At 44.4% G+C, this 70728-nt stretch overlaps 2 protein-coding genes and 2 long non-coding RNA genes across 5 annotated transcripts; 2 read left to right on the top strand and 2 right to left on the bottom strand.

Annotated features, from left to right (window-relative positions):
• Positions 1-2511: 2511 nt before the first annotated feature.
• LOC138119328 (uncharacterized) lies at positions 2512-4838 on the bottom strand. The gene is made up of 3 exons (XR_011155470.1): positions 4760-4838; positions 3166-3216; positions 2512-2578 (listed from the first exon to the last, which is right to left on the bottom strand). It is a non-coding gene; the product is annotated as an uncharacterized lncRNA (long non-coding RNA).
• A 31712-nt stretch (positions 4839-36550) lies between these two features.
• Positions 36551-42880, bottom strand: SPRING1 (SREBF pathway regulator in golgi 1). Its single transcript, XM_069030445.1, has 5 exons — positions 42687-42880; positions 41904-42060; positions 40530-40681; positions 39902-40015; positions 36551-38935 (listed from the first exon to the last, which is right to left on the bottom strand). The coding sequence occupies exons 1-5, from the start codon at positions 42795-42797 to the stop codon at positions 38852-38854; spliced, it is 618 nt and encodes a 205-aa protein (XP_068886546.1). The 5' UTR covers positions 42798-42880; the 3' UTR covers positions 36551-38851.
• A 127-nt stretch (positions 42881-43007) lies between these two features.
• LOC138119014 (uncharacterized) lies at positions 43008-44524 on the top strand. The gene is made up of 3 exons (XR_011155359.1): positions 43008-43051; positions 43962-44151; positions 44494-44524. It is a non-coding gene; the product is annotated as an uncharacterized lncRNA (long non-coding RNA).
• Positions 44525-44533: 9 nt separating this feature from the next.
• On the top strand, positions 44534-68304 carry RNFT2 (ring finger protein, transmembrane 2). 2 transcript variants are annotated; one of them, XM_069030444.1, is made up of 9 exons: positions 44534-44972; positions 47459-47937; positions 48395-48471; positions 50003-50103; positions 52195-52348; positions 61108-61257; positions 64450-64515; positions 65448-65548; positions 66503-68304. In XM_069030444.1, exons 1-9 carry the CDS (start codon positions 44890-44892, stop codon positions 66666-66668), a joined length of 1377 nt encoding a protein of 458 aa, XP_068886545.1. In that variant the 5' UTR covers positions 44534-44889; the 3' UTR covers positions 66669-68304. The 2 variants fall into 2 exon arrangements, with proteins under 2 accessions (XP_068886545.1, XP_068886544.1); XM_069030443.1 differs by having other exon boundaries at positions 65448-65549; positions 66463-68304.
• The last annotated feature ends 2424 nt before the right edge of the window (positions 68305-70728 follow it).

Here is a 70728-nt window from a genome sequence, read left to right as displayed (position 1 = left end):
ACAATTATTTTGCTACTAAAAAAATGAAGTTTAGAAAAGCTTGTGTGTATGTGTGTGATGTGCAGAACTTCTGTTCTCAGCCAATGTTAAGTTTCACATGGTCCTCGAACATATGACAAAGGCACTGCACCAAGGGGAAAAAAAAAGGATCAAACCCCCACAATTAAATCAGCTTTTTCAACTTCCCTACTTTTCTTGTGCTTGTTATGTTTCAAAGACTCAAAGGCAGCAGATGTAAAAGAAAAGGGGGGCACTCTCACAGCAGTAACAGGGTGGTCATGAAGGAGAAGTGCATGTGGGTGCCAGTGTGACCCAGACAAGGAAAGGAGCTCATCTGCCCTCTTATGTCCAGCACTCCCCTGCTCACGCCTTTGGGAGAGACACACCAAGTCAGGAAACGCCAGTAAGAGCCATGAAGCACATCCCACACAACGCTTGGTGTTCCCATCCCCGCTCCAGCGAGCCCAGCATCACCCGATGTTCCCTGGAGCAGCTCTCAGGTGCTGCAAACGGCCGTGTCCCACAGAGCCTGACCTGGGAACCCCTCCCTGCTCCGTGCTCCGGAGCCGGCAGCTGGCAGGGCGGCCAGACCTTCTCCGCTGACTCAGCGAGCATCTGCCCACACTTGCCCCAAGCAGCAGGGTCATGCAGCGGAGCCTCGCTGCGGGAGCTCCGGGGTACAAAGGAATGAGTGCGCCAAGGAGGGCTGGGCTGGGCTGAACCTGAGACACCAAAGCGCGGGCTCTAAAGGACAGCGCTCACTGCTCAGCATGACCGAAGGATTTACCTCCTCACAATATGGAAACCATCAATCACTGAGACTCTCTCTCCTGTTCCTTTTCTTTCTCTCACCCTATCCCAGCATCGTTAAAGTAACAAATATAAATTAAAAAAAAAAAAAAATCCTTCTTCCTCCACAGCTATCAAACTGTCTGGATTGCTACACACTTTAAAAAACAGATATCGAATATCTCTCTCCTCGGCAAATCTACTCTGTAGCATGAAGAATTCCCCACAGGAAATCTGTGAGGCTCAATCGCTATGACATAGTCAAGGGAAATTTAGACAGTCAAGGAAAATTTAGTCTGATGTTTGAGAAGCCAGGACAAAAAGGATCAGCCCTTCTCAGGATGAAGAGAAGGTGCCTGAGCTAAGTGGGGCTGGCAGACCAGCACTGAAATACTCTTCAGATATGCAATTACAGCTATCCCTAGGGGTTTTGCTTTTGTGTTGTTGTTCCGTAAAATCTTTCTCCAGAGTCAACAATTTGCCTGAATCGCTTCTTATTCATTTCATCTTCATGACTTCTGAAGGCATCTAATGAGGCACTTTGAAGTTTGCCTGAAAACAAAACAGAACCAAGAAAAAAAAAGCAACCACCCTGAGGTGACATTAAATCTTTCTCCTGAAACTATAATCTTCAGGATTACAGCTCAGCTCTGTTTTGTTGTAACACTGTGCTATCTTTGGATTAATGGGCTTTGTTCTTACTGTGTTAAAGTATCTTGGGATCCCAAATCCAAAATGTGGCACCTGTGATATGGTTTTGCAGGCTTATTTGCTGTATGTGGACTCAGGGCAGGGTCTGAAATGTAAAATTTGAGATAAGCATTTTGTTTTTTCAGGTTCTGTTCAGAACAATGTCTTCGCCTACTTAGTTCTCAAAACACTGCAGGTGGGACTGTGAGTGAATTGTCTGTAAAAACAGTGAGAAAAATCTGGAGTCACTCGTGGTTTTCAGCACAAAGCTTTGTATTTACAGTACTTTGAGTGTATTATCTGACCTCACATCTCTTAGCCAAGCCCACACATAAACACTCATAAAACTACAGAAGAAAACACAATAAAAACATTATTTAACTTGATTCCCTTATGGCCTCTTGAATAGACCTCCAGAAATACACATACTTTCGAATATTTTTTCAAGAGGAAATCAAAGAAGTTGGAGATTTGTGGAGATGTGGCCAGTCTCTGCTGAGGCTGCAACTTGCCAGATCAATCAGCTTTGTGATTACTGCCATCAGTCTAAGGATATCTTCCTCCGCTTTAAGGTAGCCCGTCTGCGCAGCGGGAATCCATGGAATCCAGATCACCACGTGGTATCGTGCCACCAGCACCTGTGCTGTAAGAGGGGTTTGTTTTTTCACTCTGTATTCTGTTACAGCCAAATCCTGGGAAGGAAATGAGTCTTGGCACTGACCAACATCTCCATGCTGTTTCGAAATACAGGCAGGATGGTAACAACTTATCTCATTATTTGCCTTCATTTTACTCTTTGCACCCACACACACAAGATAAGTGTGCAAATTTCTTTGAGAGCCACATGTTCTACTGAATGAACTGATTGAAGGCTGATGGAAACAAGAACAGAGCTGCTGGTGTGGGACACTCTTCCATGCAGCACCTCAAAGTGTGTCCAGTCAGACACATGGATGGGATCAAACTTGCTTTAGGTTCCTACAGTGGACACTTCTACCCTTACTTCTACAAAGCCAGAGTTTCAAAGGATCCCTCTTTGGCAGCATCTTTTCTTCTTGTCATTTTAGACCAAAATTTCTGGATTCTTGTACAGCACTTCCTAACTCAAAAAAAAAGAAGGTTCACTTCAGAACAGTCTCGTACACAAGCTGACAGTGAGTTTGCCAGGAACTGGGAGCTGGAGTCAGTGCTGTGTGGTTTTTGTGAGCAGCTTTGATGTGAACAGCAACACACGTAGCTCCTGAGTCACATAATGAAGCTTCAGTGCTTGAAGGCAAGGAGGGCAGAGCAAGCCACACCTTTGACATTTTGCCCATACCCTGGCTCCTCACAACAAAACATCCCTGGCTGTGCAGTCGCTGGTTGGAAAGGTTTTCAAAACTTCCTGATGCACCCACAGAGTATTTGAGACATGCTCTACCTAGACAGCACATTCCCTTCATTCCCCAATGGCAAATTCAAAGTGATGTCCTGCAATGTGATTCACCTTCAAGCTTCTCTCCAAATTTGTCAACTCTGAGGAAGCTACACAGCATTAGGCACAAATCTTACTGTAATTAAAATATGTCTCAAGATAAATAGGCCATATTATTGAGAGATGGAATAGGGACAAATGAAAAAAAACATAAAGTAATTGTTTGAAAATGTGAACAAAAGAGAAGTTGCTTTATGACAGCTCTCTCTTACCTGAAAGTAACAACCTGGGGAGAGAAAAGTTCTTTCTTCTTCAAGGCCTCGCTGTTCAAACACAGAAGTATAAGTTACTAATTCATTTTTCTGAGGCTGATAAATAAGAAAGCAACCTACCAGCTTATTTATGTGCTTTAGAAAGCTAATTTTGCTCCAAAAGTCTGTTGGAGAAATAGTTATTTCATTTTCACAGATGTTAGGGCTCGTTCTAAGACACACATATACTGAACTCTCTATTTAACCTCAGATTAGAAGGAAGCTTTTAACAAGCATTTCTGAACTAAAACCATATGTCTGTCCTTCGCATATTTAAAATACAGCAACTGATAAACAACACTCACCACGCTGCAAACAACTTCAGCGTAGAACAATTGCTCCAGCACTATTAGGAGAGAGCACAATACTAAACTCTAATTGAAGAAACCACATAATAATATTTTCTGTCTTGGGTAAAGATTATTCTGAGCCCTACTTAGATCCCAAGTGGATGATGGGGTTTGGTGGCCAGGTCTCACATGGCTGCTGGTAGCTCCATTTTCAGGGGGGAAAAATGTAAAAGAAAACAAGCAGGTAGCAGCCATTTGCCATACTTGTGAAGTAGCAACCTTTTAACCACCTGTCCTAGTTAGGGACAGCTGAATAACAGGATTTAGAGCCAAGGAACTAAAGAATTCGTAGATGAAATTCACGTTGAAGTTGAGTTTTTGCAATAAATAATAAATGGAAACTTAAGAAGCTGGAGGCTGACTGTAGTGTGGTAGCCCAAGTCAGAGACAAAGCACAAACTGCTACAAGTCAAAACCCTCCTTTGTATGTTGATTTAAGCTCTATGTTGACTTGGAAGCATAAAAACAGAAGTCTGATTGAGTTCTATCACAAAGATACGCTCAACTACTTTTCCCCTTGCAGTGTTTCCAGTGATGCACCTTCAATTCAGCACCTCTGCTGCTACTTTGTAAATTCAATGAAAGAGAAAAAGAGTCCCAGATAATGGCTTAAAAAAGAGTTGGGTAACCAAAAGTATCTTCTGTTAATATAAGTAAGTCTGGATCTGCATAAAATCATGGCCTTCAAACATTTTCTCTGGTAAAGGATAAATTAAGATAGTCATACTTCCCTGAGGCCCATTTTAATTAAGCATGAATCCTCAAGGATAAATGAACAAAATTAGCTCGGTTTGGAGCAGCTTTTAACTGCACAGTGAACTCCACTGATAGGTGGGAGTTACACAGAGTGAGACACTTCCAGAGGGGATCTGGGTGGGATCACAGGGTGGTCGGAAGAGGTTCTTGAGACCTTGAAAGAGATTCATATAGTCCTGAAGTACGTTTTAAAGTGAAAAGCCATACTCAAACCTCACCAGATACAGCTGCCTGCAGAACCTGATTTTTAGATGCTACACTATATCCCAGAAAGAAAAAGGGAGGAAGGAAAACTCCCAAATTTACGGCTGCACGGTATCTACAATTTCCTTGCACTGAACATAGGCAAACTGTGTGTAAAAATAAAGTATAAAAATAAAGTATAACTGTGTATAAAATAAAGTGCTCTTCAGTTCAGGGAGACTTCAAATAAATACAAATGCACACACCAGTGACATCCTTGATTCCATGGCATTCAAGACTCAGCTCCACTTGCATCTCTGTGCCTGTAACTGAGAACTTGTAGATACATTAATCATGAAAATTGTGCATGATGTCTTTTTTCATGCATTTTGTTGGCACTGTCTTCATGATTAACTGAATGCATTTGGCCTTATTTTCAACCACAGCTGCACTGATTTAAGTAAAGAGTGACTTCAGACCCATTTAGTCAAATGCTGGCAAAAGCCTGTAAGATATGTTTGTTTTGGTTTAGCTAACATGGACTGGGAATACACAGTAAACCAAAGCTAAGCATGAGTAAGACCCTCTTAAATTGCAATAAAGTTTTCTGCATTGTGAATGCTTAAGTAAGTTATTTTAGAATCCTGCTCCAATTGAATCAGGCTCACTTTCCCATCTAGATGAGGCCCCTGTTTGAAAGGTGCTTTTTCAAGGTAGTTTTGTTGGTTGGTAAAAATTCTGATAAGAAGTTCTGAGGCAACCGCAGGCCCTGAGATATTTTGGGGAAAAGATCTGTTAAGTACCAGCCATCCCCCCCCCCCAAAAAAAGAAACTAGCCTTTGTGTTCTGTTTAAAAGAAAAGCCATTTCTAAACTGTAGATGAACCTCTTATCTGCTAAATCTCAAAATCCATTAAATGGCTTGAAAACAGCAGTGCAGGGGAGGACGGCATTATAAATCATCTAGAAAAAGAAATACAGACCCCCAGGTCCATCTCATCCATGCTGGGCAGAGCACATACAAGTTTTTCTGGCTATTGAGTAATGCTCTTTTTTTTAACTTTTATACAGGCAATCACCACTGTATGCACTTTATCAATCCAGTATCACCAGAGGGGAGTTGCAAGGGAAGGGGGGGGGCAGAGAGAGAAGGAAAGAGCTGCCAGCACTGGGCTGCAGCTCAGCCAATGCTTGATTGCAGGTATAAACATTACACGCTGCATCAGCAAAGCTGTGGAGAGTGAGCCATAAACCTCCCAGGAGAGGCTTTACAGGGAAGGCTGACAATGCAAGTTCAGAGTCACTGCGTTATTTGGAGACATCCTGAGCAGCTAAAAATACATTGCAGCCTTTAGGAAGAAAGCAAAGGGGAAATATCTTTCTCCTTCCAGTGCAAAGGGGTGGGGGCAAAGGAAGGAAAGAAAAGGTTCTGAAAACCCCCATGGAAGGTGTAGCTTGGGGAAATCCAACACGTGTGTAAGCAAGCAGGTAAACCACCTGTGCTGCCAGTTGTAACAGTGAGATCCTGATGCTTGAAATGACTTTAAATGCGGGAAAGATTGTAGCCAGGGGCTTGCTCTAATCATCATTGTACTATCACCTTTAATAACTTGTCTCTGCCTGAGCAGATCCAGCGCTCACTTAGCAGCTATTAAAACTAAATTGCCCTCATTAATAGAATTTCCACATTCCTTCTGTTCATGTATCCCAGTGTCCTCTATCAACAAACACTGAGCTTTACCATAAGAGCTGACAGCAGGAAAATATCCCCATTTTATGTGGTGTGACAGATGCAAAGGACTCGTGAAGTTGGGGCTCAAACACGTCATCTAGAAGTGTCCAGTCTAAGACCTCAATCACTCTGGGGACTCAGGCCAGGATTCAGAAGAGTGGTGGTTTTTCATGTCACCTGAATGAGAAGTACTCTGCTCAGCAGAGAGGTGCTCTGCTCAGTAAAGGCAGGGGAGATGTCACAGGTGACATTTCGTATTCAGGGTGTGCGAACACCTCAGAATGTTACTGTGAGAATAGACCTTGATTATACCTATCAAGTGAGATTGTGTAAATTCAGACTAAATTATCTGCATTATTTTAAACAGCTCTATGATGGAGGACGAAGGTACTGAATAGGCTACAAACGTAACCAAGTAAATGGTGTTGGTAATTCCCCTGAGTAGACATTCTGCAATGCCATAACTGCTACAGAGGGATGAACTGCAATCTTGATACAAAATGTAATTCAGAATGCAGCTCATGTTGGAACGTTGTCCTGGAAATAAGTTCAGAGCAGCTCTGAGTGCCAGGAGGAGTTGCTGCCTCTGCCATAGATGTTATGCGACCCTGAATAAATTACTCAGACTTCCATTTTATCAGCCTATGCCATAAGGATGACATGCATCTCAAAGGTGTTTAAGGAATTAACTCCTTAATGTTGTAGAATGATTTGTGAGCCCTCTCCAGGCGGTGCTGTGAAGGGCAGACTGCAGACATTGTGGCTTTCAGATTTTAACTATGATAAGGAAAGCTCCTGCAGGAATGTGCTGCTAGAAAACTTAATGCAGCTGTTAATCCCCAAAGGCTCTGATTTGCAGAATGAAGTCCAGAATGTGCAAACAGTTGGGTCGTGAATAAAAATGACCTTTTACACACATTCTCAAGCTTTCACTACTGAAAAACTATGGAGCATCACATAATCTTCAAGTACAAAAGGAAATCATGCTCCCACATGGTCAGCAGGCCCCTCTACCAAGTTGCCAGGCTCAGAAATGAGGCAAAATGAGTTCTAATAAAGCAAAAAGAAGGCTAACTGGTAAGCAGGACCCAGATTTTTGGGGTCTAGACATCTCTGCATTACAAGACCGGGATGCCTTTGCAGAGGAAGCAAATGCAATAGTAAGCACAAGGTGAGAGGCCTCCATTTGCAGAAGCAATAAATTTAAAGAAGATCCAAACTGACAATCTGAATACACATCTAGCTTTGTCTTTTCTCCTTCCTGCCTGTATCATTTCCTTGGGGGAGATTTCGGCTCTTGTTCACCTCTGCTGCGATTCCCTTGAAGTCTCAGCTGTTCCAGGGAAAGTAAATAGGGTTTAAAATTAATTATCAATTAAAATGAGGTTAATCAGCACCAGGCTTGTCATCTATTATCCTTGTAAGTGAGACAATCCTGTCCTCCTGCAAAACCCCTACAAGGAACAAGGCCAATAAGACTCAGCAACAAAGCCTGGTCCCTCGTGACCTTTGCTATGTTTAGGAAGAACAGCTAAAATAAGCTCTAATCCTCAGCCAGGCCAAACACTGCTGAGAACAACTACCTTTAACCCTTTTGGTGCCCTGTGTGTGAAGTATCTGGACAGCAGGATGTGTTTATTATCCCAAACTGCTTGTTACTATGTCAGTTATTACATATTCCCTGGATATGGCCTTCTACCATCCAAGCAGGGAAGCACTTAATCTCTCCAGGACCTTTGCCTCTCCACCAGAACGTGTCATACTCTGGGGTTTTTTTTTGTTCTAATGGGATGTACTGGGTTATACAGTCATTTACACAAGGCCTTTGTTTCAAATGCCTTCCAGGGCCTTATTGTGGTGATGTCCTCATTCACCCACACAGGACTACACAGACAACTTGCAGGAAATCCTGGCTCTGAATGCGCTCACCTGTAACATTAAATTGTTACACAAGAAAGACATCTCACCACTGACACACGTAAACATAACACTTCCCCAGGCACAAAACAGATATAGAGCATGCCTGAGCTCTGGCCTGTGTGAATGACTTAGCTGTCTTTATATCCAAGAAATCTGCTAAGGAGCCACCAAATTTTTAGCTATCACTTCCCATATCCATAAAGTGGGAAAGCATGTAACAAGATAAAAAAAATTATTTCGTTAAAGAGAAAATACCTCTGAATGCAGGATACGCCTGCTTCTCAGGTTTCACACTTACACATATTTCTGTTAACTTGGGGATAGGCACAGAAGTGTGATAGAATGTGTAGTGCCAGAGCTGCTCCAGAAGCATCCTTGTCTGATAATCCCTGTGAGTCCCCCAAGCTTTTCCTAGAATTTTACTGCTGCTACAAACATGGAGAAGGAGAGTTCAGAGGCACAAGTAAGAATGGAACTCAAATCCTACTGACTTGAAAAGAAAACACGAGCACTTTACCCCCCTTCTATCTTTAAATTCTCCCAGAATCAGTTTTAGACTTCGGACCTTTAACACTGGGTTAGAGAACAGCACTCATTTTTCTAAATCTGGGCATTGCCTGCTCTTCCCTGAATTCAAAATCGAACAGAACAGAAAGATATTTATCCCTTCTTTACTATCTCTTTGACCTCTGTTTTGTCTGGGTTTTTTCTGTTCCTATTTTAAAATAATTCAGTAGTGAGCGTGTGTGTGCAGGCACTCAACTTTATTCTCAAAATATGTTTTTTTTTAAAAAAAACAACTAACCACAACTACAATTAGTTTCAATCTGCTTCTGCAAGGCGTTAAGGGGAAAACTCAGCTGGTGCTGTCCTAGTGGTCTTTATGCAAAGAGTTTCCTGCCAAGAAGTGCCACAGAGCTCCAGCCTTTGCCTTTGCTAAGGCTTGCTGTGGCTCTAGAAATAAATGGACTTGATCTGTATGATCTGGGGAACAGCGTAACAGAGGATGCGAAAGCAAGGGATCCCAAGACTGGAAAATCTATGCAAAGTTGGAGGTGGCCCCTGTTTGTGGATAGGAAATGCTACAGAGAAGCCCTGAAGAAGGTGAGGGTCCATGAGGGAGGGTACACAGGGATATGGAGTCAGTGCACAGGATGGGAAAGTTCTCTGGGTTCCTTCTGTACAGTCCTCTGACCGTTATGTAAAGGCGGAAAAGACAGAACAGAAAAAAAGCAAATACGGTTGTGGTGAGGCTTCATGTGAGAACCAAACCTGTGCAAAACTTCATGTGAAAACGTTTGCCTGCTGCAATTTATTTGACATAGATACCCACATATTAGGAAAAAGTCTTCCTGTCTGGCTAATTTTTTTAAAAGCAAACTTAAGAGAAACCTTGGCATGATAACATAGGGTTACATGGTATGAAATAATTAGACTTAGTGGGGATTTACAGCAAAGAAATTCTGAAGAGCCCAGGACAGCAGCATTAATGGTCTCCCATAGGCAGGTTACTCAAGGATCAGATTCCCATCTAACACTAGCTGAGGGGTAGGTTTTACCTGGGCCTCTGTGGGACACATATAGTAGGTTGTTCCATGAATTTCTGCTGAAGATCCTCTGATTTTGCAACTCTTTCAGTGAGTAGCTGCTACCACAGACAGTGGCTCCACCTGGCTGTCTCACTGGAGCCAGAGCTGGACACTGCTTTTTTGTAGAGCAGACCTTACTAAAGTTATGTGGTAAAAGTTAATTTAGCATTTCTGTGTTAGAACAATGAGGTGCAGAAATAGGTCCACACTGAAGCATAGTCTGCTCAATATCAGCAGACATTCATTTCCTTCAGGGCACCCAAAAGTGAACCTTAAAATCTGCCTTTACAGGCAGAACCATATAAGCCCCTTCTAAAGGTCTCAGCTAAACAACACTGCTCTGGGAACCACAAGGGCTGGAAGGCAGATGTGCACTCTTGGAATCCCAGTGTGACTTGGATTTCTGTATCCAGTTACTGTCTCAACAAAGACATTTGAAAAATGAAGCTGTCTTCACCCTCCCCCTTCCCTCTTGCTGCATTACTGGTATCTATTTTTGGTTGGGCTTTTTTTAAGTGTTCCACTTCAAACATTTCACTGTGTTCTTGGCCACAATACTCGAGACCTCTGTGCTCAGGATGCAGCGGCGTGGTCCTGTCCGCTTCCACTGAAAGCTGGAAGCAGAAAGGGTTCTCCTTGACTTACAAATTCCACTCTTTTCAGTTTTAGTAAACTGAGTAAATGCAGGGGAGAAAACTCCTGCTGACCTGGCTGCTTTTATTCCGTGTAATCTTTTGTACAGATCAAATATTGTATTGCCTTATTTATTCTAGTCCAGTTAAAATGGTAACACTCCTGCTCTCCTACACGTGTACATGGACACAGATCTATTTCCATTGGTATAAGACTGAAAAATTACACCCACAACTGTTCCTGAAGAGAAACAGAAACAGTCTGTAACACAATAACATTTACAGTGCAGACTGGACACAATATGAGTACTTTATAAGGAAAATCCGCACCCTTATCAATCAGTTTTATCTGTAGGAAACCTCCATGCAGACAAAGCCCGGGGAGCAGAACAGAGCTGAGGGACCCCACTGGGCTGCCCCTGCACTGACCCTGGATCGCTGTGGGCTGTGGCTGGGATGAGGCATGGAATGCCCTCTAGTGATGCCACGTTCATATATTTGGAAACATATTTTTGCTTCCTGCCTGGCTTTTGAGGTCTCTGGACAAAAGAGCAGCTTATAGCCTCAGCAAGGCAAAGCAGTTCAAAGCATTAGGGATGACACCACCACCTCCTCAGCCTTGGGAACAAGAGACGCTGTGCACATGTCACCTGGCTGCTGCACGTCCTGCTTTTCTGACAGGGTTGGCAGGCTGCAGGAGCCTCACACAGAGTACCCCTCAGAAGGAATATTTCTGTAACAGGTACTTAACAGGAAGGAGGGAGACTGAGGGAAGGGTGGCCTGAGTCCTCTGACCATCTCTGCCAGACAGCCTTCTCTGGGAAGGTAGATTTTAAAGATGGGACTCTAATGGACAAGAGTGGAAGAGCAGGAGAATTAGGCATGGGTAAGAAGGCTGCGGATGATGTTACAAGAAAGAGGAAGCAGTGACCCAGTGCTTGAGTGGTCAGTGGAGCACAGGATCAAACTCCAAATCAGCCTTAACCTTTGGGGAACACACATACATAAGGCTGTAATTTCTACCTTTTTAGCACACCTCTAACTTCCACTAGACAGGTGACATTTCCATGCACTGAAACCTGCCAATCTAAGGACTTGTCTCATGTAGACCCCATTTACATACTTCTCATGACCCCTGCGACCAGAACCTCCACCTAAGCCAGGAAAAGCAGCAGCAATTTGGACAAGGCTCTCATCAAGCTCATCAACAGAATACAAGAGACATTGATATATTATGGAAAGCGAGTAGGAAGCATTACCCAGAGACTTTCTGCAGCACACTGACATCTGTGACGCTGCTGTCACTTCCCAGCAGCTAGGCAGGTATCCTTCAGCAGACTCCCCTAAGGATACTCAGACACTCCCAAACTGAGCTGTGGCTGTCAGTACCAACTTCAGTAAATCCTAATTTCTTCTAATTGTTAAGGCTCACAGGGTTCTTGCTGTACTGGCAGTGTGGGAAGCCTGGCCAAATTAGAGGCAGCCATACCTATCTTCATTTTCAGCTGAATATTTTCTTTCCAAGAGGTTTAGAACAGCTTAGAAGAGGGCCAAAGGGGATGGAGTGTGCCCTTGTCTGACTGGCCCAGCTCCATGGCAATTACTGGATTCCACAAGAGGTCAGTGACAATCTGTGGCCTGTGCCAGGATGCAGCCACACGGCCACTGCCTCCGCTTTGGCACCAGAAGAAGGATGATTGTGCCAGGACAGAGCAGAAGATGATTTCCTGAAAGGTGAACTACAGCCAAGTATCCAGCTGCACTGCCTTCAAAATGCATGGAAGACATGGAGCATTGCAAAAGCACTGTGGAGGATGGCAATTAAAACTCATCTACACACTAACTAGGATTAAGCCAGTTTTAAAATACTATGGCCAAAGAAGGTATTTATATGCAGGCTTGCACTGAAATAATTGTCAGAATAAATCAAAATAGATTTTTGTTAATTTAGTTCAAAGTGCAAGTAGACAAGCCCTTGCTTTTGGAAACACAGTAGAAGAAACAAATTAAACTTGCCTCCAATTAAGATAAGAGGTAAATATTTTGATGTGCTCAGGATCCTACTAAACTAGAAGGAGCCGATGGATCTGAAATCCATCAAAAAGAATCTCTTACATCATACAAATAAAGGCAAAAATCTTGGTGACATCCATCATTTTCTTTTGAAATGTCAAGCAAGAGCACAAGACTGATAGCCCAGCAACAGTGCTGCTGCTGTCAGCAACTCATTTAATCAATGGAGATGTTAATCCTAGTAATGTCCTGGACTCCATTTAATTTTGATTACATCATTGTTTTTCCTCAGTCAAATTGTGCACTGCTCAGGTTTACAAATAAGTGCTTCGTGTTTGATAGTGTCTTTCTCCATGTTGAATCTTCTTCTGCAACTTACACTTTTGCTTGGCTTGTAAATTATGTGGCTGAGATTTGAGAAGCTGAAGCCCCATCTGCTCTGACACCGAAGATCCAATGGTACATTTAATTTTCAATAGCCACTTGCCCCAGACTCCTGGTTAAGATTCTGCCCATGGATAATATTCACAGCATGGCAGCTCCATCATCACCTTCTTTCCCCTAGACATTGGTGCATTTCAGTGACAGTATCAAGTATGAAATATTTCTATTCTTGACACATCTTCTATTCTTGCTCTTTTAGGTCTAAAATTTACATAGCTTCCTTACTTTAACACTAATAACCAAGCTGAACTGCAGTGCAGGCCAGTAGGGAAAATAGCTCCAGTTCTTGTATAGTAAGAAAAAAAATAAATTATTTGGTATCTTAGCTGTCGAGCAGCATATATGAAAGCAAATATAACAATGTCCCTTGTTATTTGAAGCACAGTAGGCAATTCCTTTCAGAAGACAAGTCGCGAGTTATTGCTAGAGAAATGATAACTGTTCTTTAAGGGTCAGCAGCTCTTCTAGGACCCTGCCCAGCCCTCTCCACCTGCCATGAAATGGAGTTTAAAACAGAAGATATAAAAATCCAGTCATTTGTCTGGCTTGTATGAGTAAATTTATCCTCCAACATAAATGAACGGATATGCTAAATACAAGCTGAATGTGGCCAGAAGGGATGAAAAACACACCAAAAAAATTAAAATAAGAGCAAATGGCAAAATGCGAAAACTAGCAAATACAGCATTTAAAATAGCTCCTGTGGTGATTGCAGGGCTTGAAAACCACTTGAATACAGCCAGCACGTTTATCACCTCTGAAGAAGCAATCTTGTGAAACCCAGTTCTGGTAGGTTTTTAATAGCAGATTGCTGAGTGGTTTAAATATCAGTTCAGTAATTAAAAGTCCAGTTGTTCTATATAGGAGCAGATTAAGAGCATTTCTGTACTCGCTGCTTTGTTTCTAAAGCCAGAAGAATGACAACACCATCAAAACCAGGTGCTATTGTAGCAACCTTCCTAGATTTCACTTGGACTTAAAAATTTATATCTGTTTATGTTAATATTATGTTAATAATTTCTCAGTTTTGCTAAAGACACATAAAATTTATATGTGATTTCCCAGCACACAAGAACGTGTGGAAGTGGTCCCAAGGCTGAAATTCTGTCTAATTGCCTTTGCTGCAGAGTTCATCCTTCTTACTCAGGTCCTATAACTAATTTATTATGTGTCTTGTGTCTGAGCTTGTCAGCACTTTAATTATATCCTAGAGAGCAGGCTCATCTGTCCCGGCTAACCACTGCTGTCCATGCTGCTGGTATTGGGACATGGAACACTTGTAGCTTAACAGTATAAAACCAGCAAGGCCAGGGCAAATGAGCTCGGGATAGGCTGCAGCCTCCTGTGAGCCAGGGCTGTGCCATTCACACGGAGCAGGAGCTCCAAACTCCACACACTGCTCCAGCATTCCGGAATAACCATGAACCTTCAGTTTAGGCAATGGCTCAGCCAGCCAGGAAAACTCATCCCTGGTCATCACCCTGAGCACTGTAGTCAACATGTTTAAAACATTTGGGCTCACCAGAATTTGTGTAGTGGGGGCAGAAAGAAAGGCTCAAGAGGGACTCTGCAAGAGCAAGCAGTGACAGGACGACAGGGATTGACTTTGAGCTGCCAGAGTGTAGATTTAGATGGGATACTGGGAAGAAATTGTTCCCTGGGAGGGTGGGGAGGCCCTGGCACAAGGTGTCCAGAGAAGCTGTGGCTGCCCCTGGATCCCTGGAAGTGTCCAAGGCCAGGTTGGACGAGACTTGGAGCAACCTGGGACAGTGGAAAATATTCCTGCCCATGGCAGGAAGTGGGATGAGATGAGCTGTAAGCACCCTTCCATCCCAAACCATTCCATGATAGTTTGAGTCTGGCATATTCCTTTAAGTGTCTTTATCTGGCCTTTTAGCACCAGACAGTTATATTTCAGCCACTCACCTTAGATTTGATCACAGTATCTTGTATTTGCTTAAAGTTTGTAATTTAGGTCCATAACAAAGGGCAGCTTTGGGATCTGGAGAATCAGTACAAGGCAACTTCATTTGAACAAAGTTAAATTTTCAGTGTCTTCAAAAGCACGGTTTAAATCATAAATGCAGTTTTGAAGAATTATTCTTGTTTGTTTTGTTTTAGCTTTTCAGCAGTAAATATTTTACTTCACTTTTGACAGTTTTGTACTAAATGCAGAGATAGGGTCAATTTGTTCATTACAGTTCTGTTTATATTAGACAGAGTAGAGCACTCAATCCAGGGCAGCACTACTTAAATTATTGCTAAATATATTATCTCCCACTCACCCTGTCTTTTAAGCATTTAGTAATTTAGTTTCTAACAGTGTCATGTCACTGCTGCTATAGACTTGTCCATTTTCAGGATAAACAGACCCACACATTGCTCAAAGAGCTGCACCCACACATTTTCTTTTCCCTTTCTTCCATGGAAGCACTGAGAGTGTAGAGAGGATCTGTATATTTGGGTTTAGATTATGTGACCTACTGGGAAAAAAGGACGTGGGTATTCCTCCTTCATGTGGAATTCTCTAGGCAGGCACATGCATGTAGGAACAGACACAAGGATGTGCTTTGTCACAGAAACTTCTGTACACACAGCAGCACTGGAACTCTGAACAGCTCTCACAGCCCGAGAGAGAGTGTCTTAGAGAGAGCAGTTCTGGAGAGCTCAATGTCTATGCCAATAAAGCCACTGGTTGAGCTGGTCTTTTCAATGCTTTGTGTGCCTTGGAACACACTTTTACTGCATGCAGGAGTGTATCTTTGAAGGCAGCAAAGCTTTTGGATTGGCACAGTTACAGTGCTGGGTGAATTGTAACATCCTGGAAAATCCCTTTTAAATGCCAGACTAGGACTTGGATCATATCCAAGCATTTGCAGCAGGCACAGCACAACAGCTTTTGGAATTTAGCAGACACTTAAAACAGTACAGACACGTTCAGTAAAGCTAAGAGCACTTGAAGTTGAGCAGCACAAAATAACCCAGGACACTGGATTAACTGGAATAAGATTCCTATGGGGAAATGACGTGCTTGCTGCTGGGTGAACAGGGGAGGAGGAGATTGCCAAGGAAGCTGAGCCTCAGGTTCATGATAAACACACTTAGAGCAATATCAGTTCTTCCACAGTGGCTGAACAGGGATTTCTAGGAAGACTCCTTAACTAGCAGACATTCCAGCTGCTTGCAGGGACTAATGCCCCAAGTATCCCAAGTGCTAATTGATAATGAGAGCAGATCTCATGCCCTCCTTTCTGGCTGCTGTCAGATGACTGCTCACAGAGGTGCTGCTTCGGCTTCAGGCTGCCAGCTGGTAGGAAACTTTGGGATGATCCTCTGCCATCAGGCATGGCCTGAGCAGGCACTCCTACAACTATGAACTCATTTGGGATCTTCCCCAAAATCAATAAGCCTGTAGCTAAACCTACAGCTGCAGATCTGCAGATCCCTAAACCACATCTGGCTGGCTATAAGCAGCTATAAAACTTCAAGCCAAGTCCCTCAATTACTTTCCTAAAGTTAGCCTATTTACAGAAATTGAAATTAAAATTAATCCTATTTCATATTACATTTCTGGGTTCTGCAAATCAATGGTCAAATTGTGGGCAATGCAAAGCAAGCTCGGTTTTTAGTTACATACTTTACAACAGTCTTTGCCTTAGGAATGCCTCCCCCTTGCTGTTACACGCTGTGTTAAGCCATCGCTAGCTGCCTCAGTGCTTTAAAGGGATATTGTCTGGTGCACTTGGGCAACACAGGCAGGTTTTACTGGTCTCTTGCATTCAGTTTTATAAGTATTTCTGAAACTGAGTGTCTGAAGAATTCTTTCTAAGGGCTAAGGTATGGGTTTGTAACAAGTAGTGAGTCTGGAGTTATAGGACTGTACAGCCATGCTTATTGCAAAGCCAGTTTAGTGATAAGAATGGCTGCTCTGGTTTCAGACTCCTTCCTGATGTTCTGGTGTCCCCTCTATTTAATATTGCTTCATCTTGCAAAGATAACATCCAGCAGTATCTATGTCCTTTACTTTTCTTTCCTTTACCACCTACTCCCCAGTGGATACAATAATATATTTAGGCACATGCCAATCACTTCTCACGGGTTCCTTTTGTGACCTTTTGGACATTACAGATGGTTTTCTAAGTGATTAGAGGAAAACTTGTGTTTATTCTTATCTTTGATTAGGCTGAGAAATGCTACCAAAGCCTAGAAATATTTTGGAGAATTTGCTTCTCTAGATCATAGATTTTTGGCGATCTGAGCCCTTCCCATGCTTAGAACTTTAGTACAGCTATGGGGGCACTGTTGCTGCTGCTTACCTGAGATACTGCCAAAAAGCCAGACTGCTTTAAACCAGAGTGCACAAACTAAAGGAAATGAGGAAGCCACAAACTCTTTTGTGTTGTGAATTTTGAGAGCTTTGCTTAATACTTTTTCACAAGTAGTAGATCACTAGTTACAAAGCCTCCGTGGTTTGTGATATTGGTACACAAACACATTTTTAAAACGTGTTTCATCATCTGTGATAAAATAATCCAAGAATAACACTACAGAAAAAGTGAAAGGACACTTCTGTGGTCCCAGAAGATTTACACAAACTGTCTATGGAAACTCTAGTATGATGCTGGATTGTATTTAATGAAGTGTTAACTGATTTTGAGTTGTCTCTGATGCAACTCTCACGTCCCTAAAAGGCTAAAATTCCAGTGTTTCTGCAGCATGTAAGGGAAAGAGAAAAGCAAGTGTGGATGAGAAACTGATGACACATTGAGCAATGTAAATAATTTTTTTACTGTGATATAAAAAACTGAAAGTTAAGAATCATCATCTCAACAGGAACAAATCTGGTTTTCCCCAGCTTCTGGGAAAGGTTGGTTTCCTATATAATTCCAGAACAACCCTATGCCATTGGGACAGAGAGATGTTGTGGTCCTATAAAGGTGATGACCAGTGGCCAAGGCATAACATAAAATGTACTGAATATGAGGAAAAGACCTTAAGCTGGGAAATCAACCTAACGAGGCAGAGCCATGCTGTGTTGGTAGGAAAACAGCTGGGTTTTGTGCACAAGGCAGGAACTGAAGGCCACAAACGCACGTGTCAAACCTCCATTTGCTGTGATACATCCCTTTGCCCATTTGCAACTTAAATTTCTGTGGCATTTATGGCTACACAGGCGCCAAAAGCTCTGGCAGTGTAAAAGAGAGAGTAGGCAGAGTAATACTACTGTAATATATGGGTTGAATAAGAAACAAATGCCAGGCTTATGGGAAATCTTAGGTCACAGAATATTAAAATAAACATTTGATGTGGCAGTACACCTGTTCTCTTTCCCCCTGGCCCAGGTACAATGTTCCAGGGTGTCCCAGCTGTTCTGCTACAATGAGCTTTTGCTCATTGGGAGGACTTTTTTTGAATTAAATATTTACACAGACTGCTCAATATTTCCTTAGAGGAAATGGGAAGCTTGAAGTCCACCAGCATGTTACAGAGAAAATGCCTTATTTTGGCCTGCACATAATACTTGACACGTAGCCAAATGAAAATTCATCTTCTGTAATAATGATTGTCCCAATGATTTACTTATCTTTGTATGGACATTACAAGCTCCATAGATTTTATCCACAAATTTTGAAAGCTTATGATCTATTTTTTCCAGGTCATTAATAAATTTAGGTTGTCACCTCAACAGCAAACCCTGGAATACTCAATTATTACTTTTGTTTCACTGCAAGGTGCAGCTGTTTTTAACAACTGTTTTCCTTGATGCTGCAATTTGTGATGAAACCACACAATTAACCTTCTGTTCCAAATGCTGTCATATAGGTGTTATCTTTGTGTCAAAACAGTGGATGTTCCAGACAATGTGTAAATTCATATTATAGAGTCCTCAGTGTTTGTTGAGGTTTTGGCTCCAAGAGGTTGTCTGAAGTTGTGCTCACAAAAAAATACTTTTGGTTAAACTTGGCAATCATTTAAGAAAAAGAAAACCCTGATATACTGGAATTTTTATCTAGCAAGGGAGAGTAGCAGGGAATTTTCTGTGGAAAGTAATATATTGAGTGGTCTGCTGTAGCATTCTTACCTCAGAGAGTGTTCAGGGCTGTGGTTAGAAAAGGGATGTTTGCAATTGTTTGTGTGACATGAAAACTCAAACAGCTCTTGGGGCTGCTGAACATCCCCTCCAAAACATGTGAGGGAGCCCTGAGTGTTCCAGGGGTCAGCCCATGCTGCCAAGTCAGAACTATGTCCATGGATGAGACAACCTCCCAGACTGGCCGTCTCTCTTGGGTTTACACCACTACACAGCCAATTGACAAAATTACTTTATGGGGCTTGGGGCTTAAATTGGAAGCCTCTGCTTTTGAAGTAAGATTAAAAAAAAAGCCTCCAGAGTTTTCCTCCTTTCTCTTCTAAAGAGGATTTTTAGGTCTTGACTAGCATATACAAACAAAAGATGACTGATGAGAATATTCATCCTCTGCTGCTTGTTTCATTTAGTAAGCACTTGGGAATGAGAGAAAAAATGCAAACCAAAACCAATTCCTAGTATTTCACGTGTGAGAGGAAAATCTTTCTGTAAAATACTCTGATAGTCCTATAAAAATGTTGTATCTGGAAAATAACGACAGCTCTTTGGGAAGGGGATTTGTTGTTGAGCTGACTGACTTCCCAAATCCTTCCTCAGAATTCATGATTCTTATCTGTAAGCCCTTATTCAGAACCTGGAGATACTCTGACAACTCATTCTGTGTCCAGCACAGCACTAGGAGGACATCCCCAAGGTGTGTCACTGAGCACCCTGGGGCTGCTGATGGCAGAGGGTCAGCACAAGCTGACACACAGCTCTTCCCTTCTCTTTACTCACATCACTAAGGAAAGGATTCCCGCTGGGAAGCTCTTGATACCATGAAGACATAAGTAAAAGGTCTATTTTTATGACCAAAAATTCAATTTGTTTCTCTTAAGCTCCATCATCCCAAGCTGCCAATGCTTCTTCATGTACAGGTGCTCTATAACCACCCACTCACACAGAGGAGCAGCACCTAAGGAAGTTTTTGTGATGGACAGCGTTAACTGCCTCAGCAATGGGATGAAATTAAAACTTATTTATGCCAAATACTGTGTCATTCTCAAAGATGCAATCCTGTTTACTCTTACTGCACTGGCAGCCAAGCTCTGACTGCCCCAGATGGAGCAGATTAATTCCGATGCATTCCTTCTCTCTGAATGTCATCCACTGATTGTGGCTCTGTAGCCCAAAAGCTTCACTTCTAACTCCACAAAGTGTCAGAAATCATGCTGTTTATTAAGTCTCATTCTACATTTGAGATTGGTGATAGCTTAAAGAGTAGGGTTGTGTATATTACAAGGTCAAAGTGAATCATAAAACAACACACTAAGGCTGGCTATGCCCGTCTTGAATCAGGTGTCACAGGGGGGAAAGTGTCTCCCAGACGGGAAGAGCAAACCAAGTGCAGGGAAGGCAGAGCTGGAAAGACCACTGCAAAACAAGCATTCCATTTTCCCTTCAGAGGCCTCCCATCTGGAACAGCACGGGAAGAAGAGCAGTTCCTATTGTCTGTGGCCCATGGCTGGCAGCCCTGTGCCATCTGCTGATCCACGCAGCTGTGTTGGAGGTAAGCAGGCATCCATCTCTGCCCACAGCCTGCTCTGATTTCAGCACTGCTGCAGGAGAGTCTGAAATGCAGGATCTGCTCAGCTCTGCTACACTCCAGCTGGAGCCAAAGCCAAAACCACGGGATACCGAAGCGCAGCTGACCATTGCATCAGTTTCTTGGATCTCTGTCAGAAAGCTCTCTTAATTCCCCAGAATTAAGCTTGAATCGTGGCAAAGAAAAAAACAGACGGTTTGCCCTAAAGTAGGTTCCTGCAACCAACAGCAAGTGGTTTATGATACAGGCCAGCAAATTGGTGCCCGAGGGCTGCCCAAGGAGCTCCCAGTCCAGCCCAGTTAACCCCTTCCTCCCGAGCAGGCAGCCCCTACACTGTGCTGGGCAATTGCTCCCCTCCCTCTGACAGAGCCAGCATTCTTCCAGGAATTCTGCCTGTGCCAAGTACTGGGAAAGCATGTGGCAACTCCATTCGCTGCATGTGGCCAGCTGTACAATTCCATTATGCAAATGACAATGCTGATAATTAAAAGTGTTTATCAAGTAACCACAGAGGAATGGGGCTCTCGTCCATGACCAAGCTGCACTCCTTGTCGTGGTGGGACTATTTAATGTGCCTATCTGTTATCTTTGCTACAACTGCCTCAGGAGTTATCCAAGACACTGGCATACAGTCACTATTTGTGTAGGATATCACTGACCTTCACAGGATATTGACAAAATAAGGCATCTGGTATTTGTGATTTGGCATTTAACACCTGGAAATTAGCTCTGAAAATTCAACCTATTTTCCCCTCCTTTTCCAAAAAAATTAATTTTTGAAATATGAGAAATTCAGCTAGAAAAACAGAAGAGAACTCTGGCCAGGTCGCATGCAAAAAAGGAGCTTTTGTGGGGCCTATTGTAATGTTGGTGTTTTCTCAGATCTGTTTCAATACGGAAAAAACCAAAACCCCACAAAAAATCAGAGAGTATCCACTAGCAATATAAAGTTTTAAAAGGAGGAAGAATTGAATGAAATAATAACTCTGAAATGGATTGATTTTCAGATGGGAATATATCACACCACAGATTTTTCACTCACAACCACTGCTATAAATGGACTTCAAGGGCAAAATGATGTGGAATTCATTTGAAAGTAACAATTGGAGAAAAAACAAAAATGGAAGTGAGTTCAGAAATTTTAGAGCAAAGAAACCAAAGCAGGTCACCAAGCAGAGAAGTCCTGAGAGAGAGGGGTCAGACTGGACAACTTGTATCCTGAGCAGGGTCACCATTCATTCCTCCAACCGAGTGACTTAACCTTACACTGGAGTGACCCAGCCACCTTCAGAAGGAGGTGGTGTTTTACCTTACATAGCTATGAAGAACTAATTCCCGTTTCTTCGATTAGCCTCAAGGTTCCAGCTGCGATTCAACCACCTGTTTCCTGAGAAATAAGACTGTAACACTTGAAGTGACTGTCAAGCACACCAAAAGGCATTAAGAGTGTACAACTTATTATTTGTGACTTGGATTGCCAAAATTATTTCCTCAAAAATGTCAAAAGGAATTAATAATTTGACAAAACGAAAACAAATGTAATCTTTTGATGACCCTGATAAGACTTTTCAAGACAATTTTCCAGATATCCTGTCTCCCAGTTGCTAGCTCTGAAAAAATAACAAAGTTCTAGAAATTATTTTTATTGTAATGAAAACATTTTACTCCTTTCTTGCTAAAATATGATACACTACTTCCTATATTCATTCTGAAATTTTTAGGGGGTAAGAACAGTGACATCAGCATAGCAACAAAGTCCTGCAGTTCTGAAGGGAAGACAAAATGGCACAACTATTTGTTAAAAGTTAGTAAATTTACTGAAGGCACTGTATGACCTTGATATCTGATGTCTAAACTTGACAACATGGGTTCACATGGCTGGCAAAACACACCTGATGATTATTCTTTACAGACACACCATGACTCTGAAATTTGATCCCAGGCAACTCTGAACTTTTGTATGATTCCTTGTTCCATGGGGATCTTGGAGAACTTCATTGGATAATACTGCAAGGGCTGGGATTCCTCAAGTATAAGCAAGGTAGGAGAAAATGCAATTTTCATACATGTATAAAGATCCTTCACTAGTGCTGACAGTTGTTAATTGCCACCTCTGTTATTTTTTCCCTCCTATTGGAAAACATAGTCCTCAACAGAATTCAGTCAGAATTTATTGTATAATATTTTGAAGGGAGAAAGAGAAAAGGTGACAGAAAATGTTGCAGTCACTTGCAACTGTTAAAATGTGTCTTGCTGGCAGCTTCATTTGAAGAAAAAATATAATCTCCAGTAAAAGGTGATTTATCACAATGACACATCTCAACACCAAGCTCAGCAAGAGCCACTTAATACACACACAAAAATGAGAATGAGAGGCAGAACACAGAAGAGAATAAAACCCTTGCATTTCTGATACCTTCAGAAATGACAGTCCTCTTCTCCTCCACTCCCCACATAAAGGTAGCTTTCTCACCAGGCTCCCAATCCAACCCTCTCATGCATTATATACTGATCTGAGTTGTTTTCATTGAAAGGGGCTTATTTTTATGCTTGTTTTCTATTAGGTTAAAAAAATTGGCATCACACAAGCATTTTAAGAAAAAAATACCAAATATTTTCAAGGTTTCGGTTTTTAATTACATTGAAATCGTGACCCCGAGATTAGCTCTGCTGGTTAGAGGGAGCAAGGTGCTAATGACACCAGGGACAGGGGTTTGGTCCCTGTATGGACCATTCCCTTCCAACTCAGAATATTCTGTCATTCTGTCAAACATCTGGCTACCATTTTTCCTCCTGAGAAATTCTCTTAAATCAAAAGTTACTTTTTCATTTCATCAAAAAGCAATTTTTCTGGGGGAAAAAGGATAGAAAGCCTTTGGCAAGACGTTTTTATTTAAACCAAATGAATTAGGAAGTCTTTACAAACGGGCTGGCTAACACTGCATTTGTCATGAGAGCAGAATTTTGGTCTGAGAACTTTTGGTCTCTGTTCTGAGAACATGAGTTTTGCTCTCCTGCACAACAGCCAATTTTCCTGAGGTGTGAGCAGAGGAGGAGCAGACCCAGCTGAAGGGGTCTGGCAGGGCACAGGGCTCTGCTCTCCCTGGCACACTGTCTGCAGGTCACGCTGTCCCTGTCCAAAGGCAGCGAGGTAACGATATACAGGAATTACTGACTTTGCCCCTCCTCAGCACCTCACACACAGACAGAGAGTACAGCCCTTCCTTATGACACTGCCTGAGCTCACAACGCTCACAAAAGATGACATTCCTGGTTTAGAGGGCAGCACAGCTAATGCAATATGTACCTCCTGATTCTGTGACCTGCTCAGTCACAGACAGGACCATTAGAGTGCTAAAATGAACTACAAGTGTGAAATGAAAACACAGTCACAGCTCCTTTCCCCTCTCTGAAGGAATACATTCCAATATTTTTCAATGCAAGATGAAAACTGCCAGATGACAAGTCTGATTTAAGTCATCAGGTGGTGTCAAGGCTTCTTAAGAAGAAAGAAAGTGGAGAAAAACCACAGGTGCAGCACTTATAAGCTCAGCATCTTGCCAGCTGCAGAATTCCCTAGTATCCAAATATCTGCTAAAGAATGGTTCCATTCACTCACCTGCCACACAGTCCTTACAACAAGGCCACTTACTCAGTCTTGGGCCCCAAGCAAAATCCTACAAGGGAAGACAGGTTTATTTGGCATTGGTGGTCGTGGGTATCTGTGTATCTTGCTTTTAAATTAGCTCAGGTGTGGTTTAAACAGTAGAAATAAGGGATATCAAGGAATTTCAGAAAGCCTGAGGATGCAGTTCCCTTCAGAGATCATATTTAAAGGTGTTATATTCAAGAGCATTTCCTAAAAAAGAATTCCTCAAAAGGCAAGAACTCTATTATAAGTTGCATTGGGATGAAAGTACAGTAATATCACTACTTTAAAAGTTCTTCTCAATTTAAATCACCAAAAAGATAGAAATTTAAGCAGCTTGGTTCCAGATTTTCACTTCTGTCCAAAAAAAAGCTGGGGAAAGAATAAAACTAGCAGCAAGGCTATGCAGTGAACACTGTCTACTACTCTAGTACAAAACACCAGAACCAGCAATACGCAATCAGAGCAGCAGAGTTTGTGGGAATGAGTGAAACAATGAAACCAGGGAATCAGTGAAGTGTCTGGAAATGCTGTTATTTCTTTTAATATAGAAATACAAATTTGTTTATTCAATTGAATCATAAGTGACCAATAGAAAAATAAAGATCAATGAAGACCCTAATGGTAAGCAACTGAAAATTACTGCAGCTGTATCTTATGCAGCCTTGTATACAAAATACGCAAAGAATTGCCCAACAGATGCAAAAATAAACAAACCAACAAATGATGAAACAGCTCCCTGGCTGGGCTTTGTCTGCCAAATCTCTGCCTGGAGAGGACTTTTATGTCCATGTAATGAACCCTCAAAATTATGGACTTACAAAGGAAACAGCTGCTTAGCCATAATGGTAATTACCCTGGTCAGACTGAGAGCACCCAACCTTGAGGCTGCAGCTCGGGGCGCCCGACTGGTGCAACACAGGACACAGAGCTGGGACTGAACTGGTGTCACTGCCTGGAGCTCGGCGCTGACTCATCTGTGCTGTCTGTCACACAACAGGCTGAGGACCAGGACCAGGCCACTGAGTCTGGCTGGCTGTGACAGGCCCTCCCAGGAAGGACTAAAGGCTGAGTGTGCTTGATACAGGCCATGGGGCACCATCAGAGTGTGGTGGGATATCAAAAGTGACCCCTTGTGGCTCACACATCCTATACAGTTTGTGGCGGCTTTTAGCCCACACTGGGAGGTAGTGGGGGCCAAGTCCTTCTCCCACTGCCCTTTGAAGGTGACCCCAAAACCCACGCTGAGACACCATCTTGGGCTCCACAAGCAGAGGTACTCCCCAGTACCTGCAGTATTACAGCTGAAATTATCATTATTGCACTTCTGTCATCCCAACAGCCTATGGACCTTAAAGCACCTCTGGGTACACTGCTGTCCGTCTCACTGATGAGCCTCGTTGCCCTCCACAAAAGGTGGCCCTGGCCCGTCTGCTTCCATAGCACTGGCTGTGTTTGAAGGGAGAACAGAGTGTGTCCTATCCTAAGTACAGTATGTTCTCCTCCAACAAACATTACAGTTGGGGCAAACCCCGATAAAAACTACTCAAGTGTCTTTCTCATGGTCATTTCGCAACCTGGGAGTGGTCAAGCCTGGAAAGCAGGAATCTTGATTCTCAGTTTCCTATTCCATCTACTAGAAAAAAATGACTGCTTCCCACAAGTGCCATTTCCCATATTTCTCTTGATAGCCTGTATAACTACAAATAGTCACAAAAAAGACACTCCCTAAATTCTTCTACCTGTATTACCCAGCAGATGGAATCTAAGATTCCCACTACCACGGATCCTGCCCTGAATGGTGGAGGCACCAAACTGAAACAGACAAGTGTTCTGACTTGTACAGAGCTTATCATTTTGGTACATATTTACCTGAGATAAAACCATCAGGTATTTATTCAGCAGCTGACAAAGGGGACCACTTGCTAACAACATCTGCCCTGTAATTCCATACTGGCACAACAATTTTTTGGCTCAGAATCCACAGTGCTAACTGCACAGCACCACTTTGGAAGTGCAGAACTGTTCACACATAAACTGCTCCCTCCAGCTAAAAGAGCACTCAGGCTGTAAAAGTTGCTCCAGTACTGCCATGCACAATAGGGTGCCTTTAAACATGTCATCTGCCAAATACATTTTCTGACAGAAAGTGATCTCTGGAATGATACTGGATCATTTCTGTATGAATGGAGTTAAGCATGGCTTGTAAGGGACCAGGACAGCAGTATTTCAAGAAGCAGACAACAGATTAGAGACAAGTGACAAGGCTGATCTTGGCAGCTGCAATTAACTGTCTTTCCTTCAGTCTCTCCTGCACAGTTGTAAGAAGGGCCACATTTTCCTCCTGACGAAGGTTGATTAGCAGTCAGGTGGGGAGAGGCTCTGGGGAAGGCATGACGCATTAATTAAATCACTTCTACCAGCTAAGTGATGACACTTTGATTTATAGCAGAGCTCATTCAACCAGACACTGGCATTTCCTGAGCACCAAGAAGAGGAAAAGCCAAGCTGGGAAGCAGGTGGGAGAAGTGGAGATGTGCACATAAAGGAAAAAGAACAAATTGTGAAGTAAATACCTGCAGCTGATGGACTATTTTTGAAAAAGAATGCTGCAGAAGCAGTGGGAATGACCATGAAACATGAGCTGAAAATTAGTTAATTCATGTTACTTATTCATTTAATCTACATCTGTAAGAAAAGCTGCTTTAGGATAGAGTCTTGTTAAACTCTCTCAAACTTAACATAATACATATTATCATTTCATAAGGCACATTTCAACCTGACACACTCAGTTTGTGGCTCCAGACATGAGTCAGTGCTATCTTCAGGCACAACAGAAGCAAGCTCAGAAAGAGAAGGCAGAAATCTCTGGAAGGCAGAGCAGGACAGTGATCCAGGGACCAGTTGCAGATGCTGTGCCCCAGCCCACTCCTGCTGCACCGTCTGACAAGACCGATGTCTGCTAAACACTGTGTTTCAATTTCTCCCGCTGCCAAAGGGCGATAACGTTATTTCATCAACCTTTGTAAAGGGTTACCTTTATCCAACTCAATCTATTTTGTTTAGGATTTTGACATTTGAAAAGGCTAACTTAAACAGCCTTCCTCTTAGAAAGCTTTTGTTTTGGTGACAAGTCTACATATTCTTCCTTGTAAACTCCATGGTCAAAATCACAAACCTTCAGAAGAGAGAAAATATTTCTACAGCCCAGAATCCAAAATAGGTCAAAGCACGATTATCAGTACAGTAATATTTCACCCCCTTTTCTGAGTCAACCATGCTTTGGTAATTCTTGAATTACTTTTCTCCTTGAAAGCCCAAGGCAGCATTTTAAAACACTTAGTGCTTAAAATATTACACTTACTGTACAGGCCAGTGGTATTTTCTAATAAGACACAACTTTGTATTTTTGAACAAAAAGGTTTCTTTGCTCACAATATTGTATAGAGTGAACACCCTTCTTTTATCTTTTTCTGAAGGTATGTAGATGTTTAGCAAGAATAATATTGGACGTCTTCAACCACACCAGGCTCAGCCTAGTTTCATACATGAAGAGATAAAATTTAAGGAAAACATCCAACAATTAAGTTGACTCCAAGACTGCATTCCTTTCAGTCTATATTACTATCCTTCTAGGTAACCTGTGCTGCTGGAGCAGGCAGTGGCCTCAGACAGGGCTAAGGCCACATCACAGTAGCTGCTTGTAAGATGTAATAAAAAGTGAATTCTTATTCTCTAACCTTAACTAACAAGCGAACAAAGGAAAACACAAACTCTCTCTACTCATATGGCTTCCCTAGCAGTGACCAAAGACAAAAGTACTGCTCTAATCATAGATCCAAATTCTGATCAGTAAAAGATCTCATGAGCCCCTTTGCTTGGCACATGCAGCATGTACATTGATCTCATGAACTTAGCTTATCTAAATTATATTTCTGCTTTCAGCTCAAAGCCTTGCTGTGTCTTCTATAAACACTTTGTAACTCTCAATGCTTCATCTTGTTTAGAAGTGTGATTACTGTTACCCTTGATAGTATCTTGAACTTTCCTAGCACATCCCTTAAGACCTCCAAGTGCTTTATGGCTAATTTACTGTGAGAGTCAGATATGAGAAAACCCTTTCCTGAAGCAGCAGGAACAAAGAAATTTGGGTCATAAAGGAACTCCGTAGCAGACCAGTACATAAATCAGTGTTCAACCAATCACATTTGTCCTTGTTAATGTTGTATAATGTATTTGGCTTCTTTTGCATCATCAGCTCTTAATAACAAAAGACCTTATTTAACACTGAATTTGGTAGGTAGCTAAGTGGGGGTGGGGAAAAAAGCTGGCTTGCTTTTAAATAGATCCACATGCATCTTCTTTTCATCATTAGAATAAATTTCCGGAGAGGTGAGCAGAGGTTTAGCTGCATGACTCTCATTAATGTTAACTTTATTTCAGTAATGAGGTGAAAGTACAATCACTGGAGCTAATATAATCAGAGTGATGAGACAAAAGTCTGCTGCTGTAAATACTGCTGAGGAAGATGACATTGACAATGCTGATAGGCAAGGAAAAATAGGTGTCAGGAGCAAAATGTTGCTGTGAGGGTGAAGATCATCCCTTTAGGTAAAATAGTACAGCTGAAAACTGCCAGGAGCTGTTGCAGTGATGTGAACACCCTGACACTGGGTACAGGTCCATCTGCAAGGGACTGAGCACAACAATCCTCAGCCCTAATAATTCCCAGAAAATCTGAGGAAGCAGGGGGCAAACAGTCTTGTGCCCTTAAAAGTCATTTAGGAAGGATAAGGAGAAGTAAGTAGTAGTAAAACAGGAAATGTTGAGATAAAACAAAACAGCAGGTGTGGGAAATCAAAAGCTATTGTGACAGCCCCAGAATACAATCCCAGTAATATATTGCACCAGAAACACCTCAGACAATGAAAAGTGAGAGCACCATCATGCCACTGCACTCCATTACTTTAGCTAATAGAATGATCTGAACTGAACAAGGCTGGGAAGATTTTTATAGTAATTAGCAAACCTGTTAGTGCCCATTTTTCTTCTGCACAACACATGAACAAAAAAAAAGCAGACGCAGCTATTAGGGGAAACTAACGGGAAGAAAAAGTGGGAAGGCAGACAATGAGTTGGGTAACTCTGCAGAAATAAAAATAGTAATTACATTTTTTTATTACAAAACCAGTACACGAAGATTTTTAGCTTTGCAATAAAAAAATACACTGCAATACTCTAGTAAATATATAGCACATAATCATCCACATCCAAGTACTACAAGTAGAGCAGGAACAGAGGAAACATAATGTATACATTCACTCTATATAATTCTTGCAACATTCAGTACCTCTGTAAGCAGCTCTGTATGAGTTTATCCAGATACCATAAACACAGGGCTGCTTTTTTTAAAATCATGTGGAACTTACGCACTGCAAGCTGTTTGTACCGAATCCATGAATTTAACTTACAGCTACAAATGAAGTGCATTTATAATGACGTGAACAAGACGTGCCCTTTTCACTTGATTTCGGTGTCTTACTGACCCTCTGGAGCAGAATTGCTCTGAACCTGCTGATGCCCAGCAGCAAATCTTGGTGGTAAGAACTCATGCTTTTTGGGGTAAGACAAAGCATATTTGGGTTTGCCATCCCGGCTTGCTGCATTGTCCTAGTAATTGCTGTTGCAAAAATCCAACCAGAGCCAGAAGAGCCCTGATCAATATGTCTTTGTTGTGTAGTCCTGAATTAACTACATCTCACTTTCCTTTGACAGCGACACAGATCACAGGCAGCTGCTGCTTCCCCTATGAGAAACACGAATTCTGGAAAGCATATTCATTATCTGGCTGTTAAAAGCAACGGAGCATGCAAGCCTCACCCTGCCTGGGCTACCTGAGACATCAACAGCTCCCTTTGATTAAGTGACTGCCAGCTAGTCACCTTCTCACTCTAACCTTGATGTGGCAGCACTGTGACAAGTGCATACAGTGTAACATCACAAAATGTTCACAAATAGATAGCTTAATTTGTTTTAGTAGCCTGGTCCCTTGCAGCATTTCAGCAGCAAACTCTGGGTTTGAGGACAGAATATATCAGCTCTTTACATGGAACTCACCTGCAAGCCAGCTGGCAGGAAGCCAGGGAGAATCCTGATGAGGTCCAAAGCTCTCAGTCTTTACCCAGCTTACAGTGCTTAATAAACTCCAAAGGAATTCCATCCACCCCCAACTGCACCATTTTTAAGTTGCAGGACTCGGGATCTGAAAAACTGACTTTATAAAAATTGCAGCTTCTTAATACATCCCCTGTAGCTGAGTATTACTTGTGTACCAAAAACACCCTCAAACCTGAAGGCATTTCCATTTCATAATCAGAGACAACTAAGACACTATAGGCTGAAATTTGGTTTTTATTTCACTCGTCTTGCAGTCGCTGTCAGTCGCCAACTCCCACAATGTTTCCATGGGTCTGAGACCATCTGTGGCTTTTTTTTTTTGGTAGCTGCTGGAGTAAGATAGTTATGTAGTTTTTACACAAGAAAGAAAAATGCAACCTCTACAATTGTAAAGAGGAACTCAGAATTTTGAAACTTCATTGGTCCATCTTCAGATGACAAACAAGCACATTCCCACTTATTTTTAAATTTAATATGGTTTTAGGAGTGGACCTGGCACGCAATTGCTGAATACTTAATGTTAGAACTCTCGACATTTGACATTGCTGTTTGAGTTCATGTATCACCAGTAAATCATTTCACTTCCAACTGCCAAGCTTTCAAAAACAAGGATATACAAGATACAGGGAGAACCCAGCCTGAATTTTAAAAATAGCAGAACAGGAAAAAAGCCTGTTGAGCACTGAGAACTAGTCCTCCCAGACATCATTAAGCAAAGCAGGAGACCACTCTGTGTGTGTATATATATATATATATATATATATATATAAAAGACATAATTACTTTTCAGCTTAGGGCTGGGTTTCCATGTATCAAGATGAAGGGTCATGAGCACAAATTACCTGGGCTCATTTAGAGATAACAACAAAATTTTAAGTACCTACTAAAGAAAAAAAGCTTAACTGATGCTGGTGCTATTTTGGTATTATAAAAAGTTCTAAATATAAACTTATCACGGTAAAGATTCAGATCAGATAGCATGCACACCTTTCCATAAATCATTTATCTCCTGCAAGCAAGCCTCATCTGCTGCTAGCAGCAGGCTGGGGTATTGGAATGAGGACAAATGCTTTCTTTAGCAACATAGGGGTTTTCAGTAACTTTCAGGTAAATTTAGAACTCCTGTGGCTGAAAAAGTAAATGTATGCTTTTCAAAGAAAAATCCACATATTTGAGATGCTTTTGCTCAGTGGGATCCAGGTCCAAGAGCTGAATTTTTAGGGGCAAATGCAACATAAATGGGAAAATTCATACTCTGATTCCCAGCCCAGCGGACGGCACAGGTGTGGAGAAACACAAGTTTTCTCTCCTGAGACTTTGGATGGGTGTGCCTTTAACACAGACTGCAACCATGACAGTATGAAATTTTGCATAAATACACAAAGTAAAGCTGGACTGAGACAATGGAAAGCCACAGGTAGCACCAGATTCATGTAGGGGTGAAGAGAAATTGAGGAGGGGGGAAAAAAGGAGACACTCCCTCTTTTATCGAAAGCAAGGAGGAGTGCTTTTCTTAAAAAAGCGACATTATCTCTAGGAGGAAGAATTCCCATTATCCTGTTTCAGCCTTCAGTAACTACAGCTGAGACAGAGCAAAGGCAAAGCAGGGGAAGGGAGAACAGACAGAGGGGCCTGATGAAAGGAGAAAAGAAAAAGAGAAACTAAAGCATCCAGTGAGCTGAGAGGAGAAAAATGAAAGCAGGTTTAGGGGTGGCAGGAGATTTCAAAGCAAATTCACATCCATGAGGGGCTGGGAAAAGAGAAGTCAGGCGGGAAAAGAGAAGTCAGGCTGAGGGGCTGAGCCCGTCCCACAGGGCAGTGCCAGTTCTGAACCCCACACGGAGGTTAACATTTAAATACACGTTAAAATATGGCCTTTTAACCAAACATGAACCCAGAGGGCTTGTTGGGCTGCAGGCAGTGAGGGGAAGTGTAAGCAAAGCTACAGCTGGAACAGGGACAAGGCAGCACCTCAGCGTGGCATGGCTGCCACCTCCCTCAGACTCACCTCGGCACTCCCTGGTGGGCCATGGGCCGCTCCAGCCCCTGGCTGGGGTCCGGGCATGGTCATGGAGCTTCGTGAGCCACAGGACACCGCTCCGAGGGTGACACACCCCGTCCTGTCTGACAGCCTCGTCCCACGACGGGTTCATCACCGCAGCCCCACACCAAACAGGTCATGGGGGCTGTGGGTGCAAGAGAGGAAAAAGGTGGGAAACGGACCTGGGGATGCGTGAGGGGAAAAAGGTGGGAAATGGACCTGGGGATGCGTGAGGGGAAAAAGGCGGGAAATGGACCTGGGGATGCGTGAGGGGAAAAAGGCGGGAAATGGACCTGGGCATGCGTGAGGGGAAAAAGGCGGGAAACAGACCTGGGGATGCGTGAGGGGAAAAAGGCAGGAAATGGACCCGGGGATGCATGAGGGGAAAAAAAAGCGGCAAACGGGGCCCATGGGTGTCTGAGGGGAAAAAAGGCAAGAAATGGGAGCCAGGGGTGTGTGAGGGGTAAAAAAGGTGGGAAACAGGACTGGGGGTGCACAAGAGGAAAAAGGCAGGAAATGGACCCAGGGATGCACGAGGGGGAGAAAAATGGCAAATGGGAGCTGGAAGTGCATGAGGGGGAAAAAAAGCAGCAAATGAGGCCCATGGATGACTGAGGGGAAAAAAGGCAGGAAATGGGACTGGGGGTGCATGAGGGGAAAAAGGCGGGAAACAGGGCCAGGAGTGTGTGAGGGGAAAAAAGACAGGAAGTCCCCGGTACCCTCAGGGAGCACCACAGTGTCCCATCAGGTGTGAGGAGAGACACCATCGCAGCCCAGACAGCAGTTGCTGGGCAAATCTATCCAATTCCTACCCCTATTGTGAAGGTCAGGGGTACTATAATAATTATTATTACTATTTTTGTTGTTGTTCACAGAATCACTGAGTAACAGGTGGGGAGATCACCCAGTCCAACCGCCCCGCCCAGGCAGGGTCACCTAGAGCAGGTGACACAGGCAGGTGTCCAGGTGGGTTTGGAATGTCTCCAGAGAGGCAGACTCCAGACCCTCCCTGGGCAGCTGTTCCAGTGTTCTGCCACCTTCCATGGAAAGAAATCCTTCCTCGTGTTGAGATGGAACCTCTTGTGTTTTAGTTTATGGCCATTGCCCCTTTTCCTGTCACCAGGTGCCACTGAAAAAAGTCTGGCACCATCCTCTAACATCCCTTGGAGACATTTATATGCATTAATGAGATCCCCTCTCAGTCTTCTGTGGACTAAACAGGCCCAGCTCCCTCAGTGTCTCCTTATAAGGGAGATGCTCCAGACCCCTCTTCACCTTTGCAGCCTCCTCTGGACCCTCTCTAGTAGCTCCTTGTCTTGAACTGTGGAGACCAGAATAGAACACAATACTCTAGATGTGGCCTCACTTGGGCCGAGATTATTATTATTATTATTATTATTATTATTATTACTAGTACTCAGTTATGGATGAGACTACCCCACTGTCATGTCTCTTTTCCCACATTAGCACCCAAGATCAGCCAAAAGGTTTAAAACCTAGGCAGTCCTCACAAATAAAGTTTATTTTGTAGGTTGGTTTTGGTAGCCAAACCAAAGGTGCAGGAGGAATTCCAGACACACACTCCATGCTCTTTCCTGGAGCAATGTAATGACTCGTGTCCTGTAGTCGTACGTTCGCCTGTCTTTTGCTGAAGGGAATCCAGCTCCAGGGGCCATGTGCCAGCCCAGCTCCAAGGAGGGGGACCAGCCTTTATCCAAAGGCTGTGGTAACCTCTGCTGGCAGCTCCTGGCTGCTACACCGGCTGAGATGCTGCTGGAGGTGAGCTTGTCGTTGAGCAGAAAAAAAAAGACATCAGAAGAGGTATTTTACATTTGCTTACTCATACTTTCATATGCATTTGCTACTACAGAGGATTGGAATTTTTTAATTGAATGTGTATTTTCAAGGCATCGGTGATTTAGATAAATTAGGACCCTGCTCATCCAAGTATGAACATGTTTATTTCCTCAGACAGCACCGCTTTTATTACCAAGCAGGTCTGTAACTGTAGTTTGCAGCTAATCTACATTATTCTGTTTGAAGATGTGTATACAGCATAGGGAGTGTCATCTGACATAGCTGAGGGATGCATTTTCTGCATATGATAATGCCAATAATGCTACTACTTTTCCAGTGTTTAAACAAACATGTCACACCTGTGACTTAGAGCCAACCTTATCCCACTTCTTCAAATGGTGATATTTCATATCTCTGTAAGACAGGTACTATTCCTATCAGTTGATACACTAAAGGCTACAAGTGAGGCCAAGGTCCGAAGTTGTAGGAACAACAAATGTTGTCTTTTTGCTCTGAGAAGTTTAAAATCAAAACAGATTTTGGGCAGCACAAGAACAAAATGCTGGCAATGGTATAGGATTCCCACTTACCTTGATTCCTTTTAGTGTGCCTTTCTCTGCAGGTGCATGCAGAGAGATGGAATACATATGGGATAGATGAGAGCTGGGTTTTATTGGAAGTTTCCTTTACACTGGCAAGAAATCAGGTGCTAGTCTTCATTTCAACTATTACCAGTAGAAAGGGATTGCCATCTCATCCATGGAAAACCTAACACTTGCCTCTCATTCCATTTGCAACTATAGCTTGTGGTCTTCTATCTCCTTAATTGAAACACATAATAGAAAAGCTTCTATGAGGCAAGACATCAGCCAGAATGAATTTCTTCATTTTCTCTACTCTGAAGTTTTATGTTATTTTACCACAGCTGAAACAGCAGACCACAGCAACAAACATGCTTCAATCTGAAGGCATCGTGAGAATTCTTGCTTAAGACATTCACTTCTAATCTACCTAACCCATGATTTCTAAGAAAAATCTGTGGCCATACAACTGCCTCAAAATGGAAAACATCATGTAGACAATGTGCATGTTGCTACAAGTCAGACCTTAATTGACCAAAAATATTAGATAGAGCTGTCTGTTTAATTAGACATGGATCAAAAATGAAGAACTAAGTACTTTCCCATCATTCCCTGCAGGTTTTGAAGCTGGCATTTCCCCCCTCTGCATATAGTTAGTTGTTTGCCTCGGGTTGTAAAGAAATGCAGAGGGCTGTTATTAAAGCACTGATAATTTGCTGAATTCCATCTTTTGTGGAACTTGCTGAGTTAGAAAATTCCTTTTCACCTCCTCCCCCACCTCTCCTTGACTAGAATTGAATTGAAGAACAAATATCGCATTATGGTGCTAGGTAAAAGGATCAACTGTGTTTGCAGTTAAGTGACTAGCACAAGACAGAACAAATCCTGCAGCTCAAGTCTGTCCAGCTAAATGATGAGGGAGATTAAAAAAGCATTTGCTTTTTAAAAGAATATCGGAACAAAGACTCATGTTTAGGATTTGCTGTGCTTTAGTGCTTTATATGCAGAAATTGACTCCAGTATAGTTTGCTAGAAAATTCTCCAAGCAATCAGAGCCTGGAGACAAAGAATTGCCACTGCAATGAAAGAGATTCTGAGAATGCAGAAAGCATGATCCCAACTCATCAACTGTTCAGTGGTGGCCTCAAGTCAGAGGTCTGCATTTGCCATTTCAGCACTCCAGCCCGACAGGAAGGATTTTTATCCAGTTCTCCATGTGCCATCCTAGAGAAGCAGTAGAGAATGTCAACAGCATGCTACCATTTTTCACTAGCATTAATATTCTTGTAAACTACAGAAATCAGGGAGTACAGAACCCATCCAATTATCCCCAGCACTGACCTCAGCACAGATAAGCAGAGCTACTTGCTCCATCAGATGCTCTCATTAAATCTGCTGCCAAACATGCATCAACCAGCCCAGCCTCTCAGCTGACAAATAAAAAGGAGATGTCAGACACCCACAGAATCACCACACTTTTTGCAAGAGGGATGGACATCACTTAAACCACATGGAAGTATTATCAGGAAGCAAAGATTTTGACATTTCTCATCTTATCTTCCCAACATGAAGCAATCATTTGCATTCCTTCCCCTGCTCAATCCACTTTTGCAAAGGGCCTGACCTTTCTGCTAATCATTGATAGAAGCATGCTCTTGTCTTAGATTAAAATGAAATCGATTTCCTGTTTGCCTCTACTTGCTTGCCTTTTTTACACATATTCAAGTCCTTCTCTGCTCCACTGCATTCTTCAAACTTACATTTTGGTACAGTTGCTTTGTAGCTCAAAGAAAGACATGAGAACAGGCACTATTTTGGAACACAAATTTTTAATGATTTAACTCGTAGTACAGACACAGCTGAACAGCTCAACTACCAAGGAGGGAGGATGCAGTTTCTGTCCCATTGGATGGACAATGGTCACAATGCACTTCTGATCACATCCTGTTTTTCTAGGAGAGAAAAGGGACAGGAATTCCCACAAAGTTGTCCAAACTACAATGTTTCTTATGATTCCTTACAATTACTGCTTCACGCAGTGGTATCACCTGCTAAGGAATTATTATCAAGTTGGAAAAGAAAGCAAGAGCAAGCCATCAGCATCTTGACCTCATCAGCCATGGTGCAAACACATGAAGTGCTGGAATATGTCTCAGCAGGAATGATATGATATGACAGACCAAGCTGATGGCCTTCCCTAGGGAAAATGATTATGAAGTGCTGGAAAGGGGTGAAGAATCTGTTTAACACTGAAAAGAGAAGCAACCTCTGCTACCCTCTGAAGACAGCAATTCACACTGCATCCTCACACTGTACCATGTCTGCTGCAGCAAGTTGCCATAGGATGGCAGCAAAGGGGAGACAGATTCGCAGTTGGATAAATTGCTAATGCTAAAGCTCTCAAGCTTTTGGAAAAACAAGACTTCCAAGACAATCTGCTGATGGATCCATTATTTCACTTGATGACTTCTGGGAAAGAACAACAAAAACAATGCAAGTGGATTTTATCAGATGGCTGGTACTACTTCTTGTACTACCATATGTAGTACCATATGCATTGTAGTCTTTATTTTAGAATGCAATTGCAATAGCATTCTACAGATCTGCAGCAGGGTACTCCACCACTGCTTGTTTTTCGTGGTTTGTATCTTCAACACCTCTGTAGACTTCTACGTTTTTATTTAATTTTTATTTTATGCAGTTTAAGCAAGCATATGCAAAGTCAAAATTATGGGGGAGATGAATGGGATAAAAACAAGAGAAATGAGGCTCTGCATATAGAGAGGAACAGCTCAGTTTAGTCTAGCACTTGGACTTTGCAGGGGGAGCAGAAATTTAGTCAGCATTTACAGGTTCTCCACCCACCTTTTCTGTGTTGTGTGGCCTTTAGAAGGAGAGAGTTGAAATTGCAACTTTAGAGAGCTAGGAGCAACTGTGGAGAACCAAGGCTGTTGTCATTCTGATCAGGCCACAATTCCAGAGTACGTCAAGTATGTGCAATAGCAAATCAAAAGCATCATGACTTTAGCTGAGCTCATGCAACACAGCTGTCCTCAAAGGAGGGTTTGCACCATGTTCTGATGTTCTAAATACTTCATGCACAAGGACATCATTAAACTGAAGTCCTACAACTCCACCCTTTTGCCTCCTGCACAACCAGGAGTGAAATACACTTGAAATACCAAGGCCTGAACAAGTTCAAGCAAACAAATCACCCCTGCTCCGTGTCAGCAAGAGGACCAGCAAAGAGCTGCTCACAAAACTAGACTCCTCTTTGAGGAAACTGTTGCAGAGTAACAAGGAAAGTGTTCAGAGACAATAACATCCCATCCTAGGCAGATCCCTGCTCTTCTCTTGTGCGATGGGACTTTGGCAGAAGAACAACTCCATTGGAGTTCTGAATGGTTTAAACTCACTAAGAGGAACATAAGTACTATAGTGACAAATCCCAATATAATTCCTTTAGACTAAGGAGGAAAAAACCCCTACCAACTTTAGTCAGGATCTAAAACATCCCTTCTAGCTGACATAGCAAAGCAGGGACTGAAAGGCATCCACAACTAGCTATGCAAAGCATAAATACTGTCAGCCAGTGACCCATATAAAATGAATAAATAATTCATAATTACATATGTAGTGTACACCATGCACATCAAGAAGGGCTCCAAAGAGAGAAGCATAGTGGGCATGCTTTGCTCTCTAAAAGGAAAAATCCTCCAGTTACTACTGTCACTCTGGAAAGTCTCTGGAATGCAGAGACACAACTGAACCTCCATCTACAGCTGCAAAGCCACATTAGATATTTTTCCCATGATGTTCTATAGCCTAGATCAACTCCATGATTCCTGAAATTTAGAGGAAGTATTCAAAGAATGCACTGGCACTGTAGCACAGTACTAGCACTCTAAAGCAGGTGCATAATAAATTGAAGAAAGCAAGATTCAGTCCCAAAGAACTTAAGTTCCTTACTTCCTCTGTTCACCTCTGGGTTTGCCCCCACATACAAGACAAGCTTTTTACACTGAGGCTTTGGTAAAGCAACAGCTGTTGTCTTGTTCTTCTAGATTCAAGTCTCCAGCTCCTTCCTTTTGTTGCTCAGATCCTGCAGCTCTCAAACAGGCAGGAGCTCTGGGGGATACTCGCCATAGCAGTATTTGGCAATTGGGTCTCTGTAGGTGTTCTCATGCTGCACACTCTGCCAGGAAGAGGAGGAGAAGCTTTAACAATACACACACATTGAAACAAGGCATCCCTTCACCAAACGACAAAACCCACAGCATTTATGCATATGCAAAAAAAGTCCCAAATTCTACACATCAGAGTATCTTTGGAGTCAAAGAACTCTGCACTGGCAGCATAAAAGAGCCAGTTAATGTATTACAGCACTGCAATGTTAACTAGAACCTCCTTTTGAGGAGAGTACCCAAGTAGGTGGGAACAGATTCAATAATAAAAAAAAAATTAGATATGTTTAGGCAGTATCATCAAATGTTCTAAGCAAGCAGAGCACAATAAAGTTGCTACTTGAGATGTGTGCATTTTTCTTGATAAAAGGTAGAGTTCAGATTTTATCAGTAAAAAAATCCCAGTAACTTTGGAGACATTTGGAACTCTACCCTTTGTTTGCAGTCCACCCCTCTTGCTACATGAAATACTGAAGCTGCAGGACACTGCCAACAGCACTTTCTAAAAGGGCCAATGCTTACTTAGACCAAAACTTCTAATAAAATCACATGGGTAACAGAAGTTCACCTCTGTTCTTAATAAGCAAAAAAATTACAACAGAGTTTTCAACTTGCTACACAGATGACTGTCAGTATATGGTAAAGTCTCCAACTGTACCATAAAATAGCATTCTGAGGCTACTGGGAACAGCTCTCACTGTTTTCATATTAATGAGATCTTCCCCAGAACTCATCCGAGATCTTCACTGGTGATTGAACTCAGTCTCTTTGTGGTTAAGCCCCTCTTTTCAAAAGAGAAGGTGCAACTCATCCTGCTCTAATTATGTGCTTTGCCTTCAGACCGGCTCTCAGCCATAGCTTCAACTTTTACGAAAACGCCCGTGTACATACAAACACGACACACCAGCCATTCATAGGATTGAGCCCCATTTTCCAAGGGCACTTTTTTGGGCCCTGGATATCTGCTTGTGCCTTACCTGTGACGAAGTCCTACATTTGGCCAGACACAGCTCAAAGTGATCTTCCACTGCCATGAAGAGGTTTTGGAAAGCAATCGCTGCCCGGTTCAAGAACCGCTCCAGGAGATGTTGCTAAAGTGGTCAGCAAAGAGGAGGCAAAAACCAGAAATGCTCTACTTCAGCAAGGAGTAATCAAAGCCCATCCTAACCTACACACCTCAGGTATCAGAGGAATAGTAAGCAACTCCACTCAGGATTTCTAGCAAGCACTGAAAGGCTAATGCCTCAGAACCCCAGCAGTAGGAAAAGAATCTAAGAGATGCTCACAGAATACGCGGAAGTGTCAGTTACAGAACCAATACTGGCTGGAGTAACTCTTCTGCAATCATTTCCCTTCAGCAAATGCAATTCCCCTGAAGCTGAAACACTTTGCAAGGCTCCCAGCATTTCCTCCCAAAGGTGGGAAGGATGAATTTTGTTAAAGCTTTATTTGTAGCTTGGCATACAGTCCTTGGAGGCTTTCCTCATCCTTCCAAGAAAAGGAACCGTCTGTCTAAGGAAAAAGCTCCTCACAAAGAAGCACTTTTAGCCACAGAGGAACCCGAGCAGCTGAGAACACCTGGAAAGCAGGAGAATGCCCATGTACCTTGCTGGGCTGCAGGCAGCAGGACACGCAGTACTCGTAGACACTGCAGCAGCCATTGGGCAGGCAGCTGTCACAGCTGTACAACTTTGTGCTGGGCACATTCCCATTGCAGCAGCCATTCACCAGCAGGTCCTTCCTCTCACAGATGTAGCCTGGAAAACAGCAACAGGAGTAACAACTGTCAATGCACGCTCCTCCGTATGTCCTACAAAAATCTGTAGTAGGAATCACATTACTTAAGAACAGGTTTGTTTATCATTTAGTAGATTATGATCCCTCTCAGTCCTAAGTAGCCATTCTTTGAAATGGAGAGCGGCGCTTCAAACATCATGGTGTTATCTGCACAATTATATCCTGCTCTAATATGTGCTGTATATACAGTATGACTATTTAAATGCAGAATATTTAAGTTCTGACTTTTTTTTGGGCATAGTTCCTTGTTGTGAAAGGGGAAGGGGATTAGCACTGATTGTATTGGAAAAAAAAAAAATGACACACGTTTTTTCAATGGGTCTGTGTCTGGATAATTCTCTTACAGTTCAACATGAAGAGACTTAGATTTAGCCATGCAGGATAGCTGTAATATTCATTGCTGAGTGGAATCCTTAATAGTGTAGAAATATGGTGTATATCCTCATGGAAACTGTACTACTACAGTGTTAGACTGTGAGAGATCAGTAATTTTTAGAGATCTTATGAACTGGCACTAAGCCTGAGTCAGGCAGTGCCAAATGTAACATTGATGCAAATGACAAAAGATGTGGTGGGTTTTCTACAGCCTTGATTTGTGGTCAGTAAAGATCCAGGGTCTAAGCAACAAGCACAGGTGCATGACAGGAAAGAGTCTTTAACTTCTACCACTTAAAACAAGTGGTTAATAACCTTGGGTTTACAAGGGTCAGATGAGCTTGTTAACTGTGACTGAGCACTAATTACACCAGTCCTGAGCTGCCTTCATACAAGGCCAATAAGGTTTCCTCAATTACTCTCCCTAACCCCGCTGACAGTAGGAGCACACTGCAGGGAGACACAAATAGCTCTGCAAGCAACTACAGTAAATTGAGCAGGAGTCAACGTTTGAGTTCTGTGCAAAGGTAACTGGAATTCTTTGACTTTAGGGTGGTCACAGTCACTCTCACACAGCCCCGGGCCTGAGCTGAGCCTGCTGGGCCCAAGTCTGGTGTGCACAGAACCAAAGCATCAGCATCTGCAGCCACAGTGAAATTCACCCAGCCAGAGGAGACAAGGCCAAAGGCCGAGTAAAAATGCCTTAATAATGAGGAGTTGTTACAGGAAAGTGCCATCAGCAGTCAGACAGGCAAAGCAGCGTTCAGCACTGCCGTGTCTAGAATAAATTCTTAGTATCAACTATACCCAGTTCATCTGTAATGAGGAGCTTCCCCTGCACAGAGTTCCTGCACTGGTTACTCAGCTGACTGCTGTTTCCCGAACTGAACTTCACCTTCCACATGATCGGCTGCTCATGCTCCTGCACTTGGAGGAGATTCCGATCTCTCACCATCCTTTCTTCCTGCAAGGAAAAACAGGAATGCAACCAAACATACAAGTTCCTTCTGCCACTTCAAGCCACGTGCTTTCCCAGGATTAAAGATGCCTAGTACTTGTAAACTCCACAGCACAGGAAACTCCAGCTTTGATGGTGTAAACAACTTACTACTTGGTAATATACACAACAGGAAGATAAACAGTCCAGTAAAGCGAGGGTATTCAAGCTCACCGAGGATCAGCTAACACAGCTGAACTCAGTTACTACATCCACAAAAGTAGTATATGTTATATTAAATAACCACAACTGCACATATTTCTCTTTCCTGAGCCCTTTGCCAGTGGAATTACCACTGCAAGAGATACAACAACTACCAAACCCATTGGAGATTTTCTTTTTCCAGTTTTGGTTCAAACAACTATTGCTGTCAAACACAGAATCAGGCATTCCTATTTTAAACTCTTGCATCTATTACATATTTATAACGTCATTCTTACGGCAGCATAACCCAGGAGTTCGATGACAACACCTGAAGAACAAAAGTCAGCCTGGGATAAGGAATGTTTTAACCCCCCCCGCGGCGTGTCAGGGCCGGGGCCGGGGCCGGGGCCGGGGCCGGGGCCGGGGCCGGGGCCGGGGCGGGCACTGACCTGCTTGAAGGTGCTGGTGATGAAGTAAACGAGCGAGAGCCCGAAGACGACGCCGAGGACCCAGCGCTTCCTTAGCAGCCGCCGCCAGAGCACGGCCCCGCAGGGCACCATGGCAGGTCCGGGGCCTCAGCCCGCCGCCCGTCGCGACGAGGGGCAGCACCGGCGGGGACAGCGCTGGCCCGGGACCGGCATCACCGGCGAGCCGGCAGCGAGGAGCGCAGAGCCCCGGGCGCTGCCGCGGCCCCAGCGCGGCCCGAGCGCTTCCGCCGGGCGGGAGGGGGAGGCGGAAGCCGCGGCCGGGCGTGCGCCGGGAGGGCGGGGGCGGGACCGGGGCCGCAACCGGGGCCGCAACCGGGGCCCAGCCGGTGGGTACGGGGGCACCGCCGGGCCCAGGCCGGGCTGAACTGAGCCGGGTTGGGCTGGGCAGGGAAGGGCAGAGCTGGGCTGGGTTGGGCTGGGCTGGGCTAGCTCCCGCCCCGCTAGGGCCCTGCGCCATGGATCCCAACGGGAATCTCCTTTCCTCACCTACTCGGAAGAAAAGGCCTCGCTTATGTCTGTGTGTGTGTGTGTGTGTGTGTGTGTGTGTGTGTGTGTGTACATATATATATATATATGTGTGTGTATGTACAGAATTGTATTTATAGATATATGTGTGTGTATACCTATGTATAGCTGTCTATATAGGTATATCATGTATGTATATGTGTGTATGCATATATAGAGATGTATATATGTATTAACAGGTATGAAACCATATTAATAGATACACATGCGTGGATATATGTATATGCATGTATGTATACCTATATATATGTGTGTGTATATATGTGTATATGTATAGGACTGTGTCAAGAGATGTGTATGTAGGTATACATTAATAGATGTATACCTATACCTATACATCTATGTGTACATTGATATGTGAATATATAGGTGTACACATATATATGAATGTTGCAGTGGGGATACTGCAACATATGAACATGTGTATATATAGATGTATATATAAAAATATATATTATGATATATGTGCATGTGTATATAAATACGCTTATGAATATATGTATGGCCACAACGAAGGCAGAGTACAACTCTGGGAGTACTCCCGGGGATGCAGGTCCCAACCCCAGAGGGAAACAGCCTTGTTGGATCATGCACATGGGCAGGGCTTGAAGCACCAAGAGTTCCTGCACCTCTCTGCCTTTTCCAGGGAGATGGAGGGGTAAAACTCTTTGTGCTGTGCTGAAAATGACTCTCTGCATGTGCTTCTTCCAGGTGGGCCTGTGTGAGCACTGGGGGCCAGGTGCTTGACAGTCATTGGCTTGAAGGACCTGTGATGAGTTTGAAATTTGGACTATCTTGGACTGTCTGAAGCACTCCAACTGTAAATGTCTGCACACTCTTGGGATTCCATCTCTCCCAGTGTGGCTGGCACCTTTCACCTCTGGATAAAGCTCTTGTTCAGGTACTGTGCTTTCAGACAGCTGGCAAACCTTCCCAGAGCCATTGTGCCTTTACACAGTACAGGTATAGGCCTACACATTTGTCTATATATTATCATGTGGTATGAAATGGTATAAATAATGTTATAACTTTTTATATTCAAGAGTATTTAGATTTTAGTCTTTACATTTTATTAAGTAGCTATTGTTGTCTGGAGCCATTGTCTAGAGTTTGCAGATGGCATTTCTATAGATTAAAATGAATAAGTTGCCTGTTTAAAAGAATATTGTCATGACCTAATTGTATTTTTTTTCGTAAAAATACATCTTCTTTTACACATTTTCTTTTTCTTCCTCCCTCTCAGTTTTGCTTTGCAAAGCAAGTTTCTGCAGAAGTACAAGACGGGATTTCATTTCCCACGAGGGCGTTGAGTCGTGTCACAGCGAGAGCCACTGTTAGATGTCCCCACGTTCTTTGGCAGGACATGCCATCCCACAGCTGTACACTCCTGGTGACTGCCACGTCCTGCAGAAGGGGACCTGACTAATTCCTGCCCAACCTGGAGACCCATGTGCTCCCATTTCCCATTCAAAGTTGTCTCTTTGCAAGTGTACTGAGAAACAAATGGGAGCTCGAGGTGCTCTGTCACAGAAGCAAATGATTCCTGCCAGCCATGTCCCCAGCTGAGTGGGTCCCACAGCCCTCTGCCCCCAGGGTCTGTGCCATTAGCCACACTGGGATTTGCTGAGCCACAGAGTTCATGTTGAGCGTGTTGTGTTTTAAGGTTTTGAGGAAAATGCAGAGGCGGCACAGCAGCAACACTGACAACGTGCCTCCTGAAAGGTAAATCCTTCCCCTTCTTCTTTCCTCCATTTTTCTCTCCTGAGAGGAGTGTTCTGATTTAAGTGTAGGGGGTGTTTTAGAAGATGAAAGCTCAAAATTAAGAAAGACATCAAATTCCTGTGCATGTGGTGTGGCCAGGCTTTCTACTCAAGTTTGGGGATTCTAGAGACCGGTTTACTTTTCTCCTTCCTATAAGTTATTGATTGCTGCCAACCACAGTGTTTCAGGATGATGATCCAGTATGGCACAACTGGGAGACAGCTGGCTTAGCATGGGCAGGATGCTTGGAGCTCTGGAGGAGGGATTCATGGCACAGCCCTGTGGGGAACCTGAGTGCCATCAGTGTGCAGGGATGGACCTGTGTGAACAAGAACGATTTACACTTCTCTTATTAAGGTGTTTAAAAAGTCTGCTGGTCTGAAGCTCCCAACTACTCTGATTTAGTGTTTTATAAAAGAGTTTGGGTGACCCTTTACATCTTCCCAAAGTCTGTATCTATCTTCACCTATGTGAGTATTTAGAAGTAGAATACCTCTGATTTGTTTCTGTAATTATGACAGCAGCAAGGGAGCCTTGCTGCTGTTGTTCTGGTACTAAATATTCCCTGGTGCTTTCCCAGAGTTGGAGCATGACTTTTTTTTTTCCTAAAGAAGAAACTAATCTAATTACTCCAAGATAAAGATGGAACTAACAAATTTCATTGCTCTATTTGAGCTGAGATTATAGGATCATTAGCAAATGTTTTATTTTCTATAGTGATTTTGCAGTTAGAGCTGAAGCCTTATGTCATGGCCATTGCTAGCATGGTACCATTCTTAATTTCAGAGGGGAAAAAAGCCATTTTCAGTTTTTTTCTGCATGGTGCTTCTGATTTTTAACAGGGTAAATCCATATTGTCAGGAACAGAGGCTGAAGTTTTTCTAACTGTAGAAGGAAATGCTGTTGCCACTGGTCTTTCTTCACTTTTGTTAACTTCAGCAGCCTCACAATTTCAACAAACAAACCTTGTTTGTTTTTAAATATGTCCCAGATTAATTCCTTCCTGCTGAAAGCACAGTCATGTATCCTGGTAATACTATTCCAAACAATAGTTGTGTCTTTATTTGTAACACTGTGTTCCACCCAGTCTGTTTGTTACATTCCCAGATGTGAGTTGTGTATACACCCCTGAATTGTAGTGTTAGGTGTGAATTTGAAGACCTGGCTGATGAATATTTTGGACCAGAAAGAAGTGTGCAATGTCTTGTTGACTTGATTCCTTGCTGAAGCCTGCAGAGAGATGGCAGGAATGGGGTGCAGCTATAAAAAGCCTTATTAGGAGTTTACTTAGTGGGAAGGTTTGCCTGGAGAGGTTTGAATCTGTCCCCAGAGGGAGGTGAAAAGCAGTGCTTTATGCCCTGTAAGTGCCTGGGGAGGCTTTTCAACCCATGGGGGAGAGAGGGTTGAGGGCCTTGTGACCACTATTCCTAAAGTTAGAGATCTCCCAGGATTAAAATCAAGAGGGACCAAAGCTCTGCAACATGCCTTATTTGTGGGCTTTGCCTCTTGCTGAGGTTTATTTATTGTTTGCTCTCCTTCTGCAAGTTAGAGAAGTATTTGCTGTCTGTCATGCATTTGCTGCCTGGTGATTATTCTACTCATTGCCTGCATTGTTCCCTCTCATCTAAACTTTCCTTGTATTGACTTCCAGTGAAGAAAAGCTGTTGTCTTTTGCTGTTAGGATGAAGATATTTATACTTTCTTTTTGTAACCTGGGTGTATTCCAACACACTCAGGACAGAATCAGTGCCAGAACCAGTTCTGTCCAGTGCCCAGTAATTTGGGTACATCCACATCCAATTTGCAAAAAATATCAAAATAAAAGAATTTGTCGGGACCCATGAGCACATCCTTCACTTTTGTGAAGGACACATAGGCAGCTCTCAACACTTCTCTTCCCCTGATGATTCTGTCTCTTGTTGATGCAGTTCATCAGTGGGCAGGTAGTGATTGTCCCTAAATAAAGGCAGAAGATTTTGGGGATAACTCATTGCTTTGAATTAGCTTGGTTAATTTGTTTGTTTATAGTATGGCTTGACTTGGTGGTGCTGTGGCAAGTTCCATGGGGTTTTGTATGTTTTTCTTTAAGTACTCAAATGGTTATAGAAGATATTGGATTTGGTATTGGGTGTATTATTTCTTTGTTTTCCCCAAAAGTAAACAGGGTGTTTTGGAGCTTCATTCCTTGGGTGAAGGAACTGATGCATTTTGGTCAGGTCTGCAGAGGTTCTCTGATCTTATCTGAGGAGTCTGGTTACTGGCCTCTAGTTCTGCAGCTGTAACTTCCCGACAGCAGGTAGAGGGAAGAGCATCTGTCATCTGGAGACCTTCTTGTTCTGATAGTGTATGAGGAACTCTGGAATCACTGAAGTCAGGGTTGGGCTAAAACACCACGAAGTTCTGTGTACTCATTTTTATTTAAACACTTTAATCTCTGCCCACTGCAGAAACCGGAGCCAGACAGTCAGTTCTGAAACCAGCGTGGATGAAAGTGGAGTTTTTGAAAGCCTGAAGGCTGAAGCCTCCTCTCCACAGCAGCTGTTCTCAGGGCTGGCCGGGATCCCCTCGGGCACCATCACAGCCACGCCCTTCCAGTCCGGGCTGGTGCTGGGCTCTTCAGCCGGAGGTGGGGAAGTGTTCATCCAGATGCCAGCCCCGAGGGAGGAGGGGGCCAGCCGAGCTGAGGGAGCCCCGTTTCACCACCGGCAGCCATCCCATCACTTCCACCATGGCCATCACCGGGGCTCCTCTCTGCTGCACATGGCAGGGGGGGACCGGCACGGGCACGCTGAGGAGGGCACTGAGGAACAGGCTGGAACTCCAGCCCCAGCTCTTTCTGAGCTAAAAGCTGTAATTGGTTGGCTGCAGAAGGGACTTCCCTTCATCTTGATCCTCCTGGCTAAAGTTTGTTTCCAGCACAAGCTTGGTGAGCATCCATCCTTTTTGAACTGTGTTTAGAGAATGGGTAGGAGGCTTTATCAGGCTGTGATGTCTGATACATTTATCCATGTGACAGTGTCCAGATAGAGTCTAGCACAAAGGGAACATATTCAAATGCATGGGATAATGCATGTGATAAATTTACCCTACTTTCAGTCCAAGCTGTTTTCATCTGGGTCAGATCCATCTGTTTCCTGTGCGTACCAGTTCTGTTCCTTTTCCTAATTTCTCCTTGACGTTCCTGTGAGGCTGAGGATGTTACCAAGGCTTCTCCCTCAGAGCTCTCTCTAGGAGAGATGAGGAGAGCTTACATTGGTGATAGCAAAGATTTCTGTGTAGAAAGATCAGAGGGGTGAGACTCTTGTCTTGCTGGCAGGGTGGTAGTTGTGAAATGAAGTCAAACAGCAGCAGCAGTTACACTCTGACAGAGCCTTTCCCTGCAGGAATTGCTGTGTGCATTGGCATGGCCAGCACCTTTGCCTACGCCAACTCCACGCTCCGAGAACAGGTTGCTTTGAAGGTGAGTTCAGTATTTTACCTTCTTATGTTCCCAGGAAACATTTTCCATGCACAAAATATCATCTGTGTTGACCCTTTAATTGCAGTGTAGGGCTGAGTGCATTTATTTGTGGACAGATCTGTCTTCTTCCTCTTCTCCCCATGGATGCTCTCCCACAGTTTCTCTCCTGCTTTTTTGTGAAAGTGTGGCATAGTAAAACAAACAGAGGACAGGTCAGGGATGTTGTAATCTGCATCTCCCTCTGCCTTTGTTTGGCAGTGCCTATTCCAGCACTTCTCTGCACCTTGGTTTCCCATTATGTACAGCAGAGATGCTGAAGCCTATTTGACTTGTTAATGATGAGATTTAACTTATTAGCATTTAGATAATGTTTTGAGATGTTCAGCTGAAAGATTTCGTAGATGTATTGCTTGCTCGTGGCTTTATAATGCTCTGTGCATAATATGCTTAGAATATAAAGAAACCAGCAGATCTTTTCAGGTCTTCTCATTTTCTGTGTCAGGAGAACAGTTCAACAGCACTAAAAGCACAAGGCTAGAATTGCTTTTTTGTTGAAATTACATGAGTTGCACAGGTGCATACTTGTATCTACCAGCAGCAGTGGAATCAATGTGATCCAACGCTGAATGAACAGATAAATGGCACAGTCCAGTAACAGATTGCTGTTGCCTTGCACTCTGCACCTCTGTCCTTCCAGCAGTGTGCCCCTTAATCTGCCTGCTTTAAATCTCATCTTAACAGTCCTGGCTGTTGAGCAGCTAGAGACCTCCCTTCTTAATAAATCAGCCCAGAAGAAAAATGGTGGATGTTTTCCTCTCAGGAATAAAATTTACTCCCCAAAACTTACTGAGGGCTGAGACGCAGGACAGTATCCTCTGCCATCCAGCTTCTGTCTGTAACATTCCATGTATTTTGAAATGCAAAATTTCTACTTCTTTTGACCTTTAATTATTTCGTCAATCAAAAATGCATGTTCCAAAATCTCTGTGCTTTAGGATAACACCCAGATGTGCTGCATGTAGTGATGGGGTATGTTTGATTTAACTAAACCTTCCACTGAGTGACTTTGGATCTATTTATAAAACACCCCTTTGATCCTCTTGACCCCTTGAATTGTCACTCCAACCAGGTGACAGCTCAGAATTTAGGACAATATGTGGAATGGACTTTTTTTAATCTGCTTGTCATACTGCATTTTAAATATCAGAAGATTTTAGATGTCCCAAGAAAGATCCCAACTTTAAAGATGCATTCTGCAAGTAAGGCTGTTGTTTTCACCAGCTTATTTTAATTAGTTTCTCTAAAGTTACCTCATTGAAAAGGTTAACTGAGTGAGAGGCATTTCAGCTTGTGTTTATATATGTCTTTACTTAGCAGACTACTTCTTAGTCCTGTGAGAATAAACTAACTACTGAACTCTTTGGCACATATTTGCATCCCCTGGGCTGGATTTTTCAGCAGTTGAAGGCTCAGCTCAAGTCTTGAGATTTTGAGTTGAAGTAACTCTGCTGCTTTTCTCTCTCTTGCTCAGGAGAAGAGATCAGTGTTGGTTGTCTTCTGGATCCTGGCCTTTCTCACTGGAAACACCCTATACTTGCTTTACACATTCAGCTCTCAGCAGCTTTACAACAGGTAGGCAAAATTTACATTGTACAGGATGGAAGCAGGTGATAATTTCCAGGGAGGAGAAGAGGGAAGCTCCCCTTTCCCCACACTTTGGGAGGAAGTGTGTGTGCCTAAAGGATCTGCTGTCTTTGTTACCTCTTTGTAATACCTTTCAGTGCAGGAAAAGAATGTGTGTCACTTTACCAGTGGATTATGCTCCTATCAATAAAGGGATACACAGTGTATAAATGGGCCAGGGTGTGATGATATCAAAACACGGTGGATCCTTTCCAAGAGGGACCTCTGAATTCCAATTTTGACCACTGCAACTGAACATAAAGTGCAGGTGTCAGAGGCAGATAAGGAACTGACCCACTGATTTTCCTCTTCCTATAGTAGTCTATCAAGCTTTGAGTTTAGGTCAGGAAAAGAAATAGCAGTGTTTTACTCCAGTGTTCTCAGAGCTTGGAGGCACTTCGATCTGAGGTAATTAAGATAGCCTTGCCTTTCAAATCCTGGCTAAATTAGTTCTCAAATACAGGAAGGTCTGTACTAATGGATTTGGTTCAGCACTGTCCCTGCTTATTATAAAGCCAATAGGAATAATGACAGATAGGAAGCAAAGAAAGGGGGAGAGCTGCAGGGCTTGAATGTGTGGGTCTGAATGGGAGGCCAAGCCATGGGATTCACTGTATGGAGCTTGTGGGAGGGAGTGGAAAGGAAGGAACAGGAATGGCAGAAAGGTGTGGAAGTGATATTTGTTTGCACCACAGGGTAACAGTGTGTCTCTAAGAAGGTGGTCAAGGTTAAAAGCATGAATGGGTCTAGTTTAAAATAAAGGCTAGATCGTCTAAAATAAAGGGGTTTTAGCAATTTGGGGCCATCCTACAGACAGTTTAGAGCATGGCTTGTGACCAGTGGACAGGCTGGGCCACACCTCCATGAAAGGCCCTGTTCCTGAGTGCTGCAGTAGTGTCATGCTCAGGGTGGTGTATCTTGCTTGCTGTGTGGGGACCTGGGACTGTTTACAACCCAGGCTTGTCAAATTAGAAATGGCTGCTTCAGTTTTGTTTCCTTCTGGCTTATTTTTCATTTCCTGATTTTTTTTTTTTCTTGTTTCTAGTGCACGAATAGTAGTAAAGTCTCTGATTCTGTTTCTGTTTTTAGGGTGTAATTTTACCTGTTGTGCTGTGCCAGTGTTGTGAGTATTTTAAATTCATGTTCAGGCTTTTCATTTTGGGTTGGTTACTTTACTTTGCTTTTTTTTTTCCTGTTTAGTTTTTGCTTTCTACCATGAGGCTTTAGCAGGTAGATACCCTGAAGGTGAATCCTGTTTTTTCAGCCTGAGAAGGGTCTTGTTCTCATTATTGCTCAAGTCAGTAGCTCCTGCACATTGCTGGATGAAATTCTGCTGTCCCAGATTCCACTTTTTTAAACAGCAAATGTTCAGCCCAGTAAATGACATTATGTATGGGGCATTACTTGTTTGGACCGTTGGTTCAGGTAAGAGTATTAACAGAGCCCAGCTCTTGTTCTGCTTCAGGCAGTTGCCACTGTCAGAGCATGACACATGTGAAGTTCTGACCTTTCTGCTGTGTCTGGTGCAGAGTTTCCTGTGTCACCACTTCGTTTCATGTCCACAAGTAGCTTTAGGGACTGTGCCCCTGTGACAAACCAGCCTCAGAGGCTGTGGGGGTGTTCACTTCCCCAGGGAACCAGAACTGTTCTGAGCAGGACTTCCAGGACAAGCTTTTATACCCAGATCCCATGGAGCAAGCCTGTGCACTAAGGGCACTATCAGCACACCAGAGGCTCTGTTGCAGTGGGAAAGGCAGGTTATGGAGATTGCTGTCTTCCAAAGCAGACTTTATAGGTGTTTGGGTCCTGTTTTGTGACAGTGGGTAAACCTGCTGGCCTCAGTAGAAGTGGGCAAGAGCAAAGTCAAGAGGCCCACAGGAACCACAAGGTCTGATTTGCGTGTCTTCCTCTTCTTGCCCTTGAGAACTTCCCTGAAGTTCAGGGGAGTTTCTAGGCTCTCTCTAGCCAGCAGTGGATACAAGAAGCTTGAGCAAGCTTCTCCTCAGTGGTATTTGAGCTGTGGTGCCTCGTGCCTTTCAGCCTTATATTCCTGAAACCCAGCCTGGACAGGCTGGACTTCTTCGACCTCATGTGGATCGTAGGCATCGCAGACTTTGTGCTGAAGTACCTCACCATTGCCCTGAAATGTCTCATCGTGGCCCTGCCCAAGATCATCCTCGCTGTCAAGTCAAAGGTAGGAGACTCTTCTTGATGCACAAACCTTTGTCTTTGATAATCTGATACCTTTACCACACATGTGCAGTGTGGAATCGGAGAATCATGGAATGATTTGGGTTGGAAGGGTCCTTAATGACCACCCAGTGCCACCCCCTGCCATGGGCAGGGACACCTTCCACTGTCCTAGGTTGCTCCAAGCCCCATCCAACCTGGCCTTGGACACTGCCAGGGATCCAGGGGCACCTACAGCTGCTCTGGGCACCCTGTGCCAGTGCCAAATATGGATGGAATAATAAAAATATTAAAATCTCTTGATAAACCTTTGGCAGAAAGTCACCTGGGTATCAAAGTTTGGTTTTTGAGCCATCACAGGCCTGAACAAAGGTTTGGTACTACCAGCAATGATTAAAGTCTAGAGAGGTGAGGTAAGAATTCTTTGAGGAGGAATTGGTTCTAGCAGCCAGATAACTGCTTCTCTTATTGACCTTAAGTCTTGTCTTCTGAGTAACCTCTTTAAATTCGTATTTCTAAAGCAGGAACCTCTTCATGTCATGGGAAGAAATTGCAAGTATTTTTCTCTTTGACTTGCCACTTGGGTCAAAGAAGTGACTGGGTTAAACTGAAGCTACAGATGCCACAAAAGACAGCACCAGTTCTAAACCATGGGTGAAGAAATACTTTAATGAAATGCTTCACATATTTAAATGTTCATGAAACCATATGTAGAATGGGTCTAACTTGAAACTTTCACACTACATTCTCTCTTAAAATACCTTTTGATATGTTTTTACTTTTACAGATGTCTCATGCTGCCTCTTCCTCCACTCCCATGTAGCGTCCACATTTCAGTGGCAAATGTAGCAATGTGTATTATTTGCATTCAGTAAAGAAACTTTCTGGCAGCTGTTGGGATGAAAGGCACTCTATAGATGCAAGGTACCAGCATTAATTGCTGAAAGTCTCAGGCAGGGCACTTCAGGGGGTATCTAAACTGGGAATAGTTTTGCTTAGAAATGACATGGGTGGCAGGGGAGTTGAGCAGTTTGTTCCTGCACAGCAGGGCTATCTAAGATGGTTATTAATTTATTTCTGGCAATTGTCCAGCTTTTTTTTTCTTTCTTCTATTATTATTATTATATTTTGGGAGATTAATGTGCTGGGTCAGAGCATAATCCAGCCTGGGGAGGGAGGGAGAAGTGATGTGAATAGTGTTCCCAAGATAAATTGCAGTGTTGGAAAAGGTTCACAGCCTTTGCTTGCTTGTCTGAGAGCCATCCCAAGTACTCATTAATCCTTGTCGGGAGAGAAGAAAGAGAAGGGGTCTTTATTTGCAGCTCCAGTGAGAGGCTGGTAGGATCACATCTGTCAAGGGCCTATAATGACTCAGAGCACAGATGCTTCATTTTTAATACCTTTTTCTGGAGAGCAATGTGTCTCACTTTTTTTAAGCCCCTTTTTGTCTTAGGATGTTGTGGATGGTCTCACTGTCCCCTGACACCTGAGACTGCTGTTACCCACCACTAGATCTGGATTTGGTTTTCTCGCCCACTCTGCACTGCAGCCATTAAGCCAGCCAGGGATGAAATCTGGTGTAACAAATTAAGCAAGATCAAACTGGGATGGGAGAGCTCCAGGAGAACCACAGGACACCATGGAAATTGTAATTGGTAATCACATAGCTGAGCTCCTTCCCTGAGCCTGGTGACACAGCTGACTGCTGCAGGCCAGCACAGTGCCACGCAGATGAGGGGTTTTAAATGGAAGCTTTTGCTCAGTTAGAACACTTCTAGTGCAATTTAGGCACATGAACTTTGACCAAAATTGTTATCAAGTTTTTTGCTATCTGCTGTGTGAATACTTACCAGATACAAAGTTATTCTCTTCTTCCCAATGTCCTCCTAGTAGTATTTCTGCTTGAAGGCCAGCTTGGAGTTTATGACCTTCTGGGTGGCTGTCACTTAATGGTAACAGGCTGCTGGAGAAATATAAATTTAACTCAGTAGAGCTAGATGTTTTTGAGATGTGTATTTATATGTAGTGAGAAGTTTTTGTGCCAGTATAACTACTCAGAACAGCAGCCTCTTGCTCCCCTAATAGAGGGCCTGAAGTGGAGGTTGCTGCGCTCTGAGGGGTGGAGTTCAGCAGAGAGGGATTTAATCCTGAGTTCCCTTGCAGTCCCATGCAGCTCTTGCTGGCAGTCAGCAGTAGATCCTAAAACTTGCCCATGGATGGGGTGTGGGGAACTTTAATCATCCTGCACTCAGCCTCTGAGCTGGCTCTTCAGAATTTCCTCATTTTGGAAGTTCAAAGGCACTTGCAAAGCTAGCCTGGCTTTTCCTGCTTCTCCTTGGGATTTTGGTCTTCTCTCAATACTGTGTGGTTTTTGCTTTTATTTATCAGTCTTCATATCCCCCCTCACTCTTGTCTGTAGACTGAACACCAACAATTTTTGAGTCTTTTCTCAGAGATTGTTAATTCCAGATCTTATTATCCTCCTCTGGACTGTCTTCATTCCCTCCCTGTTTTCCAGACCATTTCTCCAGTCTGTCAAGATGAATTTGGAATATAATCTTTCTTTCGGGTGTGTTTACAGCCTTTCCCAGTTTAGTGTCAGCTGTACATTACTCTGTTCCATCAAGATCATTAATGAAAATAGTGAATAGCACTAAACTCTGCTTACATCAGTAAGATGCATCTTTTCATTTTGAAAGTAAACACATGAAAAATCTGGGTTAGAACACTCAGTTCTCCCCATCCAAAGTACCTGGGTCATGTGTTCCTAGTGTGCAAAGGAAGGGCAGCTTTCGGTCCAAGATGACGTTTGGATCAATGCAGGGAAAGAAGAGCTTGGGAACTGGAGAGAAAAGCAGGAAAATGAAGGTAACCCCAGCATCAGAGTCACCTCACAGCTCTGGAGCCTGTGGAGTTTCCAGGAGAAGGATCATACCTGTGACTGGAGGTGTCCCTCTCTCCCCCCGAGCTGTGCCAGGCACATCAAGCTGGGTACAAGTTTCAATAACAGCTGAGCTCATCATTCCTTTGGAAGGGGGGGCTTGGCTCCCACCCTGCATGCTGAAGGCTCTCCATTAAAAAAGGCAAATAAGATCATTTGGTTCAATATTAAATGAATTAAAGTAAATTAAACTGCAGGAGCCATGTGGCCTGCAGAGGCTTCCATTGTTGTACACCTATCAATGGCAGCTTTTCATTTTCACTGCTAAGGAATGACAGCTTGAGGGGGGTGGAATTCAAAATAAGGAAATAAATAATAAAAAGACACAGTTGCCAAAGATTTCACTTAGGAAATCCCAGGTGCCTGCAAGTCTTCCATCCCCTCCTCATGTTGTTGTCAGCAATCTGGGCTGGAGAAGTGAGTGAAACATGGGGGGAGGAAGAAAGAAAACCAAACCAAAAAGAACTGTAAGAAACTGTTATCCCAAGTTCTTTGATATTTGTATCCCTATCTCTATAGGGGACAAAGATACCAAGGACGTTTTGATACATAAGAAAGGCCCTAAGAAGGAGCTTTCTCTGCATGCTCAATACAGGTGTGCAGCCAAGTTACAGGGGACTGCATTTCCAGGAGAGTGAAAATGCAGGAGGAGAACACTGACATTGGCCCCTCACTGCAGCTCTGAAAATATTTGCTTGGTTGTTTTTTTCAGTTGATTGTTTTATTAGTGCTTTTTATTTTCAAAGTACTATCTCATCAAGTCTGGTCAGAGAAAACTTGGCCTGGATGTGGCAGCAATTGCAAATTCTGCACTTGGACCTTGGACCAAAAACCTTCTTCAGGAGCACATAATGTTTCCTGCCACAGATGGGTACAGCTCTGCCATGGAACCTGGCACATTAATTTCCAAATTCCTTCTGAAGCTGCACCTTTTTTTTTTTTTTGTCCTAAGGGGGGGAAAAAAAAAGGCTCTTGGAGCATTTGAGTCCTCTAAATATACAGAAGCAGTAAAAAACGCACTGGGAACTGGCACATAGATGATGTTTAATAAAAAATATCCAGGCAAAGATGTTCCTGGTCCTTTGTGCAATATGGAAGTTATTCCTGCTCTTCCCTCACAGTGTGGCTGAAGTGGGGTTCCCAGACAGGTGACAGCCCATCCTCTCATTCCCCTCTCCTCTCTGACCTTGGATCCTCTTTGGGGGAGCTCGCTCACAAACACATTCACTCTTCATGGACAGCAGTCTGAGCTTGGATCCTCTTGAGCCATGGGAACTCCAGGATGTTCTGCAAGGACTTTTCCCTGCTGCAGTCTGGGACTGATGTGCTGTCCCAGAGTCAGAAGTGTGGGATTTATTATTTACAAAATTGAAGAACTAACTGAAGCATAAGAGCAGGTACTGAGGAGTGGAGACTCCTCTGTCCTCCTCCCTCAACATGCTTTGCAAGTCACTGCTACTGAACTTTAAACAACTCATTGCACTTAAGGGCTTTCCCAGTTTAACTTTCCAGTTTAAGATATGAAAGATATTATTTTCAAAAGTTTTGTGTGCTAGCTAAAATTCTCATTTTCCCCTCTAGTCCCACCTTGACATTACTCCTCATTAGTCCTGCATGGATTTTCACCAGCATCCTCCATGCCACAATGCTGTTTACTGCTCCTATCCAGCACTTTATCTATTGGCACCATGACCTGGAATCTCAGCAGAGCCTGCTCTCCTCTGATCCAAATTGCCAGCAGGTCTCCAAAGTTTTTTTGAGCATCTCCCCGTTTCAGAATATGCCCTAATGCTGCTGGCACCAGAACAAGTGAGACTTGGAGCTTCCCTTGAGTGCTAATCACACCTTGCAGTTGCCTCATTGCAACTTCTCTCACTTGCCTTGCATCCCCCATTCTAATTCCGCTGTGTCAATCCTTGCTGTGCCTCTCTGTTTCCTTGTGGGGAGGCACACATGCACTGAGGCAAAGCCTTATGGCAAAAGAGGCTGCACAGTGGAGGCTCAGCGAGGCTCTGGGGGAATTAGCATTGCTGCTGCAATGTGCCCCCTTTGCTGTGTCTAGGTTGGGATTCAATTTTTAATTATACTGTTCCACATTATTTTTCTGTGAGACTTCTTCCCTCCATCACCACACCCCAAGGATGAAGGTGAAAGACTGAAAGAAGCTGTTGCAGCAACTGGGAAGTTTATAGGAAACAAACTGCTGGAAGAACATTCTACAAGTTCAAGTTGAATGCTACACTGGAGAATTAAATCCTGTCCTTTACTTTGCCAAATAATTCCTATGTGATCCTAGAAAAGTCAGGTAGAGCTGCAAAATGAAGTCAGTGGTTCAGCTTTTAATGGTAACGTGATCTATAAAATGAAGTGCTTTATAAAAAGTCTGATCCCAGACATCTGAGCTTGACACCAAAACAGCCTTACCTTGACCTTTGTCTTTCTGTGTCTCAGGTTCTTATTTAGAAACTGCAGAGAAAAGCTGTCCCTGAGGTCAGCCAGGAACATGAAAATAAGGGGGTTTTAAAACTGTTTTCTGTAAGTGCTGATGTTGTAAAGGGACTGAAGAAATTTTAGAAGTGTGCTCCTCTGAGCAGAGCTCAAATGGCAAGAAGGGATCAGATGCAGATCTGCCATCAAGTAGTGAGGATATAACAAAATACCAAGAAGTTACATGCTCAATGTGCAAAAATAGGCAGTGCATTACAGACTGAAATACTGCATGAATGGAAGGAAGAGTGCAATTGTATGAAAATGCTGAATTCTCCTCTTTCAAAATAAGTGCTTGATTTGAAGTATAAAAACAGTCTTTGTATGTGGTGAAGGAGGTGCAGAAAAATGGAGGGTTATACACAAGTCATCGACTTGCTTTTTTAACTGAGCACTGAAAAAAAGGAATCAAAATTTCACCATGTGGTATCTGAGGCTCATCAGCAGAGCTGCTAAAATTAGATCCCAGCACAGCCCTTCCCCACGTGTGCTAATGAAGTGTTTGATACCAGCAGTAGCAGCAGCAGCTCTCACAGAACTCACTCAGAGGAAGCAGGGCCAGCACTGCCCTTCTCCCTTCTTGGTCAGGTTTAACCCTTGGTGAGAGCAGAGCTTTTCTTCTGTTACCTAACTTACCCTAATGAGGAGCCATAATTTCAGGTAATACCTTTTTAATCTCTGTAGTTCAGCTTGCTCTGGAGGGCTGGCTCGTGCACAGTCCAGTCCTGCACTGGGGCTGGCTCACAGGCTCGCCAGAAAGATTTTGCTGATCTTAGAGAGCTGTTCAATCTCTCTGCAGTGCATTCCAGAAAAAATTCCCAGATTTACATGGATTTTTATGACATAGGAAAAGTCACCTAACAGAGACAGGTGTTGCCTTATTTCAAGCTGCTGTGCCAAGTCAGATGCACAGGAGAAATAATTATATTTGTGCTTCATATAACATGCAGTGCTAATCTTGAAGAAAAAAAAGCCAGTATATTTTAGCTGAATTTTTCAGACAAAATACAGCTCGAGACAAAGATTTTACTTTGAAAAATGTAACCTAGATAGCCAAGAGATAACAAAGCTGAGAAGTGGCAGACAGGTATGTTGAGTGTGCTTACCCCTGATGGGTGCTGTCTGCAGTAAGTTGCTGCTATCAGAAATCTACATTTTGCTGCTGAAATTGTAGGGAACAATCCTCATTTTCCAAGCTTCTGGCTCAGAAGGAGGGCCTCACTTCTGCAGCAGCTCTTTGTAGAATTATTTTGGATTCTCTGGCACTTTTCCTAGTTTAACGAAGGGGCTGGTGTGGTGCGCTGAGATGCCTAACAAGACTTAGAACTTTCTAGTTCTCTTAAAGTGATGCTCAGCTGCCCTTGCATTCCTCTCTCCCAGCTGGAATCACTCTAAACTTATCAACATTTAATAGTCAGGTGGGTGCTGTTAAGGGGCTGCATGGAGGGATGCATCCTTTAAAATTTAACTTCACTCTTGGGAGGCTGTGACCAAGTTTCTACCTGTTAAAACATCCTGGTACCCTGCAGTTACCACTGCAAACTGAAGACTTGCCTTAGAGAAGGGGATTCTGAAAGCTGTGGGGAGGCTGGAGAAGTTGTGGTTAGATGCTGAAGTTTATCACTTGCTGCCACTTGCCACCTCCACAGCCTGTCTGTGCTCTGGGGCTGCCTTGGACCCAGCTTTCCTGACATCTCGCTGTGGACTCGGGTGTTTTAGTGCCTCAGAACTTGTGTTGTAGAAGAATTGCAGCCTTGATGCCCGAGGTGCTGGATGCAGCGGCTCTGTCTGATGCAATGGGAGAGCAAGCAGTGACCTGTCCCAGCCCAGCTGCTGGGGAAGCAGGGATCAATGAAGGATGGTGGGTGGGAGGAACGAGCTGGAGACAGCAGTTTGCTGCCTTCAGCTTGCTGGGAGCTTTCATCAGAGCCGTGTGGAGGGACACGGTGACAGCGTTGTCATTTCTGCCACAGGAGCTCCCGAAATAAACGATGATTGCATCGAAGCACGAGGCTGGAGAGAGACCTCTGTGCTAATTTAATAAATTGCTCGCATTTAGGACCCCAGATTGTTGTTGTTGCGTGTTTGCTCTGCGATGCCACCTGGGATTAGTGCGGAGGAGGGGATGGGCAGAGCAGGAAAGCAGCCCGGGTCCGTTAGCAACCACTGGTGTGACCTCACTCGTGTCCCGGGGGATATGAGATCATGAGCGTGCCAGAGCTCTCCGAAGGATTCGATTTGTTGGGAGCAGCAGGATGGCCTGCGAGTGATCTCATCCCGAGCCCCTGGGGAAGGGCGCTGGCTGTTGCCAGCCCGGCTGCGAGGACTTAATCCCCATCCCCACCTCACCAATTAGTGATTGGCCTGCGATGACATCACTGATGACAAAGCTAACTGGGACAACACAGCAAAATTCCTGGGGAATTTCCCCTTCTCCAGGAGCTTAGCAAATAAAAGGATTTTGACAGGACAAACCCAAATCTTTCAGTCCAGATAATGTCATTGCAGATTAAACATCCTTCTGGGCTCAGTTTGCCACCAGCTGTCCCCGTAAACAGCGTGGGACAGAACAAACCCTCGATAGGGCTGGGAGTGGCCCTAAATCAGACACTTTTATTCAGGCTCTGGTGAAGGCTGACAAAGGATGTTGCCCATTCTTTGAGTCGCTTTTGAGAGAGAAGATTTCAACCAGCACACTTCCCCCTCCCCACCTTTCCTTCCTTGAGGTCTTCAAGAAGATTTGGTCTCTTCAAGTTTTAAATGCCCCGAGGGTTTAATTTTCAGCACCAGTCGTTATCTGAGCACTGCCCAAGAGCCAACGCACGCCTGAGCGGAAGGGCAGGGATGCTGGCAAACATAATTAATTTGATTCTTTGGGATTACCTAAAAAGTTGTCAGGAAGACTGGGGTCACTTTCTGTTTAATCCCTGTACTTTCAGAAGGGATGTAAGGTCAAAGACATCTAACTTGCTTTCCTTTTCTCACAAATAATGATGTCTACAATTTACATCATATTAATCCCATATTAACCTTTGCTTTTCTGCAGCATTGTCCAGATACACAATTTATTGCCTATCCATAACCCCCTGCAAAGTTTAAAATTCCGAAGTGCAGCATAGCTGTGTCAGTGACAGAGCCCTATGGAGGAATGAAGGGATATTTATCCTTTCTAGGCACGGAGTTCAGTGGCTGCAGAGAAAGCTGCATCTCATGAATATGGTCTCTGCACCATTTAACAGTGCAGTGATCAGTGAACACCAGCCCTGCACAAATTAAATGTTCTTCTTTTGACTTGCTGATAATAATCATGTCTCACTTGCCTGGTTGTCTTGCAGGGAAAGTTTTATTTGATTATTGAGGAGCTGAGCCAGCTGTTCCGCTCCCTTGTCCCCATCCAGCTGTGGTACAAATACATCATGGGAGATGATCCATCCAGCAGCTACTTCCTGGGTGGAATCCTGATCATCATGTACAGCCTCTGCAAGGTGAGCACCTTAACGACCCCTGGGGAGTGTGGCAGGAGCAGGGCAAGCAGCACAGCTGCAGGGGACAAACACACCTTTGGGTTGTGGCTGTCCCTGCCCAGGAAACTGCAGCAGCTGAGGGCACCACGCGCTACAGCCAAAGGCATTTTGCTTCCCCAGCATGTGGGCATTGCTGAGCTGGGGGAGGATCTGAGGCTGCTCACCAGTGTTGCATCAGACTCATGAAGTCATTGCTGCTCCTTTAATCCCTTTCTGCAAAGGCTGCAGGAGAAGGGGAGCTGGCCTTGGGGGAGCAGTGCTGGCAGAGGTGTTGGCTGGCTCCAGATGTCACACAAAGGCAGGCTGCACAGTTACATGTTTGTCTCTAAGCTTTCCTCTGCCACTCCCAGCTCTGAGTGCAGAGGGAGGGACATCCAAGTCCTGCCTGGATAAAACAGGCAGCTCTGCCCCATTCTAGGTCCTAGTCTGGCTGATACAAGTGATGGACAGGAGTAATTAATGTTGCCTCAAAAATAAGAATGTTGAGAGCATAGAGTCTGTACAGTTGTAAATGAGTAGGTGTGATTTAGCCAGAACAGTGCCAGGTCTGAGGTCTAGAAATAGTTACATTTCTACTGGTGTGGTGTCCATCCCTCTGAGAAAGGCCAGGCTTGCTCCATCCCAGGTACCTGTCTGTGCCTGTGGTTCTGCAGGAGCAGACTGAAAAATGAAGAATAGATAATATATCCAAGCTGGAAACAGCTCAGAGGAGCAGAGTAATGCTAAATTATAGTGTAGCTCTGTATTGTATGGAAATAGGGGCATGCAACCCCTCCTGTCGAGGACTTTACAGTTCTTCTGAGCAAATTAGGCAGAGGAGGTCATGGCCAGTGAAGTGATTTGGTCATAGCAGGTCTGAGACCAAGCCAGGAGCAGAGCAAACAGTGCCAGAACAGGAGCACGTGAGGCTGGTGCAGCACTTCCCTCCATCCTCAGCTCTTTCCTGCTCTTCTCTCCGTGCTGTAGGAGAGGATTGTTGGCCCTTTCAGAGGTGGCATTGCCTGGACCCACGGCGGTATCCAGCCCTTCCCTGCCCTTCTGGCCTGGCAGCTCAGGCGTGCAGACCACAGACATACAAGAGCAAATTTCTAGTGACCTTTCTTGTGTCCCTGCTTGCAAAAGTAACATCTGGAAAAGGGATGCAGTTCCACATGCCATTTCTACACCTGGAGAAGCCCTCAGAGGGGGAAGATGCTGGTGGGGACTTCCACTCCTTGGAGCAAGGGGAGCCAAGCTCAAAACTACAGCTGACAGGGCAAGGGCCTCCCCAGCCAGGGTCGGACACAGTCCAACAACTGCAGGGCAGAGCCACAGCAATGAGGCAGGCTCAGGGTGAGGAGTCACTCCAGGTGCTGGGGTGGCCAGAGCAGTGGGGTCTGGAGCAAGGCACAGCCAAACTGGACACCAGCACTTTCAGAGCCCAGCTCAGCCATGAGCTGAGACCTCCAGGGCTGAGCTTAAATAGAGCTGCTGGGCCCAGGGGTTGGCTGTGGGAGGAGAGCCCAGGTGAGGTTCCTCAGGCCCTGGCACACATGGGAGCAGTTCCTTAGGGGTTAACTTGATGTTTCTGTCCTGTGAAACCTTTATAGGGAGTGTCAGGGTGATCTAGATTGGAGAAGCAGCTTCATTTTGGACAGTCTGTGTCCAGGTTAGGCTTAGCCCTCTGCACACCAAGACTTTGCTTGGAAGCGAGAGGAAAGGGGGAGCACCCTCTCCCAGTGCAGAGCGTGGAGCACTGGGTGTGCCCATCCCATTTACAGTCACCAGAGCTACAGCTCCAATTCCTTGCCTGAGGTACTGAAAATATCCCCAGAGGAGTCCACATTAGCAAAGCCACAAACCACATTAGAAAAACCACAGAAGCCAATTTGGCACTGAGAGCTTCTGTGCTCCTGGCAGAAATCCAGGGCTCGGCTGAGGCTGTGTCCCCTTCCCCTGCACAAAGGGCAGGAGCCCTTCCAGGAGGTTGCATGGAGCTGCTGGGAGCTGTGGTGATGGCTCTTTCTGGACTGTGTAGCCATGAGCCTCTGGTTTTGGAGGAGAAGTCCCAGGTGTTCACAAGTAGAGCATCCAGGTTGTGTTTTTTCCCTGTCCTGAGCAGAAGCACTCCCTGTGAGTAATGCAGGTGTAAAATGATGGCTGGTGCAGCAAAAGGCAGGGCATGGGCGAGAAATGGGTGTTGGACCTCTGAAACACGCAGAGGGAAAGAAATGAGGGGGGGATGTGGGCTGGGAGAGAGGAAACCTTGGAGCAAAGGCATTGGAGTCACACTGTAAGCAAAGCAACGAGGAAAATCTGGGAATTGCACTGTGGAAGAGGGCTGATCCCCATCCTTGTCAGGTGATGGAACGTCTGAGGCAGTGGGCAGCCTCAAGTGGTGGCTGCTGAGTGGAAGCATTACTGGAAGGACCCTGGGAGCCCTCTCTGTGCTGACTGGAAGCATTATTGGTGCCTTCATTTGCTTCCACATCCATTGCAGGATGATCTCATTGGCATTCCCTGCAGTGAGCCCACTTAATCACCAAAAATCATAAACAACAGAAAGCCAACTGCAGCTCTCTGTGCCTTTGCAGTGCTGCTCCAGCTCTGCACCTGCAGCATCACAGCCTCCCCTGCCCTCAGGTGACAGACAAAGCTCCTGCTGGGCCACCAGCCCCAGCTGATGCAGGGCTGTTCCTTGCACTGGTACTTTCCATCCTGTTTAGTTCAGTGTCTTTCCCTGTGCTCTGCCAGCAGATAGGGAAGATAAAGATGATGGAGTGGATTAGGTTTCCAAACTGTTTTCCCCTGGTTTTTTTACCTTTCCACTTTCCCATTCCCTCCCCTTTCCTATGGGAACGGGTCCATCTTAGCCCTTCCCTACTCAGTGGGGTGGACAATTGTCCCCAGCACAGCCTGGTGCCAGCCCCTCTTTGTGTCCTGTAAAGTCCCCAGTTTGCAGTCAGCTGCTCCCAAAGCTTTTCTGGCCACCCTTCCCCACTGTCAATTCCCATTTATTACATATTTCATGATCACCATGAAATCTTTTTTGGCACAATTGTTACTTTTTTCCCTCTGAGTATCCATTTGGAGAGAGTTTGCCGAGTTTCTGGACTCACACACGCACACAGAGGTTTTGTGAAAATGATCTAAAATGGGATGTCTGTTTTGCAGTCTTTTGACATCTGTGGCCGTGTGGGAAGTGTCAGGAAGGCGCTGAAGGTCCTCTGCACCCCCCAGGTAAGGAGTTAAATGGAGAGGAGCAGTCTCAGGGGTGGAACCTTGTCCCTGCTGGATGATAAAATTGAAACTTGCTCCATGTTATCAGGACTACAGAGTGAAACAAAGCTGTCCCATGGGTGGACAAGCTGGGGGCTCCTGTAAGGGATGTCAGGAACCTTTTCTGACATCTGCCCTGCCCCAGCTGTGGTGAGAGGTTGTTCCTGTTCTGTCTGATTGGAAGCTCTGTGTAATAGGGATTAATCCAACTGCAAGGAGCTGACAAAACTTTGTAGTGCCGAGTGTGGGAAGGACTTTGTGGTGCCTGGTGTGCAGTGCCATTGACACAGGAATTATCCCAGGCACTGCATTCCATAGGGCTGATACTGAGATCTGCTGCCGTGACTTACATTTTAAAAGGGTAAAATCAAAGACTGTAGAGGAAAAGAACCTCATCAAAGTTTGCTGGAGCTTATCTTGCTTATTCCCTGGGCTTGGGCTGGTCATTTTCCCTCAGCAGGTTTCTTTTTCCCCTAAATCTGTTACAGTGGGAGAAGCAACATTTACCTCCCCTGTATCTAAAGAGAAAGTGGGCAGCCTGTGGGTGCTGCTGCTGTTACTCTTTCTTCTATTGTCTACTCGTTAATAATAATACCTCCCTCCATCTAAACACCCCTGCAAATGATGCTGAATTAATCCTCTCAGCTCCCTGTTGAGCTCATTAAATTCCGTTATCCTTCCTGCACGAGTGGAGGCCCTAAAAGATGGAGTCAGCTCGAGGGGAAGAGCAAACAAGGAGCACAGAGCTCCAGACTCCCCCTCTGCCCCTTCCCCAAAGAGCAACACGGCTCTGGTGTCCTTGTGGGGAGTCTGGGGGTGAAGAGCAGTGTCTCTGTGACATTTATCTTTCCAATCCTTTGACGTGGGGGTTTTTTCCCTCCTCTCCCTGACAGACCTATGGAGTCCGTGCCACCAGCCAGCAGTGCAGTGAGGCAGGAGACATCTGTGCCATTTGCCAGGCAGAGTTCAGGGAACCGCTGATCCTTATGTGCCAGGTAAGACCCCAAAACTCTCCTGCTGGCATTCCTTCAGTGAACTCCTGCAGTAGGGAGAGGCACAGCCAGCCTGGGAACTTGTGAAGTCATTTGCTGGGTCTTGATCCAGCTCCTGGTGGATATTTATTGCCCTGGATAACCCCTGGATCATGGCAGCTGAGCCACTCTTGGGGTGACTGTGGCTGTGGGATGGACAGAGCCTTGTGGGGCAGGGACTGGAATGGGCAGTGCAGATCCTGGGTCTAGAGTGAGCAGAGTTTTACCTGCCCCTTGGGGGGGCTGGGTAGCTTTAATACTCCCTTTTGATAACAGGGTTATCAAATTAAAGCCATCCTGTGCATCAAAGGTGCCTCTTAGCCTGTGAACATCTGTACAGATGTTTCCGAGCTGGAAGCCCCAGAGAAGCTGCTTTGGGATCTGCTTGGCAGAGCTGGGATTCTGAGCAGTGACTTCACATGTGTGGAGGAGTTCTCAGCTTCTCACAGCTCCTCGTGCTCCCTCCTTGCCCTTTTCCTGTTCTTCCAGTCTGGGACTGCATAGTGTGTGCTGGAGAGAATCCGAGGAGGGGTCAGTGCAGAAATGAGAGGAGGAGATAAGGGGTGAAAACTGACATTTGTGGAAAAGGGGAAACTGGGAGCAGAATAAAGCCAATGCAAGGAACAGGGGGAAGAGAGGAGTTGTTGGAGCTCAGTAAGGACTTCAATAACTCAGGGAACTGAGGATGGAAATGTGGTAGAGGAAACCCTGTCAGCCCAGGTGTTGTAGGCCTTTGGAGGGTTTCTTTCTAGTGCTATCATTACAAACCAGCAATAAACCATTAGCTTTGGCAAACTGGGGCTTGTTTCCCACGTCCTGTGAGTGTCAGCTGCACTGGCTCCCTCCCTGCTGCCGCTGACGGTCGCTCTGTCCCCAGCACGTGTTCTGTGAGGAGTGCCTGTGCCTGTGGTTCGACCGGGAGAAGACGTGTCCGCTGTGCCGCTCGGTCACCGTGGAGACCCTGCGCTGCTGGAAGGACGGCACCACCTCTGCCCACTTCCAGGTGTACTGACAGCAGCACAGCTCACCAGGGCACAGAGCAGCAACGGCTGGAAAACCCCAGGATCCTGTGCCCCTGTTTAGTCGCCTGTGGTTTTGTTTCAGTCTTTCTTCCAGCTCTGAGCCAACAGAACAATTGTGACTGGCCAGAAACTTTACCCTGAAAGGCAGGGAAGGTGTGGGTTGTGTTATGGCAAACTCCAGGATGTTTCTGGAGCTTACATGGTTATAAAGTGTCTGGGATGTTTCCTATTTTCCTGTCCTTTCAGTATGGACAAACACTGCGTGTCCAGGGCAGGGGAGCTGTGACTGCACGTGCTGAACAAAGCTGTGCTCTGGCTGAGGAGCTTCACTTTACCTGGCCCTGCATTCCCTGAAGCCATAACTTTATAGAATTCCACAGCACCTCTGAGAACTCTTCCCAAGCAGTGCTTCAGAACCTCATGTCCAAAGTTTCAGCTGGAGAAATGTCATTTCCCAGCTGTTTTTCCAATTGATTCCACAAATGGCACGTGCTGTCACCTTAAGAAAATCACAGGGAACTTGGGAAGGACCACACCAGTGAAGCTGGAAATGACACTTCCTTTCCCTGGGAATGTTTTTCTTCTTTAATTTTCATGATGAGACTCCTGATTTCCCAGTCTCTGGGGAGAGCAGCAGAAGGTAAAAGTCAAGTTGGGTTTGTCTGCGTGGAAATCCAGCTCCTGACCAAGAGCATTTCACAAACTTAGGGTCTCTGCCCTGTGCTCCTCAGCCAGGACCTGCCTGGGTTCTCCAGGGAAAACCAGAACCTTGAGCTTCAGCAGGAGCTCCTGGAGGAGGGAGGTCCCTGACAGGAATTAACCCCATCCCTGTGGCCGAGGTCTCTGCTGAGGTTCTCCAGCAGCACAAGCCCTCAGAAGGAGCTGCTGTTCGTTCTGGAGCTTTCCTGTCCCCAGACGACCCCTGCTCCCACCCCTTTGGAACAGCAGCATCTTCCCAGCTCATTGCCATGGAAATGGCTCAAGGTGACAGCCCCACCTGAGCCATCAGCAGGAAGAGGTTCCTGGGGGAATGAGGCTGAGTCTGTGCTGATGGAAACTCCACAGGGGAAGGATTAAAGCAAACGGGAGCTGATGGGAACAGGATTAAGGCTCCACATTTCTTTGGAAATACCAGTTCAGTGTGGCTGAGGAGGAATGGTGAGAGGCAGAGCATGAGCTGGGGAAAATCCAAGTCTGGCTTGGGAGGTTCAGGGAAGCAGAGGAGGAGAAGCTTTACTTTCCAAAACAAAGCGATGTCAAATCCTTGTCAAATGCATCCTGTGGAAGTGGAGAACTAAGCCAAGGAATCTCCTTGCTCTCTGCAATGGGAATAGCTTCCCTCATCTTTGGGATGGGGGAGAGAGTTCAGAAAGGCAGAAAGCAAGGTTTTCATTGGGCATAAAAATATTATGTGTGATAGCCTGGAATATGCACCAGGAAAAGGGGAAATGAGGATTCCATGGGCAGGGAGTTTCTGAAAGGCTTCAGTGTCACTTTGCAGTGCCAATGAACCCAAGGATTTGTGTTCCTGCTCTCAAACTGTTTGAAAAGCTACTTCTCATTCTGAATTTTTTTCCAAAATGCTCCTGGAAAATGTGTTTGGAGAGTGTAAGAAAAGGTCAGTAGGAGCCCAGCTCTACAGAGAGCGTGAGATACTCTGCTTCAGAATCGGTGATTTGATGATAAGGCAGGAAACAAAAGGGAAAGGTTGGGTTTGCATTCTTAAAGTTTTGGGTTTTTTTGGGAGGATGGTCCTACCTTCTCCAGGAACATGACACTTGGACCAGAAAACATCCAAGGGGAACTTCCTTTCCAGTGACAGCTGCTGGGAGCCTGTTGATTTCCATGGGAAGGCTGGGGAAGGAAGTTCCTCTGAGAGAGGAAATAAAACACAGAGCCTTTTTTTGCCATTGAACAGTTATTTTTCTTTTTTTTTAATAAATTCCTTATAAATATGTACAAAGAGTCTCAGCATATGAAATTCCTTTTACAAAAGAGAGAAGCCCCATCCAGCCAGGACCGGGAGCCTCCTGGAGCTCCTGGAACTCTGAGCACAGGCCCTGCCCTTGCTTTGGTGAGGGGGAAACCTGCACAGTGACCCTGCTGGAGTTAATCCCAGTGGTACTGGATCAGCAAAATGCCAGGAACTGGGCATTCCCTGCCTGCCATTCCCTTAGCAACGCCCCGGGAGAGACTGGGGAATTCGCAGTGGCCTCAGGACTAACGAGGACAGACGGGGAGGGTTTTGTGATAAGCTGTGGTGAATGACTGGAAAAGGGGTGCTGTAAAAACCCAGGGAATTAAATCCCACTGCAGCTGGGTTTGCTCTGCTTGGTGCCACCTGTAACTGCTGATGGAGTAACTAATAAAGGTGTAAGTAATAAAGGTGTAACTAATAAAGGTGTAAGTAATAATGGCCATTTAATCCTCAGATGCTTTCAGTGAATATTTATCAAGCTCCAAAGTCACTCCCTGTAAATATTAAAAAGCTTGGGAAATTCAAGCACTCCAGTAATTCCCATGGGGTGGACACTGAAGTCACATCAAAATTCACTCCTGTATTCAAATAAATATTGTCAGGGAAAAATATTCACCTGTTTGTATTCTGTGGTGTAGAAACCCAAGGCAGGAGCAGCAGGTGAGGATCCCTCCCCTCCTCTCAGACTGCCTGGGCCTAAGGGAGCCCAATTCCCATGGTATTTACAATTCCCTCAGCCCCTGGATCTGGAGTTGGCATGGCCAGAGTCTCCTCACCTGTTGTGATGAGATGGAAAGTTCAGCTCACACACAGCAAAGTTACACAAGAATGAGGCTGAGTTTGACGCCTGGATCGAAAATCAAATTTGCTGGGAGCAAACTGGCTCCAAGGAAAGTTGTGCTGGGGAGCTGGGATACAGCCAGGAGGGCTGGACAGGGACAACAATGTGTGTCCAGGGTTTGATGTGGAGCTTCAGGTTCTGTTCTATACATCCCAGGCTCCTGTTGAGATCAGGGGCAGATGCTGTGTAGGAAAATTGAGTATTAAGGCAGATGTGCTATCCTGTCCTCATCAGGGCCATTTTCACAGGGCAGTGCAGTTTTCCAGCTGGGAAGTGCCTCATTCCAGGCTGTCTGTGGACAGACACTGCACCAGTTTAACCAGTTCAGTTTGTGATGGATTTCAATAGCAGGAACTGCTTCTGCTCATGCTGAGGGTTTAAAACCTTTATAAGTTCACTGTGATATGGAAACAAAAACTCACAAATCAGATGAAATTGAGTCAAGGAGTGTTTGGGATTTAAGGGAACTGCTTTAGCAATGGGCTTGGCTCAAAGAGGAATTCCTGCCTCCCTGCTCTGAAGCAGGAGCGGGATGGGATTCTCACCCCTCCCCACTGGCAGCTCCCTGGTTTGGGTGATTTGCTGGATGTTTGCCTTGGGTGCTGCCCCTCCTGGGCACACCGGGGTGTGTGACAGGAGGCCTGGTCCCATTCCATGCTTCTTTACCTGCGGAAAATAATTCTAAGGGGGAAGAGGGAGGAATGTGGAGCTCATGGGCCAAACGCTGCCCCGGTGTAACCCAGGAGTTGCTGGTGCAGCCCAGAGTTCACCTGGCCAAAGGAGCTGTGTGAGCAGGTGGCGGGGAGCTGATCAGCAGCCCACACCAGGCTGCTTTTACCTTGGAATATGGAATTCCAGGTTGTGCTGGGAGCTGTCTCGGCAGAGAACTGCTTTAAAAATTCATGAAGACTTCCCTGCCAGCTGTGCTGTGCACAGACCATGAGCTCATAACTGCGCTCTCCTCGCTGCTGAAACCTGAGAGGGCTCTGTCTTCCCGTCTGGAGAGCACTCCCCGGCCTTCCCAGCTGACCAAACCCAGGGATTGCTTGGCTGCTGTGAGGAAACAAAAGGGCCAGAGGGGAACTGTGCCGGTTTCCTGCCCACAGGAGGGAACAGGGAATTTCCAGGGAGTTCACAGCACCCTTCCCTTTCCATGCAAACACCAACCAGGGGCAAAGCAGATCTTGTAGAAAGGATAAAAACACCCCTTGTCAAAAATGGAGGCGTTCATGGATAGCAATTACACCACAAAATGTAAGGCTTTGACAAATCCGTACCCTCGAGTAAGGAATTCCAGTTCTG

The sequence above is a fragment of the Aphelocoma coerulescens genome, chromosome 15 (assembly GCF_041296385.1).
Source record: "Aphelocoma coerulescens isolate FSJ_1873_10779 chromosome 15, UR_Acoe_1.0, whole genome shotgun sequence".
Taxonomy (NCBI): Eukaryota; Metazoa; Chordata; class Aves; order Passeriformes; family Corvidae; genus Aphelocoma; species Aphelocoma coerulescens.
Note: the sequence above shows the minus strand (reverse complement) of the source record. Positions and strands in the feature narration are given on the sequence as shown.

What these genes read in the sequence shown, in the direction of transcription:
- SPRING1 (XM_069030445.1), bottom strand. Translation starts at nt 42,797, where the DNA reads ATGGTGCCCTGCGGGGCCGTGCTCTGGCGGCGGCTGCTAAGGAAGCGC. An exon ending in TCACCAGCACCTTCAAGCAG is followed by an intron (nt 42,061 to 42,686) that starts GTCAGTGCCCGC and finishes TTTTCCTTGCAG; the next exon opens with GAAGAAAGGATGGTGAGAGA. An exon ending in AATGTAGGACTTCGTCACAG is followed by an intron (nt 38,936 to 39,901) that starts GTAAGGCACAAG and finishes TCTTCCTGGCAG; the next exon opens with AGTGTGCAGCATGAGAACAC.
- RNFT2 (XM_069030444.1), top strand. Translation starts at nt 44,890, where the DNA reads ATGTTGAGCGTGTTGTGTTTTAAGGTTTTGAGGAAAATGCAGAGGCGG. An exon ending in TTGTTTCCAGCACAAGCTTG is followed by an intron (nt 47,938 to 48,394) that starts GTGAGCATCCAT and finishes CTTTCCCTGCAG; the next exon opens with GAATTGCTGTGTGCATTGGC. An exon ending in TCTCAGCAGCTTTACAACAG is followed by an intron (nt 50,104 to 52,194) that starts GTAGGCAAAATT and finishes CGTGCCTTTCAG; the next exon opens with CCTTATATTCCTGAAACCCA.